The following is a 72,089-nucleotide window of genomic DNA, read 5'->3' as shown; positions in this document are numbered from 1 at the left end:
AAGGCGATATACAAATGTAATATTGTATTGTATTGTGATGGACATCATATCACTCCTCTTCCCCCCAAAAAATTACAGCTCAACTATCTCTATTTATTCTACTATATGTGTATGAGTATGTGTGGGGCCGAAAGGACGGAGAGGTAATTCAGTAACACAGGGATCTAATTTGTAATACTTCACAATGAGAATCCTCACTAAGAAATCCTCACCTCCTTGTGTTTGGTGTAGAGCCTTTCAAGTTAGCAGGACATCCCAAAGTGCTTCACAGGATATAATGCAAAATGTAGCGATTGTGTTTTGTGGGCTAACGTGACGGCCAATTTGCACACAGTTATGTCCCACACACCGCCATGGAGTGTCTGACCAATTTTATTTTGGGGGGAATTGAGGATGGATAATTTCATATCTAATGTTTGTTTTGTTTATGCAGCAATTCATGACCTGCTGCATCCTGGCAGTATTTGAAGAGCAAACATTTTAATTTTGAATGCAGTTGGAAACCATATATTTGTTTGTGTCATTCTACTGAGGGTTTGGCTCAAGACTGGAACATTAGGCAAGGTGAAGAGTGTACGTAAGGGCTGTGGTACATTGTTAATCCTGTGATACATTGTTAATCCGTGGAGTCCTGTAGCTCAATGGTTAGAGCACTCGCTTTGCAAGTGAGAGACCTGAGTTCAATTCCAGGCAGGGCGAAACCTTGGGCAAGTTTCCTTACTCCACATGCCTAATTGGTTGCCACGTTCGCCCACAAATATACAGTCAATTCACTTTACAGTATATTCTGTGAAGCACTTTGGGACGTCTAGAAGACGTGAAAAGCGCTATATCAAATGCAAGGATTATTATTATTATTATTAATCATCAAAAGTTAAAGACACTTTTACTGTTTCATTTGCAATGGGTAAACGATAAACATGGCCACACATGTGAAAATGTGGTGCAATATTTTTCATATTGCTGTAAAGTGAAGCTATCGATGTATAACTGTTTGGGGCTCTATCATGTGCTGCTTATGAAACAATTCACCTTTACATTCGTATTGGTGTCAATGTGTGAGTTAGCTTTTAAATGTTTTGCATATTATCATTCTTATGCACTGAGTTTAGAATGCACATCAACACTGCGGAAACTCTGCATCAGAACAAGCTACATACAGAGCATAATAACAATAATATTCCTTGCATTTGGTCAAGCCCCCATTCCCTTGTTTATGCATCACCATCTCTGTAAAGTTTTCTGAGATTTTGTTTATGTAACCAGTGTGGTATAATTGCAAGTTGTTTGGATTTGAGACTCTTAACATGGTGATGGATTAGTGCATGTGTCAGACACATGGCTGGCCAAACCAAGTAAAACCTCTACAGCACCTGTTTTATTTTCCAACTGTTAGACTTTAAATACAATTCAAACGTGTTTTAATGTGTCAGGAAAAGATTATTGCCGGTGTTCAGACAATACTCTGCACAAATTGGTGGCCACATTCGCCTACAAAATACAGAGTCACTTCACTTAATAGTAAATCATGTGAAGCACTTTGAGATATCCTCCCAATGTGAAAGGTGCTATATCAAATGTAAGGATTATTATTATTACTATTGTTTTGGTTGCCGCTTTTGCATAACAGCTAAAACTCTACATGCTGAAGAATTGTCTGACTAGGAACTATTAGATGAAATGTTTTTGAAGGTGTTTGCTGACAAAGTAAGTCACTTCACTCTACAGTAAAACCTGTGAAGCAAGTCGAGACCTCCCACATGAAAGGTGCAAGATCAAATGCAAGGATTACTGTTTATGATATCAGTTTACATATATTTTCCATGAACATATAAAACACATAATAAGACCCAATAAGGTCTGTTACAATTCGCCTTGGCTGCTGTTGATTAAAAAGCAAAATCAACTTGGCTCCGGCTCCTGATCGCCATCCAGGCATCACTGTTGTAATATGTGTGGGTATCAGCAGGCTAGACATTAACATGCCACACAGTTCACTGCCCAGAAACCATAGTAATTTACTGCACAGAAAAATGCCATTCAGCCCATCACCCCTGACCTGGCTCTTTTAAAGACCAAACCTTACAGTCCCATGTATCTCCCCATAAAACAACAACAACAAATTACATTTTACATGTATGTAGTGCCTTTTATGTCAGGAGGACGTCCCATACACCTTATAGTTTATATGATGAGTGGACTCTTTTTTAATCCTTGCATTTGATATAGCGCTTTTCACGTCGGGAGGACGTCCCAAAGCGCTTCACAGAATATACTGTAAAGTGAATTGACTGTATATTTGTGGGCGAACGCGGCAGCCAATTGCGCACAGCAATGTCCCACAAACAGTCGTAGATTGAAAATGACCAATTTATTATTGTTTTTTGGGTTTTTTGGAGGGATTATTATTAGGCGTGTGGAGTAAGGAAACTTGCCCAAGGTTTCGCCCTGCCTGGAATTGAACCCAGGTGTCTTGCTTGCAAAGCAAGTGCTCTAACCACTGAGCTACAGGACTCTTGTCCAGTTGCCATGGAACAATATCCTCCAGTGCCTTCTGAAGAGTTGGAGGAAAAAATTCAAAGGAAAATAGAAAATTGGTAAATTAACTACTATAAATTATAATCTTCTTTTATATCCTGAATACCCAGGGATACTGTGCTTCAGAAGGTAATGGAACTGTGTAAATATTTCCTAGTTAAGCAAGCTCTAATGAATCAAAAAGAACAATATTTATCAAGAAGATAATGATTGCACTTAGTAGACATGTAGGAAACAGAACAAATTCTAGTTTCTCTAAAAACAATTTAGCAGTCAAGTGGTTAATTGAAATAAACTTACAACAACAATAACAACTTGCATTTATATAGCATCCTTCATGTCAGGTAACATCTTTGAGTGTTTAACAATGGCAGAGTTTGATGCCGAGCTGGGAGAAAGGGGATGAGACATTTTAAACATATACGTTTTGCCCAGAGATTACATCCTGATTTCTTTAATGTTTCACTTATTTTTACATTTCGTACATGTGCATGTGCAGTTTTACACATCCCCAATCAATCCAATTGTTTGGATTGAGGTTACATGGCAAATATTTGTTCCTGATGTTGCATATTACTTTAAGGCTAAATTGGCAATTGGATATTGACAAAGAGAAGCAAGCAGGAAGCATACAATGATTCTGGGAAAGGGACTGGGCAGAGTGTTGAAGAAAGTGGAAGTGTGAGATTGAAATAAAGGAGCTATTGAATCTAAACTGTGTTGTGGATTGACAAATAATACACCTGGCATTTTTTTTTGCCCTGGATAATATACATTAAAATATTTTAAAATGTCAACATATTGTGGGTACAAGCCACAGTAAAAGTAACCCACAAATTTGTAGGAAGCAGAACATGCTGTTCCTAGTGATCACGCCTGAATAAAGAGTTGCTTGTTAATATGCCAGCAGTTACTCACCACTTAATGAGTAGGAGTCTTTGCCTGCCTAAAATAAGAACATACAAGTACAAGAAGGTCCATAACAAAGGTAGGCCATTTAGTTCATGGAGTCTATTTCCTCCACAGATCCTGGACAACTGTACATCAGATTTAGCCAACTCACGCAATTTCTAAGGGAGGTAACCAACAAAGACACCCATGTTATAATACCCCTACATTTGATATAATGAGGGAGGATGTCTCAAAGTACTTCACAGGATGTGCTGTATTGAGGCTTGAGGTTACACTCCATGGCCAGTATTTGCTTCAGACGCTATACATTAAACAAATTTTAAAATGTGAACTTATTGTGGGCAGAAACAATAGTATTCTGGTCTGAATAAAGGTTCTTTTGTTAATGTGGTAACGAAGATTAAAGAATGTAACATTTTGTATTCTCCCTAAATTGAGCAAAATCTCGAGGATATTCTTCCAACCTTACAGCATTTGGATTTGACATTATGATCCACTGACATTGTGATCCAAATGAGTCCCGGAAGAACAGGAATCGTTTTATTGTGTACACTAGTTGATCATTAATGCCAATACTTGCTGATTTAATTTTCAATGATGTTCTGAGTCAGATATTTATGCAAATTGGTTTTAAAAGAGTAGCATCCAGTGGAAGCTTATCCCTTATGCCTGCTATTCAGCACTGTTAAAAACATTTCATGTTCAGGTTTGAAGGTGCCACAGGATGGCCCAATGACTGACACGAGTGGATTCAAGCCCAAGAATTTGAGCAACATTGGGGTGGAGAAGAAGAGGAAGTGAGTGTTCATCTGCAGTCCACTGGAACATCCCCAGAAGCAGAATATCCCACAATGTGGCAATTATGATCTGTGATAACATCAAAGTGAAAAATTAGGTTTATGATATGATAATTTTAAACAAATAACCCAATTTTCACCCCATTGCTACTGTAGAAATTGTAGCAGACTAGTGTTTGTCATCATCATTACATTTGGTACGGCACCTTTCTTATCAGAAGGATGTTCCAAAGTGCTTCACATACTGTAAAATGGAGTGACTGTGTGTTTTGTGGGGAAATGTGGCAGCCAATTTCCTGCAAATAGCCATGGAGTGAGTGACCAATTTTGTTTGGGGGTTTGTTGGCCAGGACACCAGGAGAAACTCCCTGCTCTTTTCAAATAGAACTGTGGGATCTTTAACATCCACGTGGATAAGCAAATGGAACTTCAGTTTAAAGTCTCATCCAAAGGACGTCATATCCAGCAGAGCAACACCCCGAGTACTGCATTGGAATCTCATTTTAGACTATATCAGATTTGCAGGAAGGATGATTTAGCTTCCAAGTTAGAATTTCCTGCCTCTTTTTAAACATCACATTGAACTCAACCGATTCTGTTTATCATCAGCCTGCCTATTATCGTTCTAATAACCCACAATAACCACAAGTATTAGTCAAAAGGTTCTTTCATTCCATTTTGGCATTCCTTCATGGCATTTCAACCCAAAATTTGTGCTTTTTTTTGGTTATTTTATATGACCCATTAATATGCATGTCTGTCATGTCTGATAACCACCGTTGATTGCTTTGAAGCCACAAATGGGGGAAAGTTTTGTTAATTGCACATTTCCTGTGTACGCATATGTTTTGAGTTAAAGCAACATGCTTGTGTTACATCCTTCATTTGTAACTTTCAAAGACTTTCACAGGTAATAAAGGCAACTTAGACAAGTCTGGGTTTATAGGCCTTCCTACCACAACATCAGATACAATAGAGCCCAGTGTTTCAAAATTTCCCACACATAGGCTAACCTTACTGTTCCAAGCCTGTCTGCATTTCCTTATGAAGTCCAGTGCTAGCAGACTAAGACTCTTTTTGTCACTTTCTGCAATTCAATGCTGATTGATGCATAACGGCAAGATTGCTTAACCATACATTTCCGACTTGCAAAGCTGTACACCACATAACTTTATTCTTTTCATGTCTATTTACAGTCTACATATTACAAATTATTCAGAAAATGCTGGCCATTCCCGCCCTTAATTACTTCTCCAGGATAACTTGTTGACTTTAGAGAAGTACAGCCTCGGTAGTTAGAAAGGTAGCAATGCATTGTATCCTAGTCCCTTACAAAATGTAATTTGCTCATAATAGTAACATCTGCAACAATAGCAATTTGCATTTATATAGCACGCCTCACTCAGAGTAAAGTCCCAGAGAAGAATAACAGCAAACCACGTAAATCGCCACCTAAAAATCTAAGTCAAGCATGTTTTGAAAAGACAAATTGATTTCCAGAAGAAATGACAGCCATGAAGGGAATGACAGAATTTGATAGAATTACACAATTGTAGTGTGTAAGAATGATAAGAAGAATGCTGCTAATGAACTGTTAGTGATGCGCCTGCTTAAACAGGAAAAATTAAGGCTTTTACTGACGATACGCTGACATTTTGGCCAAAACACCCCAAGTAAATTGATCATTACCTTCATGGCTGCTGTGTGCAAATTGGTTGCTGGGTTAGACTACAAAAAATTTAGGCACTACACTTTACAATGAATCCCGTGAGGCACTTTGAGATGTCCTCCTGACTTAAAAGTCATTAAATAAATTAATATTAATAATAATTCTTGCATTTGATATAATGCCTTATCATGTCTTCGAGGCATCTCAAAGCGCTTCACAGAATATACTGTAAAGTAAATTCGCTGAATTCCTTGTTTTGTGGAAGTTTTGTGGAAAATTAATAATCCTTGCATTTGATATAGCACCTTTCATTTCATAAGGACGTCTCAAAGCACTTTATGGGATTCACTGAAAACTGTAACAGCTGTGTATTTTATAGGCAAATATGGAAGCCATTTGCACACAACAATGTCCCACAAACAGCCATGAAGTGAATGACCGATTTTTTATTTTGGGGAATTGTTGGCAAGGACACCAGGGGAAACTCACTTCTCTTTTTGAATTGTCATTCATTTCATTTTGTTTATTCTATTCCTCTCATCACACAATAATGTATATAATATGTGTCTTATGAAGAGACATAACGTGAATTGGTGCCAGTTAGCTCTTCGTCAAACTCTTTTTTCCTTTCCTTTGTCCTTTGTGGCATAAGTAGTTTCACAATTCCCCTGGAAGGAGGACAAACCAACCTAGATACGTAAATCAAAAATATTTTTTCATCAACATTGCTTCAAAGAAAAATATTAAATCACAAAGGATGGATGTCATGCTTATATTTCCCTTTTTTGAAAAGACAGTGGAGATTATAATGTTATTAATGTGAGTGTAGTTTATTTTCCCTTACAATAACTAACACAGCCAAAACCTTCGTCCATGCCTTCTTCAGTTTCCAGCTGGACTATTCTAATGACCTCCTCACTGGTCTCCCCAGCTGCACCACACACAAAATTCAATCAATCCAAAACTCCCTTCATACCCTCACACCTCCCTATCTATCCGATCTGCTTACCTCCCACTCCACTACCTGCTGCCTCTGCTCGGCTGGCCTCCTGTTTGTCCCTCGTCCACTCCGTTCCACCATCGGTGGCTGTGCCTTCAGCCACTATGCTCCGAAACTCTGGAACTCTCTCCCTCAATCCCTCCACCTTGCCCCCTCCCTCTCCACCTTCAAATTCCGCCTCAAGACCTTCCTTTTTGATCATGCTTATGATCACCTTCCTCTCCCCCTGGCTTGGCGTTACAGTCCACCATTGTAAAGTGCTCCGGGACTCTACCCTGCGTGAAGGCGCTATATAAATGAAAGTTGTTGTTGTTAAACATAGAGTGAGGACATTCCAGCGACAAAGCTTTTTAGGTGAATTATTTTCTTCATGAAAAGCTCTATCACCACCACAAGGCAAATAGAGCGATGTTTTGCATAGTTAAGTGAGCTGGAGATTCAGGTCACCTGCCTTCTAAAACCAGACAACATATTTGTAACTGAAAGTGACTTCCTGATCAATTACAGCTTCGGTAGACATTTTGATCTCAGCAATAAAGGGAACACGCTTGTTCTTAACGTTGCCTCAATCTAAAGATCTCCAGGCTTCCAGTGATACATTTGCTTAATTTTCAGAACCAGGGAGGAAAATCAAAGAATGGTAGGAATCAGAGGAGATCTCAGACAATGACATCCATTCATGTTGACCCTTCTCTCACACCTCATAACAATGCATGAGATGTTTGCTAAAAAGCTCTCTGAAATAATGGTATCATATATCAAATGTTAAATCTAGCTAAATGAAAATCACAGAGGGAGGACATGTTTCACTCCACTAAACAGACTTCGAGCTTTTATACAAAGGCAACAACACCCACTCAACCTTTCGCAACAATTAAATTCTCTGCCAAATTAAACTGACAGAGAAATGATGAGAAATGCAGCATTTCAATATCAACTAGATGAAAATTCCCCCATACACACATTACATACACTTCAATGTGTTGACAATCTACAGGGCACAATGAATAATGATAATAATAATCCTTGCATTTGATTTAGCAGTTTTTATATCTTCTAGACCTCTCAAAGCGCTTCACAGAATATAGTCTAAAGTGAATTGACTGTATATTTGTGGGCGAAACGCAGCAGCCAATTGCGTACAGCAGTGTCCGACAGTTATGAATTGAGTGACCAAATTATTTTTTTTTGAAGGATTATTATCCCGGGAAAAGCAATCCGCCAATCGACTAATAACCGGGTTCCTACTTACAATGAGGTAAACAGAGGCGTGTTTACTTCACTTCCTACTTTCAGGTCCCTGCGGAAGATCTTTCTTTTCGACCACGCCTTTGGTCACCTTCCTTCCCCTCCCCCTGGCTCGGCCCCGGGATCCGTCACTGTGAAAGGCTCTGAGACGCCGTCCGGCGTGGGGGGCGCTATATAAATCCATGTTGTTGTTGTTGTTGTTGTGTGGAGTAAGGAAACTTGCCCAAACATACAGCTTACCTGAACTAAAAGGAGTCAATCAATCAGACGTCAACCTAAGAAACCGATATTGTGCAGCAGCTGATACAAGGGCATCTGTTCAATCTATTGCCCATGGTTTTGGCACAAATTTACAAGTACTGTTTACACTGGTGCACATTTTGTTTCAAAATACAAATAGTTATTGAGCCATGTTTTGGATGGCATCAGATTTTCCTTTGCTGGTTTTGCTGAGAGGAATCTGTTTTGCTTCACGCAAAGAGCAAATTGTTCCTCACACTGAATTTTTCCTCCCCAGTGAAACAGGAAATAGTAAATCAAAACAAAATTTGATTTGACCTCAATGAAGAAGAAACACTACAGAAAACGTATGAAGGCAGACCTCGCAAGATGATGCAGATTGTGGATTAGTTACAACTTAGAACAAGCAGTAGCAAGAAAACCTACGAGGAGATATGCTTTATCATTTGTCTCAGTATTTTCATTGCAAAGTAGTCTCTTGTTCTCCATGACAGATATGAGGCTTCAGACATGTAGTCAAATATAGGAAGTATCACTAATTTAAGCGCTCTGAGACACTACCTAGAAGAAGGGCACTGTATAAATGCAAGTTTTTGTTGTCATTTTGTGCAAAATTGTAGAAATATTTACAAATGCTACAACAAACTCTTACAGGAAAGGTGATGGTGCTTTCTCAGCTCCACTGGGGTTACTTTCCTCTTGTCTATAATTTTACCAGGCCTTGACAGTAAATGTCAATTATTCTCTGCTTGTCCACACCTTTGATATATGACCTTATATCAAAACCACAGGATGATGGGCTGGGGCTGCTTGGTAATACCTCGCTGACTAAGGTTCTTCTGAACAACAGGGATCTACGAATATCCACATGAAAATCACACAAATTCCAATCCCCAACCAGACTATCATTCATGTAGTTCCATTCTTGGACCTTGCTTTCTGTGGTCAGAATTTAATATAATAGACTCATTTACTGTACTAAGCAGCACATTTATTAAAAATAAACATTGCACTTGATATAACAACAACAACAAGATTACATTTGTATAGCGCCTTTCAATTGGGAGGACGTCCCAAGGCACTGGACAATCGTTGGTTCGGAACTGAGCTGGGGGTCGGGATTGGGAAGGGTGGGGAAGTAGGTGGGGAAGGAGGGTGACCAATGGAACAGTCGAAGAGGAGGGTCTTGAGACGGGTCTTGAAGGAGGCAAGGGAGGGGACGAGGCGGAGGAACTGCAAGATGGAATTCCAGAGAGTGGGGCAGAGCGGATGAAGTCCCACCCGCCAATAGTGGGGCGTGGGAGGTGGGGAAATGAAGTAGGCCAGAACCTGCTGAGTGGAGGGAGCAGGCAGCTAAGTAGGGGTTTAGGAGGTCGCAGAGAACAAGACCATGGAGGACTTTGAAAGTAAGTACTGGGATCTTGAATTGTGTCCTCCGTGTGATGGGAAGCCAGTGGAATCGGGCAAGGATGGGGGCGATATGGTCGCAGAGCTTGGTGTGGGAGAGGACACTGGCTGCAGAGTTCTGGATGATCTGCAGCCTAAGGAAGGAGGAGTTGGGGAGGCCGACATGCAGGGAGTTTGCATAGTTGAGCCTGGACATTATGAATGCATGTTTGAGGGTCTCGGCAGCCTGCAGTGTGAGACAATGGCGGAGCTGAGTGATGTTGCGGAGATAGGGAAAGGCGGAGCGGGTCAAGGCATGGATGTGGGGTATAAAGGACCATAGAGGGTCGAACAGGACAACGAGGTTCCGTATTGGCTCCGTGAGATGTAGTGTGCATCCATGGAAGGAGATGCTGTCAGCGCCCGTGGTATGGAAGCGCTGACAGGGGCCAAGCAAGAGGGCCTCGGTCTTGTTGACATTCAACTGCAGGAAGTTAGAATGGAGCAGAATAGATATAGCTCCCTTACTGTGCCATTAAAACGTCTTAAAGCTCTTCTCAGGATACACCATACAGTGGTAAAAAGTGACTGTGAATTTAAAGATGAACACGGAAGCCAGTTTGCGCATAGCAATCACTCACAAACAGCCAGAAAGCGAATGACCAGTGTTATTAGATTGTTGGCCATGAGACTGGGATAAACTCTCTTCTCAGATCAAATAGTGCCATGGGATCTTTACTATGCAAGTGGACAGGAAGAAGGGACCTCGGATTACCAGCTTGTCTGGAGGAAGCTACCTATGACATTACAGCACCCCCCCCCCCCCCCCCCCCCCCACCACCACCCCCAACCCCCATGCGGTGTATTGGAGTGTCAGCCAAGACTGTGAGTTCAAGATCCCAATGTGGGGCTTTGAAACCAAAGCCAACTGAGTCATGACACGTAGGCCTTTGAAAGATGGCCTTTACAAATGTATCATTCATTTTGTTTTACTTGAATCTCCACACTCCTGTATGAGCATTGCAGGCTTTTAGCACTCAGTTCTTTTGACGGCCATTTCGAAAATGCCAAACACGTATGAGAGCAACTGTTTTGTCAATGACTCATTATATTCTGAACACAACTAAAATCCTATTTCTCTCAAACATTTAGCAATTCTGTATGTTCATAAATTAACATTTTACTAAAAAACAATTGTTAAAATAAGCTTTTCTCAACTTTTTTTCTGAAAAAAAGGAATGTCACGGATCTAAATTTTGAGTTCTCTGATTTCTTTAATTTCGAATCCTAGCTTCAGAGATTACATTTATAATTAGTTATATCTTCTCTTGATGTTCAGTGGCTACTTCTGTAACCTCATGTTCCCAGAATGATTAAATAGCAACAGATCTGAAAAGAAGCAGTTTGTACCTCAGAGGGTATAAACATGGGCCAAAGTTAGGATTGAATGAACAACAAGACTAATTTTATAAACAAATTCAAGGGAACTTTATGGTGATAAAAATTAAAAGCAGGCACCTATCTATAACAGGCAACCATTTCTTATTCACAGCTGAACTGCTCACAAACAGCATGAGTCCCTTTTATAGGTTTACAGCATTCCTTTTTGAAGTGTGGCTATTTCCAGCAGATACGTCTTGACATGCCAAAAGCATGGCTTCTCTCTTGTCTGCCATTAGCATTAACATTGTGACCAATATTGTCAGTAAAAAGATAGATCTTAAGGCAGGCTTTAAAAGTGCGATTCTGGGGTGGAGTTGCAGAGAGCGGGTGCAGAATATCTGAAATGGGCTGGGGCTAATTGGGCAGAATTCACAGCAGGACTTCAAAATTATTAAGAAATATCAAACTCTGAAAGTATCCAAAGAAAAATCACTTTGACCTACGAGATCTCCAGCAATAAGACACTACCCCCACCACTCCCTCATCCCCAATAAGAAGATTACATTGGAGCCGTGTTCCTGTAAGTTGGGATGACACACATGTGTAGTATTGCTGAAGTACAGCCTGTTCAAATATTGCTTTTTATATCCCAACATTGAGAAAGTCCAGAGATACAAAAGGCCACAAGATATAATGGATTTTATGATGTAATAAGAAAAGACGTCAAAAGCATTCCAAACCCACATACTTGCCAGACTGAAGCTTATCCTCATTGCTTTCTTCAGCTTGAGATTCCAGAACATACACTGTCAGCTCTGTAAACTTAGTATCATCTTAAATGCCTTCTATATGCCTTCCTTCAGATGAGACGAGGTACCATCTGTCTGTGCAGGTGGACGTTAAAGATCCCATGGCACGTTTCGAAAAGAGAAGGGAGTTTCTCCCTGTTGCTGGCCAACAATTCCCAAATAAAAAAAATGGTTACTCACTCCATAAATATTTGGGGGACACTGCTGTGCACAACAATCTGCATGTTGTGTGTCTGCATGACACACTATTACTGCACTTTACAATATATCCCATGGGAGAGATTTGGATGTCCTCTTGATGTGAAAGGATTATTATTACAAAAGTAATGGTAGGTTCCGATTTAATTGGCTAAGATCATGAAAGCTTATGAAAGAGAGTCCAGTGCAGAAATAATAAACCAGGTGCGAGATTAGAGATTACAAGAATTTCCCTCTCCCCACTAGATTTTAACTGCCAGAAATGTAAAAGATGATATGATTCAATAACAGGTATTAGAGTAAGAGATGGTGTTCGATTTTCTACACAGGAGAGGGAGGAGGAATAGTGTGCCAGTAGGGTTGATTTATTAACATCACAGACTACAGTGCACACGCACAGAAGAGAGAATCAATCAAACTCAGTATAAAGCATTCAGATTATCAGGACAGTATCTTTCTGGACTCTCCACTGCCTCACCCCTCAGACTGCTGAAACCCTCACCCACGCATTCGTCACATCAAGGCTTGATTATGGAAATTCCCTCCTCATTGGCCTTCCCAACTCTTCCCTTCACAAGCTGCAGATCATCCAAAACTCTGCAGCTCGTGTACTCTCACGCACCAGGCTCAGTGACCCCATCACTCCCACCCTCGCCCGACCCCACTGGCTCCCCATCCCCCAGAGGATCAAATTCAAGATCCTCATTCTTACTTTCAAGGCCATCCATGGCCTTGCCCCCTCCTACCTCTGTGACCTGCTGACTCCCTACCAACCTGCCCACTCCCTCAGTTCGGCAGGCTCCGGCCTGCTCCATATCTCCCGCCCGACCCGCCCTACCATCGGTAGCCGAGCTTTCAACCTCTCTGCCCCCACGCTCTAGAACTCCATCCCACAGTCCCTTTGCCTCGCTTCCTCCCTTGCCTCCTTCAAGGCCGGTCTCAAGCCCCTCCTCTTCGATCGTGCCTTCAGTCGCCCTCCCACCTCTCTGCCTTCCCTCACCCCTCCCCATGCTCGGATCCTGACCCCTGACTGTCCAGCGCCTGGGAACATCCTCACGATGTGAAGGGCGCTCTATAAATGTAATTTTGTTGTTGTTGTTGCAATGGATGAAAAATACTATACAGAAAATCAAGTTTCGCAGCAGTTACATAAACAAAGCAAACCTGTAGCTGTGACCACAGCTTTTGACAACTTCCTTGAAAGAAAACACCTACATGTTGGCACAAATAATTGTTTTCTCCACAGAAAGTATTCCTTGACCAGCAAAGAAAAAAGCTAGGAAAGAAACACACTCACTTAGAATAGGTAAAATAGTTACTCATTCCCTTGGCCTGACAATAAAGGACAATGAATTTTCTTTATACAACAACAAAATTACATTTGCATAGTGTCTTTCACGTTGGGAGGATGTCCCAAGGTGCTGGACAGACAGAGTTTCGGATAGTGATAATGGTCAACAATGTAGAGCAATGAGCTGTGAAGAACAAGGCCGTAAGCTAGGGCTTTTCAGTCTTGAAAGCTTTCTGCCTTTGCATATGTGAAAGGTGTCCTCCCTCAATGCTACATAGATAAAAATATTTTTCATCCAGAGTTTCTTATATTCCCAAGATCATATGAAGAAGGCCCTTTGGCCCATTAGATCTCATCGTTCCAGAATCCCCACCCTATCGATAATAATAATAATCCTTGCATTTGATATAGCCCTTTTCACATCTTCTAGATGTATCAAAATGCTTCACAGAATTAACTGTAAAGTGAATTGACTGTATGTTTGTCAGTGAAATGCAGCACTCCACTGTGCACTGTGTCCCACAAACAACCATGGATTAAAGTGACCAATTTAGTGTTGTTTTTTTTCTTGAGGGATTGTTATTAGGCATATGGAGTAAGGTTTTGCCCTGCTGGGAATCGAACCCAGGTCTCTCTCTTGAGAGGTGAGTGCTCTAACTACAAATCTACAGGACTCCATGCCATCAAATTTATCATTAAAGCATTAAGATCAACCATTAAAGCATTAAGCTGTTTCTTAAATAATTCAATTGTTTCAGCCTCTACCACTTCTCCTGGGATATCATTTCAGTCATTAATTACCCCCTGTGTNAAAAAATACTTCCTGCTATCTGTCTTGAAATGATCCTTCACATGCCTGAACCGGTTTCTCTTGTTTTACGGAGTCCTGTAGCTCAGTGGTTGCTTTGCATATTTGGAAGATGTCTCATTCAAGGCTCCTTTTTTTTTATCTACGTAGCATCGAGGGAGGACACCTTTCACTTATGCAAAGGCAAGGGACATCTGCTTTCAAGACTGAAAGGCCTTAGCTTATGCCCTTGTTCTTCACAGTGCTCTACACTGTTAGCCATTATCATTATTCTCCCCTACACTGTCTCTGGGGCCTAGGTAGCTCCCTTATGCCACAACATCAAAGTAGTAAATTGTAAGGTACTGGGAAATGCTATATAATTGCATATGATTAATGAATCCTAATTTAAGATAGATTTTCTCCATGTGTTTCTTTGCTAAAATCAATGGATCTCAAAGAAATTGAGCCATAGAAAAATGGATTCATGATGTAGGAAGATGGCAGGATGGGTATTTTGGAAGGATCAGATCAAACTGGCTGAAGGCCATTTTTTAATCTGAAACTCCCTTGTGAACTTTTAACTGTTTCCCTCGCTGAGCTCAGTTAACTCAGCACAAACCAGAATTTGAACCGAAATATTTCTGCCTGTTTTGCCTTGTTTGTGTGTTTAGTGGGTTGTGTGTAGCTTCTTGTCTTGCTAACTAATATGTAAGAATAATTTTATATTAATAAGCTGCATAATGTTAGTTTTTCTATGCACCCCAGCAGATAAATTTGAGGGGGATAAATTTGAGGTCTTTCTTCCAAACCTCCTTTGCGATCCTGTAACCTGTTGCTTTTCTCCATGAAAATACCAGTTACTCTTCAGTTACAATCACACCAAACATTCTGAGACCAAGTAATAATGGGCCTATAAATACACAATCACTATGCTTTACAGTAAATCCTCTGAAACACTTTGAGACCGATAATTATTATTCATTATGATTTATTAATACATAGCAGAGATTACTGGAAAGACCAACAGAGATGAGAATTCAATAGGAGTGTTGTTTCGTGTGACATTCGGTGCCTTTAATCTTTTACTTACACAATCCCTAGCCTTGCAGTGATTGTTTATCTAATTTCTGAATGGGAGCAGATAACAGAAAAATGTCTCTGTCCCTGAATTTAGTTGAAATTTCTGAAGACTAGTGGAGTAGGTGAGGAAAGCCTACTAGATACCATTTTCTGTATTATCTCATAGTAGAACATGGTCAGCATGTTGGTCCTCCACAGGGACCCACAGAGGAGCCGCACAGCAGTGTCTGGTACATAAGCCAGGCCTGTACGCTGATGCCCAGCATAATGGGTGCCACTGTTGCACCTCCGCATTCTGTATTAATCCAAAGTCTGAATGAAGCAAAGCTTTACACAGCTTGGACTGTCCCGTGAAACTTTTCGCAGTGAAAAAAATAAGAGGAAGAATCCTCCAGGACCATCTCTACGCAGATGATTTCAGAGAATTGCTCAGGGAGACCTGAAAGCCAGCTGCTCACTCAGCTGTGCTTCCTGTGTGACAAAGGGAGCGCTAACCTCACAGGAACAACAAAAAGGAAAGGTTTACTGAAGCAGGACTGCGGAGGCATCCATCACGTTCTACTTTTCCTGCTGGCACACCATCAGGAATTGTCCATGTTTTCCCGAAGTCCCAGCGTCTGTCAGAGCCAGATATGTCAGACATGAAGCCTTGTTCCAGCTGCTGGCTGGCTGGCCCATGCTGTTGTGCCTACTTAATACATATAATAGGGGCTACATATCAGCACTAAATTCATAGTTTTTCGCTATTATTGATTTTAACAACAAAACATGTGGGATTATTTCTCCCTTTCTAAGTAAATAAGTGCATTCAAATCTATGAAGAAGACTCTGTAACACCAGCACAAATCCAGTTTATGGATCTCAGAAAGACAGAGAATAAACCTCTGCATCAGGAAAGAAGATGTTAGCCTGTATTTATTCAAATTAACTGATGCCATGTTCCTGCCTGCAGGGCTTTAATTTATTTATTTTGAAGGGAATTAATACAGATTGACCTGAAGTAAACTTCTGAGTGAATAGGATTCTGGTAGGCAGCTTTGCTTTATATGAACATGGCACAAGCAGGTCTAAGGGGCTGCTTAGCCCCTAGAGGCAGTGCGGAAGAGAGCAACAGGGTTAGAAGGATTAACTATGAATCCTTCTAACACTCCCCTATTGTTAGAAGCACTATACATGAAGAATGACTTTACAAGATAGAGTTTATCAGCCTCAAAATGAAATACCTCAGAGGGGACCTTTTAGAGGTTTATTGAACGATCTTGTATTTTTATAGCAACTATAACATCAAAGCTTCTCAAAATACTTTGCTTTAATTGCTGTCAAAGAATTAAATTGAAACTGTGTTGTGTGAAGCCAAGACGCACAAACAAGCCTGAAGTGAATAATCAATCAATTAATAATAAGAAGAATTTGTGGATTGTTGGCCTGTCCTTCTTAAATAATGCCTTGGGATTTTCAACATCCACCTCAAGAGCAAACAGGACCTTGGTTCAAACGTCTCATCTGAGGGATGGCTCCCCGAAAAATGCAACATTCCCCCACTATTGAACTGCAGTGTTAGCCCAAGCCATGGGCCCAAGTCATGATCCAGGGCTTGAACTCACACCCTTCTAACCAGAGGTGAGAATGCTACCAAATGTGCAAGACTTGACCGAATATAAGATGCTAATTGGGATGAAGACGTTCCAGGAGCACTAAGGCAGGAGGACATGAGGGCATTAGTTCAGGTTGTAAAAAGTATGTTAAGGGCAAACACCAGCAGGGACTATAACTAAGTCAAAGGACACAATTTTGCAGTCAAAGATCTTTGTGATTCAGAAACATGGCTTAATGGAAGACAGTAGGAAAAGGAAGATATCCTTGAAGAGAAAAAAATAATAAAAATCCTTGCATTTGACATAGAGCCTCATCACATTGATGAGACGTCTCAAAGCGCTTCACAGAATATACTGCAAAAATGAATTGACGCTTTCTTTTGTGGTTGAAACACGGCAGCCAATTGTGCACAGTGTTGGTGAGAGTGAAAATTAGAGTGTTGGTAGATATCTCAATAAACATACAGTAGCAACATTCAAAATACCTGGTGAAATAATTAGACTTTTTAGTAATCTCACTAATGTAATTACTACTTTTAGAGTTAGGGTCATTCTCCCCTTAGGGTATTGCCCTTCAGGAAACTGCTTTCGCTCGGGAGTCACTTTGGCCCCAGAGACAGTGCAGGGGAGAACAATGATAATGGTCAACAGTGTAGAGCAATGTGCTATGAAGTTTCATGGCCATCAATAATACACATTCTCATTATAATTCAAAAAATATAAAATATATTATACAGAAGACTCCAGTCATAGCTTTTTTCACAGGCTATTCCTTCTTGTAATGTGTATAGTTGACATTCCATCAGCAGGTACACCAAGGAGGGTTTCAGTGCTGAAAATGATAATTTTCAATCGTAAAGCTTGGCTGAATTTGCATTGATCTGTAATCATACTGTTTTAAGCATTGTACTTTTCTTTTCAAACAGGAAACAACAGCTGAGCTCCTGGATGCTATCTGCTTTGATGTTAGGTTGTAATTTCAATAATCTGCATGAAAGCAGTAAGAGTGTGTACCAGACGTTTCGTTTAAAATCTGATCATTTATAATTTTGCTGCTGACACAAGAAGCCTGCAATCTTGGAGACTCTTCAGGAAACTAGAATCATTATCTCGTAACCCGTTTATATTTCTGGAACTTGTGCTGTTTTATTTTAGAGATAAATCCTGTAGTGTATTGGTTACAGCACTCGCCTCGCAAGCGAGAGGACCCAGGTTCGATTCCCTGGCAGAGCGAAATGTCGGGCAAGTTTCCTTACTCCAAACGCCACTGTTTACCTAGCAGTAAGTAGAACCCTGGTTGTTAGTCGATTGGTGGATCATTTTCCAGGGGTAATAATCCCTTCAAAATAAAAGTGGTCACTCAATCCACAACTGTTTTGAGAGACTGCTGTGTGCAATTGGTTGCCGCGTTTCACCCACAAAATATACAGTCAATTCACTTTACAGTATATTCTGTGAAGTGGTTTGAGACATCTCAATAATGTGATATGGCGCAATATCAAATGCAAGGATCATTATTACTAATTATTATTATTTGAAACGTAATCCATTCTCTCATTCTTCCCCAACATTCTTTTTGCTTAATCCCTCATTATTCTAAAATTATTTTTATCTTTAAGGTTTCATGCACTGTTCCACTGCTAACACATTGTTGCAGCTCAACTTCGGTCACATTTCTTCCTCCACTCCCTCCTTGAGCCCCTGCAGTCTGGTTTTCGCCCTGCCCGCAGCACAGAGACAGCACTTGTCAAAGTCACAAACGACATTCTCTCTATCTGTGACCAGGGTTCCCTCTGCCTCCTCATCTTCCTGGATCTCTCTGCCACGTTCAACACAGTCAACAACGCCATCCTCCTCCATCGGCTCTTCTCCCTCATCTACCTTTGTGGAGTCCTGTAGCTCAGTGGTTAGAGCACTCGCTTTGCAAGTGAGAAACCTGAGTTCAATTCCAGGCAGGGCGAAACCTTGGGCAAGTTTCCTTACTCCACACGCCTAATAATAATCCCTCCAAAACCAAAAACAATAATAAATTGGTCATTTTCAATCTACGACCGTTTGTGGGACATTGCTGTGCGCAATTGGCTGCCGCGTTCGCCCACAAATATACAGTCAATTCACTTTACAGTGTGTTCTGTGTAGCGCTTTGGGACATCCTCCCGACGTGAAAAGCGTTATATCAAATGCAAGGATTATTATTATTATTATTATTATTATTATTATTATTATTATTATTATTATTATTATTATTACCTCAGTGAGAACACACTCGCATAGTTCAGGTCCTACTTAACCAACCGCCTCCATTTCATCTCAGCAAATGGTTTCTCCTCCCGCTCCTGCCTGGGCTCCTTTGGGGTACCCCAGGGCTCCATCCTTGGCCCTCTTCTTTTCTTTATCTATATGATCCCTCTGGGTGATGTCATCTGCAGACCGTGGTAAACTTCCACATGTATGTCGATGACACATATATCTCCTCCAGTACCAACTCCGGGTCCACCGATGTTCTATCAGGTTGTCTGGCAGACATCAGGGCCTGGATGAGTGTAAACTTCCTGCAGCTGAATATGGTCAAGACGGAAGCCATACTCCTTGGCTCCCAAAAACATCTTCACTCCTGTGGATCTGAACTTCTCAACCTCCCTGGGCTCTCCCTCACACTCACCGAACCAATGCACAACCTAGGCATCCGGTTTGACCCCCAAATGTCCTTCCTTCCCCACATCCGGTCCCTCACCAGGACCACTTTCTTCCACCTCCACCACATTGCCTGCCTCCAGTCGTACCTTACCGCAAACCAGCCGAAACCCTCATGCATGAGTTTGTCCCCTCCCGCTTGGATTACTCCAACACACTCCTCGCCAATCTCCCCAGCTCCACCATTCATAAGATCCAGCTCAAAACTGTGCTACCTGCATACTGACCCAACCAAACTCCGTACCCACATCTCACCAGTTCTGCCCAAGCTCCACCAGCTCCCCATCACTGAACGGATCGACTTCAATATCCTCACACTCGTGTTCAAATCCTTTCACTCACTGGCACCTTCCTACCTCTCCAACCTCCTCACTACCCAATCCACCATCCGGCGCTTCCACTCGACTGGCACTAGCCTCCTGCTCGTTCCTCGCACCCTCTGCCACACAATCAGAGCTCGTGCTTTCAGCCACTGCACCCTGAAATTCTGGGACACTCTCCCTCAGTCCCTCCGCCTTGCCCCATCATGCCCCTCTTTCAAGTCCCGCCTGAAGATTTTCCTGTTCGACCATACTTACGGCCAACTCCCCCCTTCCCCCCGGCGCAGAGTCAGGCTCCGCTACTGTTAAGAGCTCTGAGACGCTACCCTGCGTGGAGGGTGCTATATAAGTTGCCTATTGTGTGCTCAGCTCTCTTACTGATCCTCATTGGAATCCCTCAGGTCAGGCTTTCAATCTGTCACGCACTGAGATTGTCCCAGTGAAAGTCACCAATGACATTTTGTCTGACTGCAGCCAGGTATCCCTGCCTTCCTCAATCTCCTCAATCTCTCTGTGTTTTTTGACACTGCTATTTCTTCCATTGTCTTCCATTGCTTTACCTCCATGGTTTTGTAGACAACATTTTTCAGAGTTCTGTGTTGTTTTTAATCTTGAAAACAATACACCACCTTCCTACAGTCCCATCTGAATTTAATAATAATAATAATAATGTGAAATACCTGGTAAGAATTCCATATACATATCACAGGCCACATGGCTGCCTGCGTCTTCTCTTCCAAACCTGAATCAGGGTTGTGGTTTCTACCCATCTCATCTGAAAAGGACCAGGATAAACCGGTGGGATCTTCGGATCTTTTCCCTTTATTGATAATGTAGCTCAATGCATTTAGCTTGTTTAGGAGTTAGAAGGAAAAGCTTTGGGTAGACGCAGAGGAAATGAACTGACCCCTTCACCAGCACAAATCTATATTTAGGTTTGAACAAATTACACTGCAGACAACATTGACCTACATTTCTGTTTGCACTGCTTTCTTCTCTCTCGCTCGCTCTTGCTTTGTTTAGAGAATAATGGGCTTGACATTTTCTTTCTTCTCTAATTTTATTGAAAATGTAGACGTGCGTGACGAACTGAATGTCGGAAGACATCTCATGTGACAGACTGGCAGTGTTCACTACTCTCAGCATTCTTATTACCCTTCGGAAACAAAGTCAATATTCTCAGCAAAAGTGAGCTGAAATAAGAGCAATTGCTTGTCTTGTTAAAGGCCATTAAGAAGGAACTCTTCTTGCTACACTTTGCAAACTGAGCAGCTCATTAGAAAATGATTGTTTAATTCCAGTTCAGTTCAGGCATTAGTGAGTTTAATGCAAGGATACATTTTAATAAACAGTGGTGCAAGATACCTGATCATCATTGACGATTCATTGTTTTCTGTTTACTTAAATAACATTTTAATCTCATATTTAGCACAGAGGAATATCATGCATTTTCAGCAGAAAAGTATGTGAAATGGGCTCAGTAATATTTTTTAATAAATAGAGGAAATATAATTTTGTTTACAGTAAAACCCAGTAAAACCTACAAAGTCTGTAGTTTTACCTGCAATAGAAAGGGCACAGATAGTAACAGTTAACACCAAATGTATTTATACAACAACTCATCAATGTGCTGCTCATACACGAGGGAGAAGGGAATGGAAGGGTATGGGAGAGGGGATGAGGATGGGTGGAGGCTCATGTATAAAATAAACAATGGCATAGACTAATTTGACCAAATGGCTGGTTTCTGTTCTGTAATTTTCTATGTAATTCTATATATTGTCTTTCAGATAAAAGAATGTTTATAAGTGCTTGACAAATATTGTGATGGACCTCAAGTAGTGGAATAAGGCATTTAAAAATGTTCCAAAGGAACATTGTTTCATGGAACATGTCTCTCCCTCTCACCTCATGACACGTACACCATACACACACCATGCACACACATAGATGATGGAGATCAGGGCTCAGAAACAGTCTTAAATTCAGTATTATTTTGGAAGTCAATTTTCCATGGGACCCAATTTTCCATGGGACCCAATAACAACTGTAGAATGTCAATTTCAAGATTAAGATTGAATTTAAAACCATTTCCAAAACTACACAATCTTAGATTTTAAGGCAATGGTCTTGCTCTTATTAACATGAGGAATTTCAGATGCTGGATAGGAGAAGACCAACAATTACCAAATGTAGGCCAGCTTTACTCCTTGTAGATGTTGGCGGAGCAATTGCAAAATAGCTGGCAAGTTTGTGTAGAATGGAAATGTTGTCTCCTCGGGTGCAATTGTTATTACTAAGAGGTAACTGCAATAAAGGTGGAATTGTTTGAACAGGCCAAACTGTAATCTTCACAGGCAGACTGGAAAAGGCCAAATGTGGCCTCTTCTGGGAGATAAATCCACTTCCTCCTCATCCCTAACATTACCTTTAAATTACAAGGCATGATTGCCATCAAGAATAAAAACAGGGAGTGGTGATTTTCCGAAAGGAGAAACACCCTGGTTTGGAAGAACTGCAAGTACAACTCCATAGAGCTTGTAGTTGCTGATTGGTTACAAGCTGATTTACTCTGTAGTTTACTTGCTTATTTGGTAACTTGGCATTTTAAAAAAATAACTTAGGGATAAAAGTTGTTTTTTTAGAAGAGATATCAATTCTGAGGACATGGAGTGACGACTGTAATTATCTCCAGGACAAAAGTAACCAACCAAGAATGAACTATTAGTTTATATAAACCCAAGATTCAAGTATCCAGGCCTACATCAGCAGCAAGTAAATATCCCTTCTTATATGCCCAAACCTCAAATCATAAAATGATCTTTCATCTAGAGAACCATAAGCCACTGAAATTTACAGCACAAAATGCCTTATCGTGTCTGTGTTGGCTCTCTGAAAGAAATATCTGTTTTGTCCAATTCTTCTTTTTCTCAAACTCTTTAAAATTTCTCCTTTTTCAGATCATTACCTAATTCCCTTTTAAATGCTAATAATGGATACTTTCTCAACTCAACTCATCATAAGTATACAGTGCCCTTTAACTCACTCCTGCCGAACAACTTCCATTCATCATTTCCCTAGATAACAGAACACAGCCTGTATTTTAGATTCTCCAAATGGGATAGATTCAGAGCCAGCAGCAGAGCAGCAATAAATCCAGATTATATGTTCATCATCACATGGGAACTTTATTTCCAAGGCAATGCAGGGCACTGCTGAAACCAGCCAGCCTGGTTCATTGGTAGGAGAGGCTGGCTTTGTTGAGGCTGGGGGCAGTGATTCTGACCACTCAGTTACTCTTTACACTGCAAGCCAAAGCCCTAATGGGAAGGATGGTCCTAGCTGGACAAGCTGCAGGAAAGCTTACCAGACAGTGCTTTTGATGGCTAGTTATGCGGCTTTAGCTGGTTAAATTCCATCAGTACCCCCAACACACACTTTGTGTTCCCCAAGCCTTGCTCTTGCCCACCTGTGCCTAATATTTTCTGGAATTAAACAAGCAAGATGTAATTTAAATTTCAAGCAGGATTTATACAAAATAATTGCAAAGAAAGCTTCCTTGTACATGATCCAGCACAAGGGGATGGAGGTTGTGAAGGGCAAGTCCAGGAGAGAAAAAAGGGAAGTATTTCTTTACACAGAGGTTAATTAAGTAGTAGAAATGGGGTATCAGAAACTGTGATTGAGGCCGGGGTACTGGATTTATTTAAGAAACAGCTTGATGCTGTAATGGAAAAATGATAAGGTGGGCATTGTGCTAGGATGAGATCAGAAGGAGCCTCCTTATCTGAAACTCATGCGATCTCTTGTGATCCAATGGATGTGCTGCTCCCAGACTCCCTTTGACCAGTACCTTTTGAGATACTAACCACAGTGAGTGACAGCAGTAAATACACAAACCTTTCTTAACATTTAGGATGAGATGGCAAGTAGAAATTCTTTCAATAGGTTAAATGAATGATTACGTTAAAATCCCTTAATGCTCAAGGGAGGATATTTCTGTTCAGAGTTCTCCGTTAACGTCCTCTGTTAACGTTAACAGCTCTGCATGGCAGCAGAGATGCCCTAGGTCTTTACAAGAACAATGAAGTCTAAGGAGTGAGTTTGGTACCCCCCACACCACACACAATGTAAAGTAAATGAGAACTTTCACAGTGTCTAATTGTAACACTCAGCAATGAAGTTATACTTTGCTTAGATGTTAAATTGAAAATTCTATATAATTGGCTATGCATATATAGCAAAAAAAATCTGTCCAAAAACTGGGAGTTGGCTGTGGTCACTTTGAGGAGTTGTGGGATAACTATTTTGAGCTGTCAGGAACACAAGATGGTTTTGAATGTTCTTCAGGTTTTAAACCAGAACTACGCAGAGACTTAACCTCCGGAGGATTGCCTTGCCAGGAGGCAGAAGCTGAATATGTTTGTGTGGGGACGAGGGAGAGACCAAAAGCTCAGTCAAAGAGGTAAGACTTGAGGTGAAAGGTAAGCATTTAGGAAATAAGGGTATTAAAGGTCATGTGGAAAAGGTATTAAAATGGGATCAAGCGTGATCTAATGAATTGGCAGAGCAAGCTTGATGGGCTTCCATAAATCCACAACTGTTTGTGCGATACAACTGTACGCAATTGACTCCGCATTTCACCCATAAAATATACAGTCAATTCACTTTACAGTATATTCTGTGAAGCGCTTTGGGATGTCTCGAAGACATGATAAGGCGCTATATCAAAAGCAAATATTATTATTATTATCTGCGCTCAAATATCCGCGTTTGAGATTTGAGGGAGCAGAGCTGACTGTTGTACTTGGGGGAATGGGTAGGCTTGGAGACCAACCTGATTTTAGGGGGACAATGGAATTGGAGGTTGAGGAGAGGTGATCGTTTAGCAACTTGATGGTTGCATCTGGATCACTGCGGGTGGAAGGCCAGAGGGATAAAAGGTCCAAGGACCTTGTTTCATTTTCTGTGGAAGTGTTTATCCCGAGTTGGAGTGACTCCCAAGCGCGGTCTGCATTTTATTCTGGGCAGTGTGGAGTGAAGGGGTCTGCATTTCATTCTGGGCAGTGGGGAAGTAACGCTAACCCTAATTGGCAGTGGCATATCTGCTACACCCTCTTTGTTGACAAGTTCCATTGCTCTTAGTAGCCAGGAGATTGTTTGCCCAGCGGCACTGTTGCAATTACGTATGTGAAGGCACTTGTCTCAGACCATCGGCGGCAGGACAAAAGAGCAGCCAGTCAGCTCAGTGAGACTGGGCTGAGTTGTGATGTTTAAAGTATATGTCTTGTAGTTTCAATTTGACACAGTTGGAGCTTTTCCACACTGAAGATGTGTCTTCAGATATGTCTTCGAAAGTGAAATGGAAACAAGGTAAACCTGTTATTGACCCAACCAGAAACAAAGTACAATACAATCTGCCTTTTTGTAGTGCCTTTTATGTCGGGGTGACATTTCAAAGTGCTTTATAATTCTTTCAGGGCATCTGAGCTGGGGGTGGGAGCTAAGGCAGGAAGAGGAAAGATGACCAAAATTGTGGTCAAAGAGCTACGTCTTGCGTGGACTTTGAATGTGGGGAGGGAGGAAGGGAGTTCCAGAGAAGGGGGAAAAGCTTGTCTGCTGAGAAAAGGAAAATTAAGTGCCCAGTTGATAGGTCTGTCAACCCAGCCTCTGTTAGTTATTTTGTGAGGGAGGGAATCATTTTAGCAGCCGACGGGCTGTGAGCATTACCTATACATTTTCGAAAAGAATGTAAATAAAACCGTAACATAATCCCACTCCGTTGCCTGGATCACTTGTACATAAACGCTGCTGTAATATATCACTAAGCCCCAAATTAGCTTTACGTCAATGAAACAGATTTATCAGGGAGATGTGACCTAACACAAAAATAATAGCTTGAGCCCTGCAGCTTTCATTTAACTAACTTCTGCTACAGGAATATTGTTGGAACCTTAAGACATCTCTTCCACAAGCAAGTGTTTTCCTGCCTTAAAGCAAAGATAATTCCGTACAATTACAAAAATAATTATAAACGCAGGATATTTGTAGTAGTACATTATATAATATCAGTATATCCCCCATGGGAGGTTCTTTAAAGTCACATTTTGAAGCATTTGATGTGTCATTTATTAAAGCACACACCTCCCTGCAGCATGCCTTTCTATAGAATAAGGGTGGAGTGTACTTTGTAGTAAAAACTATTTGACATTTGGCCTAGCAGGATACTACACAGTTACATTCCTCAAGCTGAGGATTTGGTGGTAACAAGACTGAGTAAAGTATATCTGTCCTGAGTGAAATGTTGTGTAATATGTTTATGTATGTTAAAGCGCGTTTACCCACTTAGGGAAAATATGTGACGATAAACATCTGTGGCATCTTACATGACAGGCCTGAATATTTCATAAATAGCACAACCTTTTTTTTAACAAGTGATGTCAATATGAGGAAATTAGTTTCCCCCTAATCTTGGTAAAATCCAGGCCGTAACCACTGCGATTGCTGTTTCCTCTTCAAGTGTTTGGGCAAAGTGATAAGTTGCCATAGTTCCAAATTTTCATTTTGCCACTTGAGATTGATNAAAAAAACATATGCGTCCAACTAAGTTTAGCAAAGGTCTCCCACTGTAGGCTTAATTCTACTGAACTATGATGGGATTGAATGACCTTCAGTCTAGGCTTGGGAATTATTGGACACACACGCGCACTGTGCTTTCTCATGTTCACAATAAACATTTTTGCTGGGCAAAAAAACCTGCAGAGTGAGCTACTTTTCTTTTAAAAAAGTTTTTTTCCTCTAACTTATTATTTTAGAACTATTTGTGCTCATCTATGTGAGTGATGTTGACACTGGGGAATGTTAAATACTTACCAACACTAGAGATTACCATAGTGACAGGATCAAGCACTCCCCAGTTAGGGATGGCCAACCAGTAGAATAAACAAAACAATGAACCTCAAAAATGTGTCTTGGCTCCCCCAATGGAATATTGGGTAAAGGCACTGAGTACAGACCATACGATCCACTGATTTGAATTCCAGGCTTTTCTCCGATATCTGAAGGTGTCATCTTGGTTTAGTTGGTGGCACTCTTGCCTCTGTGGTTGGGGGTTCGAGCCCCACATCTGGTATTTGAACTCACAGTTTAGCCTTACACTCCCGTGCATTGCTAGAGGAGCGCCCCAATGTTAGAGGTGCCATCCTTCAGATGAGACACTAAATTGAGGTTCCCTTTTGCCTCTTCAGGTGAATGTTAAAGATCCTATGGCACTATTCGAAAAGAAAAGGGAGCTTATCCCGGTGTCCTAATCAACAATTCCCCAGATAAGATTGATCACTCACTTCATGGCTGATTATGGAATATTGCTGTGCGCAAATTGGCTGCTGCATTCACCTACAGATGGATACAAGGTCACTACACTTTTTCATAAAATCTGTTGAGACGGATTCTAGAATTATTATTTTATTTTCTATGCCCTTTTTCATCTTTAACTGTACAAGCTGAACTTTCTGTTTTATCTTTCTATTGTACACCAAAGAATCATCAATTATATTGATTTATTAGGCAGTGTGAATTATCACTTCATGCTGCTGAATGTTAATTTCCTTAAAAAAATTATTTATGAATTTTTGGGCCACCAAAATGTACTGCCAAATAGATTACAGTGTTATTTTTAGTGGTGAATTGGGTGGATTAAGGGATGCAACAATAAAAAGGAGGTACACTCACCGGTAGACTTATTCAGAGGTTTCTGACATATTCTGAAAGGCATTCATTCTAATTTGCCAGCAAAGAATCTCAATTTATGTTTACATAGTGTTGAAAGAATTGTGGAAATTGGCCTCTGGACTCACTACAGATTCTATTATTGGCCGCCTTGAGGTGTGTGTATAATGAAGTTGAGAAAATTCTGAATTATTAGATATTGTGAGATTAGGAGGTGCAAAATGAATCAAAAGACTAAAAAAAAATTCCTTGGTATTTTTTGGTATTCAATATTTTATTAAACAAATATCGGTATTGACCTCAGGTAAGTATTTCCATTGTAATATTTCCAGTATGTTGTAGTCTCAACGTTGTTGCATTTTATCATACCTCAGCCTGTCTTATTTGATAGCACTGAGTTAGAAAGTTGTGGGTTCAAGTCCCACATTTGGACTTCGACTTCTGTTTTGCTGGGGAAATGCTGTGTTCCTGGAGGTGATGCCGTTCGGATACCATTTTAATCCAAGGTCCCATCTTCCTGTGGAGAGTAGGAAGTTTCTCCTGGTGTCCTGGCTAATAATGTTCCAGATAAAATTGATCTTTCACTTCATGATGTATTAACTGTTGGATTCACCTACAAAATATACCATCACAACACTTTACAATAAAGTGAGACATTTTGATGACATCAAAGATTCTTATTATGATTATATATCAGAGGGAAGAGGTTTCAGTAAACATATACAAACTACACACATCCACCCTGAAATAGCTGAACCCTGATATTTCCAAAAATATTCAGTAAATAGTTTTTTCAGTGAGAGAAGAAAAAGAGAATTTATATCACATTTATACCATTCTCTGTGAATCATTTTCAGCACAGTAGGTATGGCCCAAGCAACAGTTAAATGCATATACCCTTCGTAGTGTTTTTTCAAAGTATTTTCCTTACTACACCATACAGAGAGATACTCTATAGAGGATAGTAGCAGTGATCAGCACTTGTCCATATATCATTGTAAGACTTGTTCTTTTATGTTTGTTTTCCTAAATAGTGTAGTACTTTTGAGAACTTCACATGAAAGCAGCAGGATTGTTCACTGGGAGAGCTGCCTGCTGTTATTGTAATTCCACACCTGGCTCGGCACAGCATGTGAGAGAGAGTGCAGATTCAGTTTTCAGCTATCCCACCCTCATTTTCAAGCACTTTAGAAATGTGTAAATGATTTTTTTTTGTCAGCTAGGTATCTGACACATGCAGAAACCCATCACCATGCTTAAGAGTATCCAAACCAAACTAAGATTTTCATGCATCCAACCTACACATGGTAATTCCAGAGATAGTTTGTTGGAATGGAATGCACACTCTCTCCCTGGAGGAATGCATCCTGCCTATCTAATTCTGGAAAATATTAGGAGGTTGTCAAGAGCCAAGGCTTGGGACCCCAGAGTCTGCGTTGGGTTATTGCTGGAGGCTTAACCAGTTAAAATTGCATAGCTTGCCACTGCCAAGCAAGCTTTCCTATTACTTGTCCATCTGGGCCCACCCTACCCTTTAAGACTTTGGCTTGCAGGGTTAACAGGAGCTGAATGCAAAGGAAGACTCCACAGATCTCAAATACAAAGAAAATAAACAACTTGCATTTTTATAATGCTTGTCCAGCCAAAATGAATACACAAATATAGGAAAATCAATATTAAAAATAAAACAGTAACAAGAAAACATTTCTTTACACAAGGATTTATAATTCATGAGTTTAAATTAGATTCATTGCTCCAGAAATGCATGATAAAAGCCTATATCTCTAGATCTAGACCTAGAGTGCCAAATCTCAGTAAGTACATAACTGTCTATCCACTAACGGTATCAATGAATATTTTAGTGCGGGATTGTGCTGGAGTACGACAGTTTCATCTGATAAATAACTTTCTGCTGCATAGTCAAGAATAATACCTGACTGAATATTCATTATAAACACATTAGCCCATCTCTTGTCGCTTCAAACAAACCATCCTTCTCACATCAGAAAAGAAGGGATTCAGACATCAAAGACAACTCTGGATTACAGGGAATGGGAGATCACAACAATTCTGAGATTTTATTTTCTTTCCAGTGAAGATAAGTAGTTGATCTCTAAAATGCTGTGCAATCTCACAATTGAGGCAATGCAATTATCATTAATACAATTAAAAGTACATGAGTTTTTTCCCCTCTAGGAACGTCCAAATCCAGCCCCAAATTAAAGGGTGAAAATCACCTTTGTTGGTTGTAGAGTCCTGTGTGAATTGTATTTGGACAGTCTCGATGCATTAGTTATTTACAGGCATAGGCGCTCAGCACAAAATTGTCCTTAAATTCAGAATGACTGATATGAGAAAGGGAAAATATCAAGCTGGTATAGTAGGGAGCTCTCTTCTGAGGTCCATTTGTTGAAAGACTATAGAGGAGCTTTACTTTACAAGATAGGAGTGCTTTGATGTTGATAATATTCAATTGTAATCCTTATTCTGTGAGAGACCTACACAAAATGCATGAAACAATACGTATTCCAAAATAACAGGACAAAACAGATCTGGTTGAAAAGGAAATACATAGAAAGCATTTGGGGAAAAGTCATGAAGTGACTGGGCATAGGGAGCTTGCACAAGCACAATGAACCAAACAGTCTGTGCTGTAAAGTCCTCTAATTCTATGCTGATACTGAGTGTGTGAAATGAGATACAGTTCCATTTTCAAGCATTATAAACACTCACTATTGACAGCTTTTCGACAGTCCCATATCCTGTAATTACAAATTCAATAACATGAGTCTCATTTGATTACAGGTTTTGCATTTCCAGTCAGTGCTTGTTTCTTTCTTATCCTTCGCCTTGTCTTGTACGTCACAAAAGAAAATGATATTAGATCTGAAAATCTTCCATTCTTTCATTATTCTGTTGCTCTGTCCTCACAGCAGCAATATAATATGCCACTCATTGTCCTGTCCTTCAGGTCCAACCAGTGGCACTTGAGTCAAGGATGGGCAGTCAATAAATAATATAATATAATATAATAATCCTTGCATTTGATATAGCGCTTTTCACGTCTTCTAGACGTCTCAAAGCGCTTCACAGAATATACTGTTAAATGAATTGACTATATATTTGTGGGCAAAATACGGCAGCCAATTACGCACAGCAGTATCCAACAAACAATCGTGGATTGAAGTGACCAATTTATTTATTTTTTCTTGAGGGATTAATATTAGGCGTGTGGAATAAGGAAATTTGCCGAAGGTTTCACCCTGTTGGGAATCAAACCCAGGTCTCTCGCTTGAGAGGCGAGTGCTCTAACCACTAAGTTACAGGACTCCACAAATATTCTAAGGAATTCTAAAACAGGCACNAAAAAGAGATCTTTTCTCTATCCCAAAAGTCGATGAACGCACCTCTGATAAGCACTCACTAGACATTTCACTGTCCAGTGAAATGGAAACATTGACAGTGCACATCACAAGTTGACACATTTTTGTATTTATCACTTCGCCTTCCATAATAAAATAGAAATAATAATAATAAATGTACATCTATAGAGAGAGTAACCGCAACTGAAATGATTTACCAGGCTGGATGGTAGAGTCAGGACACTACATTCATTTTAAAATAAAAGCTTGATGCTCTGAAGGCAAGACATTAAGGCATTTCTTGATGAATTCTGGGCTAAATGAGCATCACCCTAACTCTTGTCATCTTGCTTTCATGAGGTGCTCCCAGGCCTCTGCCAATCTAATACTGTTTAAAATGCCCCCTCATTGAGTGATGCCGGAACAAACTGTTTTCCGAGTGTTAACTACGGTCCTGCTTGCTTGTTCACATGGAAGTTAAAGATTCCATGATATTTTTTGAAAAAGAAAAGGAGTTTCTCCTGGTGTTCCGGCCAACCATCTTCTAGTTAACCTAAGCAGTCACTTCATGGCTATTTGTCATATATTGCTATTATTATTATTCTCTTTTGGGTCCTGGTTCCCTTTCTCTCTCCTCTTAATGCACTTCCTTGCAGTTTTAATACATTTTGCTGGACTATATACTTCTGTTCCTTTTACAAGCAGTGGGGAATAGAGCATGGTGGGGCAATTTGTCAACACATGAATTTGTCAAGTTTCACACATGAATAATAGGCATTGGCCCAAGATACTGGAGTGCTACCTAGTGTCCATGGAACTGGACCCCAGTAAAAAAAAGTCAAATGCTTTCAGGAGAGCAGGAGTGGGGATAAAATTGGTGTTGAAAATTGATATAGAATAAAATATGATGCCTTTTACCAAGACACTAACCTCTAAACTTTCAGCTGAAATAAAAGAGGAAACAGTGACTCATTCGAATGAAGGGCCTCACCTACAACATGCTCTTTAGATTGTTGTTAGAAGGCTTCTGAACACTTTGCCATAACAGACATTCCAGAGGTGTCAAAACCGAGAAATGTTAGCAATGTCATTTCAGAGATACAAGAGGAGACTGTGTAAATACTGTATATTGAACTGTCTTTACTGTTAAGATTGACAGATACCACACTAATTTGCATCTTTAAACCAAAATGAGTGTTTAACACTTGGTGAGTGACAGGTCTGAGAGTATTCTGCGTAAGCTTCAATTTGTTTAGCATATTGTTTACATTTCTGCTGAGAGTTCTCTCCGTCTCAGAAAGTGCTGATTCAGGAAATCACCTCCTGCCTGGTCTGACATCTCCTCAGTATAGTTCTGGATTTCCCTTCCACTCCCAACTAATTTCAGAGCACCAAGACCATTTCCACATTATTCATTATTTTCCCTGTGGGCAATGGGATTGTGTGGGAGGTAAGCAGATCATGATGGCTCCAATTTTACTTCTCTGGTGAAGAGGCAGTGGAGCCGAGTCAACTATTCTGTGATGGGTTTGGTGATTCAGGACCTGAGCCAGGCAGGTCTGTACTAGTCCAGAGGGCACTTGATTAACCAGCCTCTTTCCTTCCCTAGGAAAAGACTGTGCAGTCCAGAACTCAAGATCACAAAAAAGACATGGATGAAGAAGGCTCTTTGGTCCATTTGATCTCACACTTCTAAAATACTTGCTCTACCCCATCTGGTAACATCACCAAGCTGAATCTTTAATGAAATAGCAGACTCTGCTTCTAAGAGTTCGCTGTAGATGGCACTGGAGACTCTTAAGCATAGCACAGAGTTTCTGCATGTAAAATTCACCCAACCTATCCTCTCAGAGATAAGACAACACACAGGAGACCTCATAGTGGTATATCAAATTTTAAATGGGATTGAAAAAAGTAAACCCCAAAATATGCTTTAGGATGCACCAAAAGATCATAGGTTTAGGGTTGCAAAGAGCAAATTAGGGACAGTTACAAGAAAGTTTTTCTTTACAACAACAACAATTAGCATTTACATAGCAGATTTCATGCGGAGTAGCATCCCAGAGTGCTTGACAATGGTGGAGACTGACCCCGAGCCAGGGGGAGAATTAATTACCCTCTTTACTCAGAGGGTAATTAAACAACTGGAAGAGGTTGCCAGGAAGGGTGATGAAGCCAGCACACGGAATTCATTTAACAAGCAGCTTGATGTTGTGATGGTGGGATAGTAGGGTGAGTGTTCTGCAGGAATGAGTTTGGATGAGCTGAAGAACCTTCTTCATCCAAACCCATTTGGCGATCTTGTGAGGTAAAGGTTATATTTAATTACCACAAGACTATAGGCTACAGCACCTCAGAGAGACCAAGCTAGAAAGTCACAAAGAATTTTTCATTTTATGTAATCATGCATACACCATTGGTAAATTGCTTACGATTGTTATCTTTAAAACATTTCACTTTCTCTGTTTTTTCTTGTTTCTCAGTCCCTTGCTGCCTAAAGTATAATAATCCTTGCATTTGATATAGCGCCTTATCATGTCATTGAGATGTCTCAATGTGCTTCACTGCAAAATGGATTGAATCATAGAATCATACAGCACAGAAAGAGGCCATTTGGCCCATCGCGTCTGCGCCAGCTCCTAAAAGATCAATCCAACTCAAACCCACTCAATGGCCCGCTTTCTCTCCATAGTCCTGCAATCCTGTCTTCCCCACATACCCATCTACTTCTCTCTTAAAAGTTGTTATTGAATCGGCTTCCACTACCCTTTCAGGTATTGCATTCCAGATCCGAACAACTCGCTGGGTGAAAATCTTTTTCCTAACCACCCCTGTTTCTTTTAACAACTATCTTAAATCGGTGTCCTTGGGTTACTGACCCACATGCCAGTGGAAACAGTTTTTCCCGGTTCAACCTATCAAATCCTCTCATGATCTTGAAAACCTCTATTAAATCCCCTCTTAATCTTCTCTGCTTTAGGGAGAATAATCCTAGTTTTGCTAACCTCTCCTCATAACTAAGGTCCTTCATTCCTGGTACCATCCTGGTAAACCTCCTTTGCACCCTCTCCAATGCCCTAACATCTTTCCTAAAGTGCGGTGCCCAGAACTGAACACAGTACTCCAACTGAGGCTTAACCAGCATTTTATAAATATTCAACATAACCTCCTGACTTTTGAATTCTATGCCCCTATCTATAAGACCTAGTATCCCGTATTCTTTTTTAACAGCTTCTCTACCTGTCCTGCCACCTTCAGAGATTTGCATCTGTGGATCCCCAGGTCTCTGTTCATTTTCCCCCTTTAAGATTGTACCATAACTATGTCTAGAAGACGTGAAAAGTGCTATATCAAATGCAAGGATTATCTAGCTTATACTGCCTCTCCTCATTCTTCCTACCAAAATGCAACACTTCGCATTTCTCCACATTAAACCTCATCTGCCACGTTTCTTCCCATTTTACCAATCTGTCTAAGTTCTCTTGGAGTCTGGTGCTACCCTCCTCACCATTAACTACTTTTCCTAGCTTAGTATCGTCTATAAATTTGGAAATTGTGCTCCTTATATCCAGGTCCAGATCATCAATGATTGACTAAGTATTTTGTGGATGAAATGCAGCAGCCAGTTGTACACAGCAATGCCCACAAACAGCCATGGAGTGAGTTACCAATTTTATTTGGGGTTTGTTGGTCAGAACACCAGGAGAAACTCCCTTCTCTTTCCGATAGTGCCATAGGATCTTTAACATCCAAAGGACAACAATGCAACACATCCACAGCACTACATTGTCAGCTGAGACTATGTGATTAGGTGAGAGTGTAAAGTGGTGTTTCTGCGTATTTGTAGGCCAACGTGCCAGGCTGACAATATAGTGTGCTTGCTGCTTTTGTTTTACTGACCACGAAGACTGCACATTCGAATGCAGGACCTATTATTAGATATCAAAGCTGTCTATCAGTGAGCCTGCAGCATGCAGCCTGAGGTAGAGAATAAGCAGTTGAGTATAGTTGCTAGTTGTTAAACATTTTTTAATTTATAATACGTTTGGCCGTCAGAGAATTGAACCATAGCAACTCTAACCTCATGTGACCATGTCATGGCCAACAAGCCACCAAATAAAATTGATCATTTATTTCATGGTTGTTTGTGGGATATTGTTGTGAATATATGGCTGCCAAGTTGGCCTACAAATACACAGAAACACCACTTACATTAAAATCCTGCAAAGTGAATCATAGAATCATAGAATTATACAGCAGAGAAAGAGGCCATTTGGCCCATTGTGTCTGTGCCGACTCTTTGAAAAGAGCTATCCAAATTAATCCCACTCCCCCGCTCTCTCCCCATAGCCCAGCAAACTTGTTCTCCCCAAATAATTATCTACTTCTCTCTTAAAAGTTGTTATCAAATTAGCTTCCACTACCCTTTCAGGCAATGCATTCCAGATCCGAACAACTCGCTGAGTGAAAAAATTTCTCCTCACTTCCCCTTAGCTTTTCTTAACAACTATTTCAAATCAGTGTCCTTGGGTTATCGACCCACCTGCCAGTGGAAATAGTTTCCCTTATTCACCCTATCAAATCTCCTCATAATTTTGAAAACTTCTCTTCTTAACCTTTTCTGCTCCAAGGAGAATAATCCGAGCTTCTCTAGCCTCTCCTGATAACTGAAGTCTCTCATTCCTGGTCCCATCCTGGTAAATCTCCTTTGCACCCTCTCCAATGCCTTGACATCCTTCCTAAAGTGTGGTGCCCAGAACTGAACACAGTACTGTAGCTCAGGCCTAACCAGTCTTTTATAATGGTTCATCATAACTTCCTGACTTTTGTACTCTATGCCCCTATTTATAAAGCCCAGTATCCTGTATGCTTTTTTAAACAGTTTTTTCTACCTGTCCTGCCACCTTCAAAGATTTACTTATATGAACCCCCAGGTCTCTCTGTTCCTTCACCGCTCTTAAAATTTGTACCCTCTAGCTTATATTGCCTCTCCTTATTCTTTCTCCGAAAATGCATCACTTTGTATTTCTCCACATTAAACTTCATCTGCCATGTGTCTGCCCATTTTACCAATCTGTCTATGTCCATTTGTAGTCTGCTACATCTGTTAACTATTTTTTCTAGCTTAGTATCATCTGCAAACTTGGAAACTATACTCAAGTCCAGGCCATTTGTATAGACCAAAAACAGCAGTGATCCCAATACTGATTCCTGGGGGACACCACTGTACACTTCCCTCCAGTCAGAAAAACAACCATTCACCACCACTCTCTGCATTCTGTCTCCCAGTCAGTTCTGTATCTATGCTGCCACTGTCCCTTTAATACTATCGGGTTCTATTCTGCTTACGAGTCTCTTATGTGGCACTTTATCAAACGCCTTTTGAAAATCCATATAAACTATATCAACTGCACTACCTTCATCCACCCACTCCTTTCATCAAAACCTCTAACTGATTTGCCTTTAACGAATCTGTGTTGGCTGTCCTTTATCAACCCTTATTTTTCTAAGTGAAAATTTATTTTGTCCCGGATTATAGTCTCTAGAAGTTGCCCCACTGCTGACATTAGGCAGACTGGCCTGGAGTTACCGGGTTTATTCTTCTGCCCCTTTTTGTGCTTTGAGTTCTTTTGACAAAGTGATAAGGCACCATAATAAATGCAAGGATTATTATTATTTATTATAAAACTAGTAACATAGAAGTACTTTCAAAACAAAGTGTTTCCCTCTTCTCTCTTTCTCTTACCTGATAGTAGAAACTCTGTGTTTTTAACACTAGCCACTGTTGCCAAGAAGATCCACCATATCCAGCAGGCTGAATGAAATCTGTTGCACACCTATCAAGGTTAGTCAGCAAGAAGCTCTGCCAGTTTCAACCTGCTGTAAAAGCAGGAGCAGCCAGTTTTCCTTCCAGGATTGCTAATTCAAAATGTACATTAAAATCTCTCTTATAATAATAATTAATAATCCTTGTTTTAATACCGCGCTTTATCATGTCGTTGAGACATCTCAAAGCGCTTCCCAGGATATACTGTGAAGTGGAACAAAAACAGAAGTTGCTGGGAACACTCAGCAGGTCAGGCAGCATCTATGGAGAAAGGAAAGTGAGTCAACGTTCGGGTCCATGACCCTTCGTCAGAACCTTGTTCCCAGTGACTTCTGTTTTTGTTTCAGATTTCCAGCATCTGCAGTATTTTGCATTTTGTTACATATTGTAAAGTGGATTGACCGTATATTTTGTGGGTGTTAACAAGTATCAGTTGATTCAAAACATTTTTTTAAAGATAGAAATGTGAATGTTCGGATATTTTTAGTGACTTTGAGACTCTAACTGAAAAGCAGATTGTCAGCAAGCATCTTTGTGGAAGGTTTTACACTGGAGACTTTAGAATTGATAGCAGGTTTATTCTGAAAATCAATCTCACAAGAGATTTTTAAAAATTCATTAGAGACCTGGCCCACCTATTATTAAATAATTAATTAAATTGATTAATTGAAGTGATATTTTCCAGCAATCCCAGAATGGGATTGAATTCAAATGTTTTGAAAGAAAAAGTATAGAATCCAGTTACAATTATACAGGCCAACTCCATTATAATGCCGTCGCATTGATTGGGAGCCTACGCTAAATGGAAGTACAGTATTCGTGAGACTGACTGTACATTGCTTATACACAATGTGTGCAAGAAAAGACACTGATGTCACTTTGCAAAGGAAGTGATGTCAGCAGCAAATCTTGCAAAAAAATACACTACGCTGGAAGTGACATCATTGCTTGCTTCATGCGCATATCATGCATGTGAGGAAAGCACAGAAAGTGAAAGTCAGTGGGAATCTGATGACCTGAAAGTTGTCCTATTTTATTTTCACACTAGTTTTTAATGTGGGCTCTGAGCTATTGGACCCAGATGACTGAGTTAAACATTTGTTAATCTAAAATGGGGGTTGCCCTGTGGTGAGGTATTGCACTCTGGATAATAGTAGAAAAATCAACTGTTATCAATGTTGTTAAATGTGAAACAGAGGACAGTGTCTTAATGCCTGAGTCTTGTATTATTTTGCTTCAGAGCTGCTGGTATCTAGTCAACAATGTAATTGATGCAAGAGGCAGATGTCAGGGGAGTAGTAATTTGTGGGAAAGAAACCATCCTGCCGTAGTTGCCAAGCACGCTGGAATTTTTCATTAGAAAGTTGAAAGAGATCTAGAGTTATTAACTGACTTTTTCCTCACCATGTCCAAACAGTTTAAAATAGTAATAAACAAAGGAAACTGGATGCTGGATTACATTGCTAAATTAGTTGAATTCAGATCCTTGTGAGTCATGCAAAAGGTATACATTGCACTGGTCAGGTTGCACCTGGAGTATTGTGTAAACCTTTGGTTATCAGGACATGACGATCCAGGCCTTAGAAAAAGTGTAAACAACAGCAATGAGGCTGATTCCCACGTTAATCAGAAGAGCTACGAGGAACAAGTATTTAAGTTAGAGCTCTTCAGCAATAAAAGAATCTCAAAGAAGACGTTATCAAGTTGCATAAATGCTAAATGGGGCATAGAAAGTGAATTGGATCAATTCTTTCTGAAACACCAAGATACAGATTCAGGTTTATGAAGAGTAATGTAGGTCATACATCAGGAAGTATTTCATAGAGGCTAATTAGCAACTGGAATGGGTTGCCATATAAGGTGGTTGAAGCCGGGACACTCGACCCCTTTAAGAAATAGTTTGATGCTATAAGAGGAAAATAAAGGTTAAGCCGAGGTACTGCCTACCTGTTCAGGTGAATATTAAAGATCCCATGACACTTTTCAATAAGAGAAGGGAGTCTCTCCTGGTGTCCTGACCAACAATCCCACAAATACAATTGTTCATTCACTTCAGGGCTGTTTGCAGGACAATGTATTGATGTGCACAAATAAGCTGCCATGTTCGCATTCAAAATACACATGGCGGAAAGGATTTCTTTATTCATATCTCTCTTGTAATCTTTTAAGATATCTATTATTGAATTCTGGGATACAGGGTATGTGAAATACAGAAACACTACAGAAAAATGCAACTATTTTTTCAAGTTTATTTTAAAAATAAAATAAATTTATTGCAGAGAAAATCACATTTAATAAAAGGCATATTGTCCTGCAGGCAGCCGAACATGGCCCTAAACATTGTGAAAAGAATTCTGTGGCAATAGAATGGTGACATTCCAGAGGACAAGCCAAGTATAAATCAACTAAAGGTCTGACTCATATGTTGGTTTGTTCTTGTAAAATACCATTCCTCAAAGCAGTATTATATTTATAGCACATATATCCTTAACGTGTTATTAAAGTGCCATTTGTCTTCTGAGACAAAGTGTTGGGTAAAATGTTTTGCTTGATCTTTTCAGAAATATGATGTATAATAGATTATGGCACAATTCATCACTGCATTACATGAAGTCACACTGGTGAAAATGACTCATGGCTCTTCTGGCTCTTCAACTTTCTCAGATAGCTGCCCCTTGAAGCATTATTTTGTTTGGTCAGCCAGGTGTCTGACACATGCAGCAACCCATCACCATCACTCTTAAAAAAAAGCACCTTTCACACGACTGTTTGTGGGACATTGCTGTGCACAATTGGTGGCTACGTTTCACCCACAAAATATACAGTCAATTCACTTTACAGTATATTCTGTGAAGTGCTTTGAGATGTCATGAAGACGTGATAAGGTGCTATATCAAATGCAAGGATTATTATTATTATACAGATATATTTTCAAGCAGGAAATACAGTTTTGGGTAAAATTGTGTTGGACCATCTCAAAGTGCTTCACAGGATATACGGTAAGGTATTGTGACTGTATATTTTGCAGGTAATTGTGTCAGCCAGTTTGTGCACAGCAATGTCCTACAAACAGCCATGAAGTACATGAACAATTTTATGTTGTTGGCTACTGCACCAGGAGAAACTTCTCCAAATAAAACTAGTGAGAATTCCATGACGGAGCCTCTTATAGTACTATCCAACAAATATAGCAAAGTGTAACAATTGCGCTTGTTTCTTAATGTGTTTCCTTGTATTGAGCAACACCCATAAGAAACACCTACAAATGTTATCTCTATGTTATTACAGGGGAATTTAGAGTTGTGTTTGGCTGATGCTTTATGGCGTTACCTGGTGAAAAGAAAATTTTCCATGTTTAAAAAAGTAGAAATGTTGGCAAACAGGTCAATTGGCATCTGAATGATAAAAAATAATGTATCCTTCAACATAAACAATTCAAGGAAGACTTGTGTCTGAAACAACCCCCTGTGGATTTCCAGCATTTCTGTATTTATCCTAACTTATCATTCCTTGTAGGGTCACAATGGCTGTGGTTTATCTGCCACAACTATGTAAAATTTTCTAGGGAAATTGGTGCTGTGCATTGAGTGATTGCATAAGATCACCTGCAGCAAGAAAAATCTTTAGCATTATGAATGCTTGCATTTGATGTAGCACCTTTAACATTACAATGTCTCAAAGGATATACTATAAAGCAGTGGTGGCCAACCTGTGGCCTATGGAGGCCGTCAAGAAGCAGCCCCCTTAACATTCGTACGAGTCTAGGTAAGTCCTTGTCCAATCGGTAGTGTGTTTTAGTTTTTTTTCTATGGCTTAAATCCAGAAATATTCAATTAAGAAAATGTTTTTTATTGGACGAGCATAAAGGTTGGCCACCACTGCTGTAAAGTACAGTGAATGCAGGAGCCAATTCACACCTAGCAACATCCCACACCCAGCCTTGAGGTAAGTGAACAATTTTATCCAGAGGACTCAGGGAGAGTTTTGAATAATGCTATGGGATCTGTAACCCCACCTGAACAGGCAAATGGGTCATCAGTTTAACAACTTACCTGAAGGGTAGCACCTTCAACGTTGCACTACTCCATCAACAGTGCAGCGGAGGGTCAGCTTAGACTATGAGCTCAAAATCCCCAATCCAAGGCTTGGATCCAAGATCTTCTGGCACCTTAGAAACATAAGAACAGGAATTCATCAATATTGTGAGATCATAACTGGAGTAATACATCCACAATTTCCTCACCTTTTACTTTTAGTACCCTTAGGCACAACTATCTGAGACGCCGTCCGGCGTGGAGGGTGCTATATAAATCCAATTGTTGTTGTTGTTATCTGGTCCCAGAAATTTGTCTAACTTCATTTGTTTATATATTTAAAACGTTGCCGTGACTCTGTCCCTTTCGCGAATTTCCATTTTTCCCTGTGCCTCTGGTATTATATTATTCCACTACACTGGGAAGAAACCTGAAGCAAAATATTAATTTAGCAGTCCTTCCCTATTCTAACACTCTCAAATGTTTGTTTAATGGATCAACCCTTATTTCAGCCTACTCTTTTTCTTGATCCACTTATCTTTCCCTTGGTAGCTTTAAGCAGCCTTTATATCATAACCCAATATTAATGTTTTGGCAAGGAGCAAATTGCTTCTCACTTAAAACTTCAAGGTACAGAATATGTCCGTATCTGCCAATTTTCACCCTTTCTGGTCCTCAGTGATAAAGTTCCTAGTTAACAAAGCAAATATCCAACTTGTGTATATCACACAACATTCCAATATTTCACAAACTTAAAATTGATCAGATATGGGCAATTGTTTGTCACTTTATAGCAACTTTTGGCCTGAATATATTTTGTTCCATCATGCTTTAATTAAACAGATGCTTATCTCCCACATAATAAAAATAATGCTGGGTGATGTCCACTGAATATGCTTGATTGAAATTTTGATCAGTGCTTGAAATAAAAGCACAACAAGAAGCATTTAGAGCTCTTTGTTTACTTCCCTGGCAAGGTGAGCCAGTGTAAAAATAGGTCTTTATAAGTCCAGCTATCAGCGAGCACCGATTGGCCTTCAAGGTCCTCCACAGTCTTGCTCCCCCCTACCTCTCCGACCTCATAACCCCATATCAGACAGATACCGGCCTGCTTCAGGTCTCCCGCATTTTCCGCCCCACCTTTGGCAGTTGGGCATTCAGCATCACTGCCCTCACACTCTGGAACTCTGGAAAAGGGCCCGCCCTCTGTGGAAGTATTGGGAGCCAGGTGGATCCGTGGTATTCTAGGGCACTGCTGATAACAACCATAACAACAACAAGATTACATTTGTATAGAGCCTTTCACATCGGGAGGACGTCCCAAGGTGCTGGACAGCATTTCAGTCCCAAGCTGGGGTCAGGGGGGAGAGAAGCGAGGGGAAGGGAAGGGGGGTGACCGATGGCGTGGTCGAAGAGGAGGGCCTTGAGGCAGGACTTGAAGAAGGCTAAGGAGGGGGCAAGGCAGAGTGATTGGGGCATGGAATTCCAGAGGTTGGGGGCAGAGTGGCTGAAGGCTCTCTCGCCAATGGTGGGGCGGGTGCATCGGGGGACATGGAGCAGGCCAGAGCCGGCTGAGCGGAGGGAGTGGGCGGGTTGTCGGGGGTTAGGAGATCACAGAGGTAGGGTGGGGCGAGGCCATGGAGGGCTTGGTATGTGAGGACCAGGATCTTGAACTGGATCCTCTGAAGGATAGGGAGCCAATGGAGTCGGGCGAAAGTAGAGGAGATGGGGTCACGGAGTTTGGTGCGGGAGAGGACACTGGGGCTGCAGAGTTCTGGATTATCTGCAGCCTGTGGAGGGAGGAGTTGGGAAGGCCGACAAGCAGGGCATTTGCATAGTCGAGCCTGAAGGTGATGAAGGCATGAACACGAGTTTCAGTAGCCTGAGGGGTGAGATAGTGGCGGAATCGGGCGATGTTAAGAAGTTGAGGGAAGGCAGAGCGGGTTGTGGCTTGGATGTGGGGAAGGAGGTTTGAGGGTCGAACAAGACACCTAGGTTCCTGACTGACTTGGTGATAACAGCACATCCAGCCAGGCTCATTGCTAGACTTGGAAGGGCAGACCAATCACTGGGGGCAGGGAAATCCTCCCACTCAGCTCCTGTTAACTTTGCAGGCCAAAGCCCTAACAGGTCGGGTGGTTCTACTACAATAACAACAAATTACATTTGTAAAGTGTCTTTCATGTTGGGAGGACATCCCAAGGTGCTGAACCGACAGAGTTTCGGACCCAAGTTGGGGGTCAGGATCGGGGAGGGTGGAGGGCAGGGGTGGAAGCAGGGAGATTGAAAGCACGGTCGAAGAGGAGGGTCTTGAGATGGGTCTTCAAGGAGACAAGGAAGGGGACAAGATGGAGGGACTGTGGGATGGAGTTCCAGAGAGTGGGGGCAGAGTGGCAGAAGGCCCGCGCACTAATAGTGGGGCGAGCGAGGCGGTGGACATGAAGCAGGCCGGAGCCCACTGAGCTGAGGGAGCAAGCAGGATGGTTGGGGGTTAGGAAGTCACAGAGGTAGGGGGGAGCAAGACCATGGAGGGATTTGAAGGTGAGGACCAGGACCTTGAACTGTATCCTCTGTGTGATGAGAAGCCAGTGAAGTCGGGCGAGGATGGGGGTGATAGGTCACAGAACCTGGTGCGAAACTTATTCTCACCACTGTTTACCACACAACATGCTCGAGGTCTCCAAGCCTTGACTCTTGCAAATCTACACCTAATACTCTCTAGAATTAGGTAAACAGGTTTGCTTAAAATCGATTTGTCTCAATGCCCTTCACAGGATTTACTGTTAAATAGAGTGAATGTATATTTCTAGACAAACACAGCAACCTATTTGCGCACAGCAATGTCCTTAAAACAGCCATGAATTGAATGACCAGTTTTGCCTGGAAATTGTTGAGTTCCTTAAAGTTTACCTGAATCTTAAGGTAGATGGGACCTTTCGAAAAAGAAATAATGTTGTAGAATAGAAAAATACGCATGGCTGTATTTTATATCATGGCTTACCTTGTCAGAACATTGGGTAGGGAAATTACAAGCGTATCGATACCAAGCACTGAAACACTTTAGTTTATGCTTGTCCTGGAAATTCACATTTGATCTAATTTCGCAATCAAATGGTCTTGCTTGGGTTAATGGAATAATGGCATTGAATTATAATAAATAATAATAATCCTTGCAATTAATGTAGTGCCTTATCATGTTGTCAAAATGTCTCAAAGCACTTCACAGGATTTTATTGCAAAGTTTAGTTGTGACTGTATTGTAGATGAGCTGTTCATTGGTTGACAATAAAGACTCCCATTTATGGTCCTCCATAGGCTTTTTTCAGTCGGTGTTGCAATGCGAGTGAACTGCAATAAGAGCTGTAGTATAAAAATGGGGTATGTGAAAACATGTGAAGCTTCAGTAACAGTTCATTACTGCAATGTTCCGTTCACAAGTGATGGACTCAGAACTTGATTTAAGCTTTCATTATAAAAATTGTTTGAATGATACTCACTTTTTGCAAAAACATGCAATTTCTTTCTTCATTCATAATAAAAATAAAATTTTTGAGCATTCTCTGAGAATCTGATACGACAATATGTCTCAACACCTTTAATGACATGTACATTTCAAATGTAATATATGGTGCAGGTAACAAAATGCTGCACTATAGAAAGATATAAGGCAGGACTGTTCATCTACTGAGTTGACCATTCTGCTGGTGAATTTGAGTGAGGGGTGAACACTGGAATAAATACAGAAGTCGCTGGAAAATCAGGCAGCATTTATGGAGAGAGAAAAATGAGTTAACGTTTCAGGTCGATGACCCTTCGTCAGAACAATGTTCCCAGCTGCTTTGGTTTTTATTTCAGATTTTCAGCATCTGCGGTATTTTGCCATTGGAATAAACTGTATACTCCAGCAATAGCTGAACAACATACACTTATGTACCAGCTATTATGAGGAAGAATGGCTCAACAAGCTTCACAACAACAATCGGGATCACTGAGCAGAAAAGAAAGGAGAGGAACTTTGAGGTACCAGAGTTTATCATTTCTCAAGTGCACTCCTCATCAGCTCCACAATCCACAAAATCCAGAACTTCGCTGCCTATATTCTCTCCTACACCAAACTCCGCACCTCCATCACTCTAATCCTTGTCATGCTTCATTAGCTCCCTGTCTCCAAAAGGATTAACTTCAAGTTCCTCACCCTCACATATAAATCCCTTATAAACCCATAGGATCTCTCTCGTTGATCTGCTATTACCCCACTCCACAGCTAACACCAACCACTAAGCTAACACAGGCCTGCTGCATGCCACCAACAGTGGCCAAGCCTTTAGTCACTATGCCCCATACCTCTGAAACTCTCTGCCTCTATCCCTTACCCTTGCATCTCCCTATCTGTCTTTAAATCCCAACCTATGGTGACCTCTTTTTCCTTGCTTGGCATCCAACCTCACCACTGTGAAGTGCTCCAACATGATACTCCTACATGAATGGCGATGTATAAATGCAAGTTGTTGTTCATTTTTCCGATTGCCAGACAGGCTGACCTGGTGATAATGTTTTGTTTTTCAGCAGAAATATTAACATTCAAAGCCTTTTCACACAGCGAATTGTTCGGATCTGGAATCCAGCTGCCTTCCAAGTGTGGTGGAAGCAGATTCAATAACAACCTTTAAAAGAGCCGGCACAGCCACGATGGGCCAAATGGCCTCATTCTGTGCTGTATAATTCTATGATTCTATGAAAGCGTAGTTTATTTCCTCAAACCAGAGGGAAATCCTCTCACGTTATTCATTTGCAATACAGCTCAACATCAACAACAACAAAATTACTTTTGTACAGCCCTTTCTCATCTTGAGGACGTCCCAAGGCACTGGACAGTTTGTGTTTCAGACCCAAGCTGGGGTCGGGATTGGGGAGGGTGGAGGTCAGTGGGGGAAGCAGTGTTATCGAAAGCACAGTCAAAGAGGAGGGTCTTGAGATGGGTCTGGAAGCAGGCAAGGGAAGGGGCAAGGCAGAGGGACTGAGGGAGAAGTTCCAGAGGGTGGGAGCAGAGAGGCAGAAGGCCTGCCTGACGATGGTGGGGTGGGCGAGGTGGGGGATGTGAAGCAGGCTGGAGCCCACTGAGCAACGGGAGCGGGCAGAATGGTAGGGGGTTAGGAGGTCACAGAGATAGGTGGGAGCAAGGCCATGGAGAGCTAGAAGGTGAGGACCAGGATCTTAAACTCTATCCTCTGTATGATGGGAAGCCAGTGGAGTCGGGCGAGGATGGGGGTGATAGGGTCACGGAACCTGGTGTGGGAGAGGACACGGGCTGCAGAGTTCTGGATGATCTGCAGCCTATGGAGGGAGGAGTTGGGGAGGCCAACAAGCAAGGAGTTTGCATACTCAAACCTTGATGCAATGAAGGCGTGTATGAGCTCATAATTGAGAAATTCCTGCTGGTATATAGCCAAGAACACAGATCTCTGACTCAGGGTTGTTATTGACACTCAATTTTACTAGAATGAGCATCTCTATTTTAAAATGACAACTTTGACAAACTTGTAAATTATATAAGGTATAGCTTCCCATATGCACAGGTTAGCAGAAAACAAGAAATTCACTGTAAACTCCAAATCTGTGCAAAAGTGATAAAAAAAAATTAACGTTAGGTAGTGGAGTCCTGTAGCTCAGTGGTTAGAGCACTCGCTTTGTAAGTGAGAGACCTGAGTTCAATTCCAGGCAGAGGGCGAAACCTTGGGCAAGTTTCCTTACTCCACACAGAGCCTAATAATAATTCCTCCAAAACAAAACAATAATAAATTGGTCATTTTCAATCTACGACTGTTTGTGGGACATTGCTGTGCGCAATTGGCTGCCGCGTTCGCCCACAAATATACAGTCAATTCACTTTACAGTGTGTTCTGTGAAGCGCTTTGGGACGTCCTCCCGACGTGAAAAGCGCTATATCAAATGCAAGGATTATTATTATTATTATTATTGTGGGACATTGCTGTGCGCAATTGGCTGCCGCGTTCGCCCACAAATATACAGTCAATTCACTTTACAGTGTGTTCTGTGAAGCGCTTTGGGACGTCCTCCCGACGTGAAAAGCGCTATATCAAATGCAAGGATTATTATTATTATTATTATTATCACTGGGTAGATCACAAAGGAAATTATCATTGTACAGTGACACTGCCATAGAACTTTAAATCATCAAAGTCCAATCTCTATAAAGCTGCAGAGCTTTATTAGAGGGGATTGTTGGTAGGAAGGAACTGACGGTCAAGTGTAATTCAATTCTTCATACCCTGGAATAATGCATTAATGTTTCCTAATAATCAGAGAGACCTATGCACTGCCCATGCCTCTTTTATATTATGAGCCTGTCTCTGAAGGTAACTCCTAATTGGCGGGAAACAAATCGCCTGAAATTCAGGGATAACTCCTAGCCTTTGCCATTGCTACTTGGCCAGCAAAGACCACAATAATATATTTTGATGGTGTTTTGCACGTGTGAAAATCGTCATGACACCTCCATCAAGACATTTTCACACATGCAGAACATCAGTAGTTGCCAGCAGATTTCAGAAGTCCAGGGATCATGTCAAAGGCCAGTTTGGCACTAGATTTTGAAAGTCTCTGAAACCACAGTATAAAAACCGTAGTCTTCCAGGTGATATCAGGGTTTATTAATACCCACAAAGACCTGTTATTCTATTTTCTTACTATCCTCAATTGGAGCTGATACCTCCCTCCCCCCTCCAACCCCATGTTTAAAGCCTGTCTTAAGACCTCAAGATCACAGATTGGTTTGGATGAAGAAGTTTTCAACCCATCTGATCTCATCCCTCCAGAACACCCAACCTATTGTCCATATCAGAGCATCAAGCTGCTATTTAAAGGAGTCCAGTGTCCTAGCCTGTACTTCACTGCCACTTTACTGGCAACCTATTCCATTCGTTAATTGCACTCTGAGTAAAGATAATCTTCTTGGTATCTGTCCTGAAATTGCTCTTTACATCTCTGAACCTATGTCCTCTTGTTCTACTGTCTTAGTGCATCCTAACGTAATGATATGGGTTCACTTTTTCAATCCCATTTAAAATGTAAACACTTCTATGAGGTCTCTCTGAGTCATCTTGTCTCAAGACTAAAAAGACTCAGCTTGTCCATTCGTTGCTTGTAGACTGGGCCAATAGAAAAGTGCGGCCGCAATTTTTCAGCTGAATCCGCGATAAACAACACCCTCTGCAATAAACAACACCCTCTGCCATAAGCAACACCTTCTGCCATAAACAAGTGCCCGCCGCTATAAACCTTCATTAAAAAAAATGTAAAAATGAAGTATACTCTGAGTGTGTAAAAATGAAGTATACTCTCTGTCTCTCTGTCTTTGTGTGTGTCTCTCTCTCTGTCTGTGTGTCTGTGTCTCTCTCTGTGTCTCTCTGTGTCTGTGTGTGGTAGGGGGCCCCGAGAGACAGTAGGTGGTGACCTCCTGTAGCCCCGGAGTCAGGACACTGGTGAGTTTGGCGAGCAATGCTTGCTTTTGGCAGATCTCCAGGCCTTCAAATGTAGTGTGGGTGGAAATGGGCCATTCGGCTCTTTGGGCCTACGCTAGTGTCAACGTTCCACCCCCCCGCCCCACCCACCCTGAAAGGGCCACCCAGGTTTGTTTGTTAAAGAAAGCATTAATATTTTCTTTGCAACAATCTAGTGTGTGTTAGTTCCTCATGTTTAGTTTTTATCAATAAAGTGAAAAAATGTAGGTTGACAGTAAAATGTACCTCAATTGCACCAATCAACCCCTTGCAATTTTCCGCAAAATTTGTCAAATTTCCCCGCAATTTTTGGCAACTATTTCCACAATTTTTCATTGGCTTTGCTCAAAGCTCATTCCTTTAACACTGGGAATCCTCCTCATTGCTTTCCTCTGCAATGCCCCCTTACATCATGGTGACCAGAACTGTATGCAGTACTCAAAGTGCAATCTAAAAAGACAGTTTATACAGCCTAAGTATGACTTCTGGGGATCTAAACTCAACTGATTTAGCAATACACATCAACAGCCTTGTTTATTTCTGCCTCGCACTGTTTTGACATAGTAAGCGATGCGCCAACTAACCTACCCTTAGATCTCTTTCAGCTTCCCCCTTGGCAAGTTCTGTCCCATCCATGGAGTACTTACGTTTCCTATTCTTGCATCCTGTATGTAGTATCTTGCATTTATCAGTATTACATTTCACTTCCCAGCTATCCGCCCATGTGCATACCTATCAAACTCTCTTTGTTGCCTTCTCTGATTCCACAGTTCCCCAACTTGGGGTCATCTGGAAATTTAACTAATTTACACTGGGTGTGCGAATCGAGCTTAGTAATAAATACGAGGTGGGGCATGTCCCATTACAGACCATTGGGGCACCCTGCTTCATACCTCTACCCATTTGGATCTTACTCCCGTAACAAAGATTCTCTACTTCCTTCCATTCAGTGAATTCTGAACCCATGTCTTGCCCTTGATACCCAGTGACCACAGTTTGTGATCACGTTACCACTTTCTTGTGGCACTTTGTCAAATGCCTTTTGCAAGTCTAGATAGACTACATCATATGGCTACCTTTTTGACCCAGCTTTCTGTTATTGTGTGTCAGGCTGGCTCAGTTGTAGCACTCTAAGCTCTGAGTCAGTAGGTTGTGGGTTCAAGCCCCACATCGGGACTTGACAAATAGTCTAAGATAACACTCCAATGTGGTGCTCCAAGATGAGCTGCATTGTTGGAAGTGTTGTCTTCAGATGAGACATTAAATCAAGGCCCCATCTGCCTATCCAGGTGACATTAAAGATCCCATGGCATTATTCAAAAAGAGAAGGGAGAAGTTGAAAAGAGAAATTGTCCTGGCAAACAATCCCCAAATAAAATTGATCATTCATTTCATGGCTGCTTGTGGGACACGACTGTGCACATATTTGCATGCCCACAAAATACACAGTTGCTGCACTTTGCAAAATATCTTATGAAGTGCTTTGGGATGACCTCCTGAGGTAAGAGGTACTATACCGAATTCAAGGATCTTCCCCTCCCCCCACCCATTCTCCTCAGTTATCACCCCTTACCCTCACGAGTGTGCAATCAGTTGTGTGCTGTATTTTTAGATATCATCCTGAAGTGAAAGATGCTAAATAAATATAAATTGTTGATGTTGCTGACTTGTTACACTCACTTATGGATCCCTGCAGGCACTCTATTTGGAGTCACTAAAAGCGAGAAAGGTACAAAATTCAAAAGAGCACAGTGAAATAAATGGTAGAACCTCATATTGATCTCAATTGCTACCATATTGCTCTTAAAGGTGATCATAAAGGCACAAACTCAAATGAAGCTGAATAACACCCATTTCGAAGATGTTTGATCAAATATTATGACACTGAGAGATCCCTCTTGGTGCAACAGTTAATTCCTCTCTAGATAAACAGGCAAAATATTTTTGTGTACTGGTGAAGAAAATAACTAAATAATCATTACATTTGGTAAAATATCTTTTCATGTTGGGAGGATATCTCAAAGCACTTCACATGATATACTGTAAAGTGCAAGAACAATGTACTTACACAGCAATATCTTTATAAATTGCACCATGGCATCTTTAATGTTCACCTGACCAGGCAGATGGGACCTCGGTTTAAAGTCTCATCCGAAGGATGGCATATCCAGCAACGCAGGACCCTCACAGCACACCATTGGAGTGCCAGACTCTATTAGTTTCAAGTCCTTGGATGGGGCTTGAACCCACAACCTTCTGACTCAGGCAAGATTGCTTCCAACTGAGCCAGGCTGACTTAAATTATACCAGTTATGTAGTCTTTAATCCTTAAACTTCATGGAACAACATTTGTGAAAGACAAAGAATAACAGCACGCCTGGTCTTCTCTTGACTGCGGAGTACTTCTTGAGAATGAAAGGAAGGGAATGATATAGTGATTTTTAAAATGTATATTATTTATGATAATGACAGTTATCACCAATGATTATGGTTTAAATTGCAGACATCAGGCCTGAAATTCCACACGGTATTAACTTTAAAGCTTTAACCTTGAGGCTTGTTTAACGTTTCAGACAGTACACATTCCTATCCATCTTTTAAAATTTTAGGGCATTTTATATGAGTTATCTGCCAAAAACAATTGGACTACTTTAGTACTTGTCAGGTAATCAAGTTCAAAATCCTCATCCTCACCTTCAAAGCCCTCCATGGCCTTGCCCCCTCCTACTTCTCCGACCTGCTAACCCCTTATCAACCTGTCTGCTCCATGTTCCCCACCCAGCCCGGGCCGCCCCACCATCAGTGGTCGGGCCTTCAGCCCTTCTGTAGTCCTATACACGTTAGTACATACTGGATAATGACCATTAGTTAGTGATCACGAGGAGCACCGAGCATTGCTTGTGGGTCGTATGAGGCGAATGCAAGGATTTTTCCCGCGCTGGCGCTCATGTGTTATTTTACTCTGCAGGCTGCCTGTTAGTGCTTGTTATCTGACAGTCAATCAGGCTGCTTACTAACTCTGTGCTGCAAGCAGTTTCTGCATGTTGTGTTCCTGCAAGGGGCGAGAACCGTCGCACCATCACCCATGACATTCCCCCATGCAAGACCTTTCGATGATGTGTGATAATAATAATCCTTGCATTTGATATAGCACCTTATCACGTCTTCAAGATGTGTCAAAGCGCTTCACAGAATATACTGTAAAATGAATTGACCATATATTTTGTGAGCGAAAAATGGCAGCCAATTGTGCACTACAGTTTCCCACAAACAGTCATGGATTAAGTGACCGAATTATTATTATTATTTTCAATAATAAAAAATTACACTTCTAATGAAGGTAAGACATAAAACTTGGTGTTAACTGCTGTAGAAATGATCGGTGGTAGCAATTTGTGAATAGTAATTGCCAGAGACAAGGGGAACAATATTAAACTGCTTCTGCTGCAATGCTTTGTAACAATAAGTTCCTTGCTCCACCAACCCCCACCCACACCTCCAAAAAAAAAACCAAGTATAAATGTTTTTGGATTTGGCTGTTTTTAGTACTTTGTCCTGGGAAAAGTTTGTTTAATTTGAATCAGAACGATTTGTTTTCTGTCATTTAGTCTCTATCTAATTGCTTTGTCCCATTTACAAAAATGAAATGAATGTTCCCTTCATGTCAATTTTGTTTTGCAATAATACAAATTACTGGAACTTTTTTTTATTTTTCCTTCTTGCTCTTCAAATGCCAGTAAATCGGGTACTCATAAATGTTTGTATCTCTCGGCCTCTACTCACACTTGGTCCAGCCATGTCACCACCATGTTTTGAGCTAAAATAATTTACTCAACCACTTCTAAACCACCCGCTGTTGGATTGGTACAAAGTATTGCCAGCAATATGTTGTACCAATCTAACAGCAGGTGGTTAGGAGTGGTTGAGTAAATTATTACCTTTCCAGAGGTTTTTAAATGGAAGTCTACACGCCATTGGTAGCACTTTTTCTCCCTGAGTCAGGGAGTTGAGATTTGAAGTTGTTGTCTACACTCTGGGGGAGTCCTTAATACATCACAGGTCAAAATGTATACTCAATATAACTGTGTGACCTGGAAAACATTAACATGAAGGGCTTGTAGCATTTCTTGGTAAAACATCACCACTTGTAACTAATTCCTGGATAAAATAAGATGTGCAATATTTCTAATTAGAATACTAAAAGGAGTATTTAAGCAAGCAGACAAATTCCACACAGAGCTCCAAAGACCTTAGTATAGAGGTTCTATGATTTTTGGAGGAAATGGATTGATGGTCAGCAAGATTCTTTTGTCCCAGACTCTGAACTATTCATTTTCTCATAGATAAAGTCCCCACCTGTGCTCCCATGTATTCCTACACATAAATGGAACGTGTGGTCTGGTTTGGACACTCTTAAACATGGAGATGATCTCCTTGTGTGTCAGACACCCAAGGTTCTCATAGCAATAATCCCTCCGTTTATGGTTTAGGCTGAAATGTGATATCCAGTTTGATGGGAGCATTATTTCTAATTGGTGAGTGTTTTTTGGATATTGAGAAACAAAGTACCTATTATGCTGGCTATTTTTCTCAAAAGGCCTATTTTATGGTTAGATTATATTCTCTTGTATTTGTGATATTAGAATGACTGATTTTTGGAGTAGCTTTTAACACGCACAAGTTTTTAATAGGGGAAAGGAGAGCATCCAACAAAAAAATTCTGAGTCTTTGCCCTGTAAAGCAATAACATCAATCAGTGATCCCAGAGCATCTGGAGAGAAGCAATTTCCTTGATGCCTCTACACAAATAAGAATTGAGTTTGAATGCATCATTTCCAATCCGGTTACCATCTGCCCAGCAAGTATAATATTCCTACTGCTTATAAAAATACCTGCTTGTGCATAACACTAGGCTTGCACCCAAACTAAACTGAATCATGCATTATTTATAATCATGGTACATCGGTATAAATGAAATAAATAGATCGTATTTACCTCTCAGTTTTTTGGAAATATTAAGGCCAAAACCTCTCATGGTCCTACCCTTAGTACCACTGTCTTAAAATTTCAGATCATGCAGAATTTTTCAAAATTTTTAAATTAGTTTTAAGGTCCTAAAAATAGCTGTGGAAAATCTGCTTGTCCGATAAGATTTAATGTTAGTTTGTTTTCAAAATTCTGTGCATTCTGAAATGTTAACAAAAAAAACTTTGCATTTAACATGGCACCTTTCATGTCAGTAGGATATGTCAAAGTGCTTCACAGGATTTACTTTGAAGGGTAGTGACTGTGTATTTGTAGGCGAATGCAGCAGCCAATTTTTGCACAGCAGTGTCGTACAAACAACCATAAAGTGATTGATCAGTTGTATTTGTTGGCCAGGCCATTGGTAAAATCCCTTTCTTTTTGAATAGTACATGGGGTCCTTAACCTCCACCTGAACAGGCAGACAGGTCCTTGATTTAATGTTTCATCCGAAGGATGGCACCTCCATCAATTTGAATGCCAGTCTAGGCTATGTGAGTTCAAAATTCCGATGTTGGGCTTGAACACAACCTTCTGACTCAGAGGTGAGGGTGTTACCAATACCTATTAACCCCATTCAATGGTGTTAAGGCTAAGAAATTTCAGGCTTGGTTCATCACAACTCGTTCGACCTGTACTTCTCATGGTCCTGGTATAATTTCTATTTCCTATTGGTGAATTTGGGGTTTTGTAAAGGTGAGGCATCTCAGTGCTGGGTGATGCACACATTCTTATTTTTAGGTCCCAGTTTCTTCATCGAGGGTTCCCAAATCAGTTATAGCATATGGTAGTTAGATGCATAGTAAATTTCTCTCACTGTGACCCCAATAATATGATTTCCCCTCAGCAAGGATTATTATAATTATTATTATCTTGTCTTTGAGTCGTCTTAAAGCGCTTTACAGAATATACTGTAAAGTGAATTGATTGTATATTTTGAGGGCGAAATGTGGCAGCCACTTGCATTGTCCCACAAACAGTCGTGGATTGTGTGACCAAATTTTTTTTAAAAAAAGGATTATTACCCCTGGAAGAGCCACCTGCCAATCAATTAACAACCAGGTTCCTACTTACTGCTAAATAAACAGAGGATTGTGGAGTAAGGAAACTTGCCCAACATTTCGTCCTGCTGGGAATCAAACCCAGATCCACTCTCTTGTGAGGCAAGTACTCTAAACAATACGCTACAGGATTCTACAATCTTACAGCCAGTAGATAGTTATGACTTTCTTGACTAAATTTGAATGCAAGATTAATGTCTAATCCAACATGCCACCTATTAACATGCCCCCCTCCTCAATTTACTTTTCAAGTTTTAAAACAGCAATGAGTCTTACCCCAGCTATCCAGCCTTATATTCCTCTCCTAATCAAACTTCACCCCAAAACTGAAGTGAATCAACCACTGATCTCACTGCTGTTTATGGATGCCACTGGTACAGATTAGCTACTGCATTTGCCGATATTATATTCACTTTCTGTTCTAATCAACTATATATTTCTATATTCGCCCACAAAATACACATTCACTACACTTTATAATGTATCCTTTGAAGCACTTTGAGACATCTCAATGACTTGAGAAGGTGGTATATGAAACTGTTAAAAAAGCTATGATGAACCTTTATAAAACACTGATTAGGCCTCAGCTGGAGTACTGTTCTGGGCACCACACTTTAGGAAGGATGTCAAGGCACTGGAGAGGGTGCAAAAGAGGTTTACCAGCATGGTACCAGGAATGAGGCACTTCAGTTATCAGGAGAGGCTGGAGAAGCTAGGATTATTCTCTTTGGAGCAGAGTAGGTTAAGAGGAGACTTGATAGAAGTTTTCAAAATTATGAGGGGATTTGATAGGGTGAACAAGAAGAAACTATTTCCACTGGTGGGTGGGTCGGTAACCCGAAGGCACTGATTTAAAATAGTTGTTAAAAGAAACAGAGGGGAGTTGAGAAATGTTTTCACACAGCGAGTTGTTCAAATCTGTAATGCATTGCCTGAAAGTGTGGTGGAAGCTGATTCGATAACAAATTTTAAGAGAGAAGTAGATAATTATTTGGGTAGGACAAGTTTGCATAGCGATGGGGAGAGAGCGAGGGAATGGGATTGATTTGGGTAGCTCTTCTCAAAGAGCCAGCAAGGACACGATGGGTTGAATAACCTCCTTCTGCGCTGTATAATTCAATGATTCAACTGTGGGCTGCAGTTGGGAGGCTTCAATCCAGACTTCAACCTAACAGCTCAAAATTGAGAGTGTTTACAATGCCTAAAATTAATCCACCTAATTATAACCAACCCTCAAGCAAGCCATTCATTAAACCACTGAGCTGTAAATATGTATTTTAAAATAATTATAAAAATAAACTAACTGTCTTTATTCCTGTGGCTCTGAACATAAAAATAAGGCATCTAACTTGCAATTGGCATAACTTTGGGAAGAAGTTGGGAATTACATGACATGCCAGAGTCTGATGGAATTCACTGTGCGACAATAATAATATAATATTAATAATCCTTGCATTTGATATAGCGCTTTTCACGTCTTCTAGATGTCTCAGAGTGCTTCACAGAATAGACTGTAAAGTGAATTGACTATATTTGTGGGCGAAATGCGGCAGCCAATTGCGCACAACAGTGTCCCACAAACAGTCGTGGATTGAAATGACCAATTTATTATTTTTTTGAGAGATTATTATCTTACCTTGAATTACATAGAATCCACAGCAACAAAACAGACGATTCAGCCCGATCCCTCCTAACCACTCTGCCACGCCAAGTCCTACTGATGAGCCAGGTTGGCTGTTCTGTCATCACAGTGCCCTGGATCATCGCAGACCAGCCTGGCTCAGGGACCGGACTAGTGAGACCACCACAGCAGGGGCTGGCTTGATTCCAACATTCTGTTGTCTAGCAATGGTACATGACTGAGGGTTGTTCAAATTGAATGAGCCCCCAAATGGCCAAGTTTATTTACGGCACTTTATGTATCGAATGTTTGCTTGGCACTTTGTTCCAGGTCCAACAACTATTATTCTGAGCTTCTATTCACAGTGCACTGAGGAAACATGATCTTCAAAGCCAGTGGAAATTGTAAATATGTGCTGAAAACTGTGCCACTTTATTTTCAAAAGAATGCTGTGTAATATGTGCGATCCTATGTAATTTGGATCTAAATAGGCCTTGTTTGTGTGTTTTTAATTAAAAAAAAATGTGTTTTGCTCAGTGTATTGAATAGCTGTGGGTAGATTATCAATACCTGTGGGTAGATTATCATTTAAAAGAAAACATCAGGGCAGTGCACCTTCAAAGCCAATCTTACCAGCCTGAGCAGCCCTCACGTTAGATGGAGAGGCTGACACAGTATATGCTTTATGTACATATAAAGTTTATAATTTTCCAATGAGCGGCCAATACATAGCAGATGGCATCGTTTATGGGGACTGTGGGTTTATTTACAGCTCGTGGTGTGTATTGCAGCCAAGCACATAACAGTCCTGGTGGCCCAGTTTGTCTGCTCCTTAATCACAGTGCATTGCACTCTGAACATACCATTGATCAGTGCGCGACTGCTGATACGTCTGATATAAGTGTTGAGCCTTTTGCAAGGAACTGCGCTGCCTTGTTTGAGTTAAAAATAGCATGTTAATTACCCCCCACAGCAATTCATGGGAAGGAATCACCTTGTTTTGGTTGTCTGCCAAGTGCTGGCATTTCTTGTCAGAGTAAATGTTATATGTTTGTTGCACCTGGCCAGTTTCTCTCTCGGCACAGTGTTTTTTCTTTTAAGATGACAGGTTTGAAGTTCCAACCACAGATGGGCAATTGATTTTACTAAAAGTTTCTCCTGGCTGTACAGTACTGGGGTTCTGGGAAAGAGTGCATACGGCATCAGGTTCCTGTAGGTTTCCTGACTGTAGGACTGAGGTGACCTATTCAGAACTGTAACACTTAAGTGGAAGAGTGGTGTGATGTTACAGGCAGCAATTGGACAAAGACAGTAAGAACAAATATTAGAATTAGACGATGATTTGCTCAACTGGCAATTGTAGTGTTTAACTGTAATTGTAGCATTCATCATGTCCAGGCTAGATCACAACAACTCTGCTCACCGGACTATCTGCCATTTCCCTTCACAAGCTGTGGATGATCCAGAAATCTGCAGCTTGTATCCTTTCCCAGACAAGGCACCATGAGCCTATCGCACCATCCTCACCCGGCTCCACTGACTCTTCATCCCCCAACAGATTGAGATCAAGATCCCTAACCATTAATCCCTCCACTTGCTCACCCTATCTATGAGACCTCCTGAAATCTTAACAGCCACTACTTCTGCTCAGTGGGCACTGGCTTCTTCATGTCCCTCACCCCACCCTGCCCCACCAGTGATGGTTGGGTTTTCAGCATATCTGCCCCCACTCTCTGGAACTCCTTCCCAGATTCCCTTCCACTTACTTCTTCCCTCACCTCCTTCAAGGAGCGCCTCAAGACCATCCTCTTTGACATTTCTTTCAGCCATTTCCTCCCTCACCAACCACACCCCCACCCTCCCTCATCCCCACACACAGCTCAGGTGCAAGTCCTGGACTATCCAGTATCTTAGGACATCTACCCATTGTAAAAAGGCACTATATAAATGTAAATTTGTATTGTATTAATTAGTTGATTGCTTGGGGTGAGCAGTTGGTTTTGGCTCCAAAGCCTATTAACTTCATTACATCTGATATTGGAAATGAAGAATCTAAAACCCAAAAGCAGCAGGAATCCAAGATTACCAGATAGCAGGGACTGGCTATATGGGAAATCCACTGCAAGGTAGGTTTGGATGAAGAACCTGCCTCCTCCACTGCCCCATAAAAAAATAGACTATCACAAAGTGCTCTTCATGACTAGGAATCTGATCCACCTGGCACTGAATGGCTCGCCAACATAATCAAGGATAAAAGGTATACCTTAAAGTTGCTGTATCTGTAACTCGAGTTGGAAATAACAATTCTCTGGGTGTGCATCATGCAAATAGATTGCACCAGACCAGAACTCCCAGAAGTTAACATTATGCACATCTGGATTCAAACGATATTTGTGACTCCCTATTATAAATATTGCATTTTACCCCAGAGAATGTAGGAAACAGATAATATTCTGCCACCAGAGTGCCAGGATTAGACAATTAGAGATTGGACCTTGGGTCCTATCCTCAACTGTTCTACCAGGAATAAAACAATTCAGTGTATATTTATCCACATTTGCCGTTGTGACTTCAGGCACAGACAGCAGATCCCTTGATCACTGCTACAGTGGCAGATTAATTAATGTTAGGATGTTTGCATTGAAACAAATATCTACCACACGTAGGCATGTCAGTGGTAACACTCAGATAAAGATGCTGCCTGTCCCCAGAAGGATGTTTTTGTTCCTATGCAAGTGAACCACCTTTTTCCATCTTTCAAACCCAAAGAGAATTGAATTTTATCTCGAAGTGGATCAACTAGGACAAACATGGAGTTGTGAGTGACAAAGGGTCAGGAATTTGGTTTATTGTGTATTCGTGGGGATGAATTATCCAATCTGGCTTCAGCTGTTGACTCAGTTCAATCTGAACTGACCTCAGCCCAAATAGCTCAGGGCCAGAAACAAACAAGTAAAAGTGCCAAAACGATTTTAGTACTATTCACAAATGATCCATTGATTCCTGACCACTGCACACTCCCCCAACGAAGAGAGCAAAATCTCCTTCGTAAAGACTGAGCATTGAGAAAACACCACCTGTTTACACATTGTGGATGCTAATATCATAGTACTATAAACACTATGGCCAGAGGTTTCAATTTTATGTGTGTGGGGAAGAGGAGTTGAGGTACATTACTATGTATGATAAAACACCAACCATCCACATCAGCCTCTAATCCATAAGTCAACTCAGGCTACAATATTGGGATTTTTTTTCCAGTTGTATGCATGTGTGAAAAGGTTCCAAGGTCATAATTTTAATAGAGCAACTGAACAGGCAGTGTGTGATAAGACAAGATCTACGTAAGTGCATATTAGACAGGCCACACATACAAATACACAGATAATTAGAGAGGTAGAGAAAGAAGTACGTACAATGTAAAGACACAGACAATAAGAGAGATAAAGAGAGACAGATGCATACATAGTAAGACACAGTAGTTAGAAAGGCACAGAGAGTGATGCATTCAAAGGCAGAGTTGGAGAGGCAGAGACACACACACTCACAAATACAGAGTGTTACAGAGGGAGACACACACATATACACACACACATACAAATAAACAGAGTGTTACAGAGGCAGACACACACAGACATATACAAACACAGAGACTGTTGCATTTTGCCCACAAAACACACAGTCACTTTGCAGTATCTTCTGGGAAGCACTTTGAGACATCACAACGAGGTGATAAAGCACTATATCAAATGCAAGGATTATTACAGAGGCACACAGACATCTACAAACAGGGAGAGTGTTATAGAGCCACACAGACATATACAAAGACCAATAGACTCACTGTTTTCACATTAGTGGGCTTCAATTGGTGCAGAGATCAGGTTGTATCAAGGTACATTTTCTGAGTGGAACCAGCTTGAATTCTAAATCTCCTCCTCAACAAACATCCAAATTCATCTCAATCAGCCTTGGGCAAATAAGCAGTTTCCAGATAAACCACCCTCCCATCAAACTGCAACTGGTACAAATCATTGACTGAATTCACTCAAGAGTCATTTTTATTTTGCTCTCAGCCAGGATAGAAAAAGTCAAGGAAGAAACACACATTTTGAGCAGTGTAAAAACAACAACCAGGAATCCCGAAGAGACATGAATGGCCCAGACTAGACAGTGTTACACCATGGTATTTGCAAATGGAAAAGAAAAGAAACCAAAAATAATCAGTATGCCTTTCAGGATCAGTATTTATTTTGTGGTTTTCCATGCTCTGTGTCTTCATGGGTTACGTTTGAAAATGATGCACACGTATAAGTATTGCTTGGTCGGCTGCTGGGGAGTTCACTTCTCCCTGCTAAATATTGCACTCAAACATTCTTAGTGTTTTGATACTACATTGTTGTAATACGTCGTGCCCTATTCTTCTCCAGGAGCCTGATTGAATAATTCAACAGTATTCACCAGAAAGCTCACTGTTGATTTTGACTGGAGTGAACAGCAGGCAAACAGAGCTGAAATAACACAAGAGGGAGCGCTCTGAAACACCTCGTAGACAGTGAAGCAGTGAGACATTCTTTATCCTGATTTATGGTGCGTCTGCAGATTGAAGGTTTGCCAGAAAAAGATCTTTCCTGAGTCTATCTATGCCTTCTACTGTCCAAAACGAATGACCTACTAAGGAATTTGCAGCTACTGTGGATAAATTACGTGGTAGGTAGCTTTTGTTAAAATCTTAACAATATGCAAGATACCACAAGAAGTAATGATTTTTCTGACTGAATTGTGCACCACAATTAATATAATGGTTAATTACTACTTTTCTCAGGCTATCAGTGAGACTTTACATATAATTCCAATCATAATTTTCACCAGTGGACTGTATTGCTGTTTTTTTCCTTAATTAAAAGAAAAGAAAGCCTCGGCGCAAGTACAGTAGTTTCTGTGATATTTCAGAATCTTACAACTTTGTTTATTTATTAAAGATATTTATACAGGATATCCTAGTTAAGACTGGAAAAGCTGCCCAAGGGCGGATAGAAGACACAACACAATGCAGGAGACAGAGTAGATACAGCACCGATTAACATGGACATAACCTTCTACGTTTCTAACCCCTGGTTCATTACTGCTGTTATTCTGTAATATTTCAAGTTAGTTGAAAATTCATGAGGATGTGCGTTTCGTATGACCAGAGCTAAAACTGAAAGGGAAAATAAAACTATTCTTAATCTTACCCAAATTTGCACAGAGCATTTTAAGCAGTACAGTAAAGCTGATGTGTATAAAATAGGTTATTGTGCTATCTATTGTTGTCAGCCTGGCTCAGTGGTAGCACTCTTGCCTCTTGAGTCAGAAGGATGTGGGTTCAAACCCCATGTCGGGACTTGGAATTGTATAGTGTAACCTGACACTCCAGTGCAGTGCTGCATTGTTGGAGGCACCATTCTTGAATCAGATGTTAAACTGATGTCCCGTCTTTCTGTTCAGGTGAACATTAAAGATCCCATGGCAGTCGTCAAAAAGAGAACGGAATTTTTCACAATTGTTTGGGCCAACAATCCTCAAGTAAAATTGGTTTACTTACTGGCTGTTTGTGGGACATTGTTGTGTCTAAACTGGCTGCTGCATTTCACCCAAAATATACACAGTCAACCACTTTACAGTATATCCTGTGAACTGCTTTGAGATGTCTCTATGACGTGATTAGGCATTATATCAAACACAAAGATTATTATTACTATCAATGTAATTTTAAAAGGCCAATAAGGGCAGAATTATGAGATTTGATTTTGTTTCATTTAAAGGGGCTGCCACAGTCTTGAATCAGAAATGTTTGGTGAACCTTTTTCTGTGTGTTAATGAACACGTAAGAAAATATATAAATTGCACTGATACCCATGATCATGTATGTGACAAAAATGACATGTGGTCCTTCTGGTGTTTACGACCCTAATAAGAAAGAAAAAAAGTTTGTTACTTTTCACAAAGTTCGGTGCCCCTTTAAAACCATGGCCTGTGTAAATGCTGAGATGGACCCATTGATAGAGCACTTAACGTGATCATTTCCAACCCATATCAGAAAAATAAAAGAACATAAACTATATGAAATTTCCATTGCTTACAAATGAATAAGACAAGTTTCTCAGGGAAAAATGACAACAGCTTCACAGCCCTTTAATTGCAGTGTCAACAACAACAACTTGGATTTATATAGCGCTCTCCACGCCAGACGGCGTCTCAGAGCGCTTTGAATGTGTCTGATGCTGCAGTGTTTTGATGCTTTTATTATTTTTAACCTATTTGCTTCAAATCGAGTCAATCTATTACATTTAAGAAACCCTGAGACAACAACAATGAACGTATTAATACTGTATCAACATCACTTATTGACACCAGTTATCTAACATTATTGCATCAAAAGTGTAGCAAACAGAGTAAATTAAAGGGGCATTGTTTACACAATAAAGTGTTTGGCAAACTTTTCCTTCTTTCGTTACACAATGCAGGGGTGTTGAAATATATTATTGCAAGCACTGCTCTTTTGCTAAAAAATAAAAAATCCAGAGAGCACCTTTTTTAAAAAAACTATTTGACATTACAGAAGTACATTGACCTCCCCAACAAGCCTTTAGTGACACTTTGTTTCAGCCACAGAGATGATGACACCAGCTTTATAACAGATCTTATTATCCTCTAATAAGGCAGTAGATGGCACTTGTCCACTCTTCTGAGAGAGGCAGCTCTGATCTGTACTGTGTGTCACTCTTTCTGAATAAACAAACTTCGTCTCGACTCAAATGTAAATCTGACTTACGCAAATTTCTGAAGAAATATAGCAACTCTTTAATACTTCGCTATAAGTATTTTGCCAGCGTGGCTCAGTTGGTAGCACTCTCACGTCTGAGTCAGAAGGTTGTGGGTTCAAGCTCCATCTTGTGACTTTGAACTTGCAGACTCAGCTGACACTCCAATGCAGGGCTGGAGGTGTGAGCTATTGTCAGAGGTGCCATCCTTCAAGATGAGACGTTAAACTGAGGTCCTGTCTGCCTCTTTAGGTAGACACTGCACTTTACAGTAAATCTATTGAAGTACTTTGAGATGTCCTCCTGACGTGAAAGATGCTATATCAATGGAAGATTTATTATTAAAGACAATGCACGTCAAATAATTGCATGTCTCAGTGTTCCGAGATGCTGAAGAATGCTATATAAATGCAAGTTGTTTGTTTTTACAGATCAGGGTATCTGCTTCTAGCCTATCACTGTACTTGATATTAAAATCTGCTCACTCGTGAGGACTTTAACAACAGTTAGTAGTTTAGCGTGTCGTTGTGAAATTGGAATTTCATCGTGTCCTTGTTTATAGGAAATCATGTACACATCCTGATCTAACCTTGTCATATGCCTTTGCCCCAGCGAGGCCAGATATGTGACATTCCACACAGGCCTGGGTAGGATTAGCTTTGCTTCTTCAGGAAAAGGCAGTAAGAAACCAGTTTGCTTTCATTCATTCAGGAAGTACCATTAGCAACTCTTTCATTCCATATATTTCTTTGTTCAGATTTATCATCTTGAATGCTGTGACTATGCAGGAAATCTGCTGTGCGCCTGTTTGTTGCTAAGGAAGCACACAATGTGCAAGGTTAGTTTAGCCTAATTTAGCCCGCAGGCAAGGATTGCAAAGCCTGCTTTTTGCGATCATAAAGATTGCAAATGCTGTTTTTTGCATTCAGTCCATAAAGAAGCAACTCACCTGGATTACTGTTATTTATTGCTTCACTGGAGAGCTCATTTCAATGAACTGACACTAGGAGGGAAACTAGAAATACCCTATAATGTGCACTGAAATAGTGTTAACTCATGAAAAATAAGAGATAACCGAGGCTACCTGATTATTTGGTAGGTAAGTGTACCATGTTTTGTGGCATTAAGCCATTAAGACCAAGAGGAAGAAGGTTATTCTCATTCTAAGTCAGTGGTGGAAATTAACCCTCAGAAAGGGTCCCAAGATCATGGTTAGTTAGTTACATTCAGTTGAAGGCGGGGGGGGAGGGGAGATGTTAAACTACTGCAAAACACAATCACTCCAGTTTGCTGGAAACCTTGTGAATCTGGCATCCTTCAGGCATGAGAAGATCTATAACAATGCAAGGATTATTACTATTATTATGTTATTACAGTTTAAATTATTATATTTCACTTAAAAAGGGGAAAATCCAATGTTGGTTGAGAGAAGCCTGAGATTACCTGTGATAGACTTGTTTATTGTGGAGTAGCCTAAGAACACTCACTGGGATTAAGAAGCACTTAACATTAAAATGGAAAGTAAATGGCATCTTGTGTCAGAAGAAGCATCTCAAGATATCTTCTGCAGGAAACTCTGTGTATTTCACTAACCTGCAAGGACTCAGCTGACTGGAGATCATTTTGAAAATCAGGTCTCGAAAGTCAGTGGGTCATATATGGAGTTCTCTGTAGGAGACGCACTTTATGTTCTGAGATGCTCTTTCCAGAGCAATTTCAGGACAGCACCAAGAAGTTTTTCTTTAGTCAGATGGTAATTAATAACTGGAACAGATTGCCAGGAAGGGTGGTTGAGGCCAGGACACTTAAGAAACAATTTGATGCTGTGGTGGGAGGAAGGACTCTCTTTATCTCTCTTGCACCTGTTATGATAAATTCATTCAATCGAAGCTCTTTTATTTTTAAAGTAAAACTTGTTCTCACTTTGAAAACAGACAATGGAAGCTGAACGAAAGAAGAAAAAAAGTAGGTGGAAAAGTTTAAAACTTCATTATAGAATAAGGTAAACAAAGATGGGAAATAGCATCTTTAGAAATATAATAAATGTATTTGTAATATTTTTAACTGTAGGATTATTACAGTAATAAAGCTATTCTTAATATGTGTGTATCTTTATTACTGAAATATTGACATTGTCTTTAATGTCACAATGCATGAGTTTCTGGTTCAACACAACATGTGGAGAGGTGAGTCATTCAATTTGCTTGCAGTTGAAAGGTTAATGCATTCCCAACAGTGTTCAGAATGCTCTCAGAATAAGGACAAGAAGAAAAATACTTGACCCAAGGACTTACTTTAGCAGAAAGAGAAGTGACCAATCTAAACTCATTAGAACCTGCTATTCTTTGCGCAGAAGAATCATCCACATAAGTGGTATAGCTATTATGAGAGGAACATAGTAGCATATTACAGAATGCACACTCCTAATCATCATTTTCCAATACTTGACTATAATATAATCAAATACAAAGAGGCTTGAAATTTCTATGTTTAGAAATGCTAGCAAATATGCAAATACAGGTGAACAATGTGGAATTTCAGGAAATGGAGCATATGTATCACGCAATTCGCAAAACTCTTTCTCCTTACAAGAAAATGGTCACTGTTTGTGTAAAAGAAAAAATGAATAAATTAGATTGTTGAGGTCTTGTAAAAGGCTACAATGGAGGATCTTGTGCAAAATTCCACAGCTGAGCAGCAAAACAGACAGAAAGTGAATATTTAACTCCAGGTCAGACTTGGCGTTAGCAAGCATAATGATGGGAAAAAAAGTCATAAAGTATTAATAGCCAGGACCAAAGGGATTGTATAGAGGACTTACGTGACCAGGAACAGGAATGTAGTGGCATTCACAAGAACATGGACAACAAAACAGCAGGGTAAAACCTTAGGCAAGTTTCCTTACTCCACATGTCTCTGTTTACCTAGCAGTAAGTAGGAACCCGGTTGTTAGTTGATTGGCGGATCACTTTCTGGGGGTAATAATCCCTTAAAAAAATAATTTGTTCACGCAATCCATGACTGTTTGTGGGACTCTGCTGTACTCCATTGGCTGCCGCGTTTCACCCACAAAGTATACAGTTAATTCACTTTACAGAATATTCTGTGAAGCGCTTTGAGACTTCTTAATGACATCATAAGGCAAATGCAAGGATTTTAATTATTTTTATTTACAACAACAGCAGCTAAGTGCTCCAAGACATTAAACACGTGAATGGTACCAGATAAGTGCAAGTTCTTATTATTGAGTACCTGGACATTAGGGAAAGGTTTGCACCACCATTTATTTCTGTGTATTTTGGTTGGGCCACATCCCAATTATTTTATAATCGATGGTGAACATTCCCATAATTTGACTTGCAATTACACCTGTTAAATCTTAAAATTCTTTCCTTAAAATTTCAGATGATCTGCAATGATCATAATGTGTTTTTTCCAGGACTTCCACCCAACCATCCTCCCATCACACCACCAAGCTACTCTGTAAATGAGGTTTCTACCACCCTTCCTAGCAACATTTTCAAATCATTAATTACAGTCTGAGTAAAGAAAAACTTCCTATTGTCTCTTTTGAAATTGCCCTTTGCGATTCTAAACCCATGTCCTCTTGTTCTGCTTCTTCGTGCATCCCAATGCATTGTTCTGTATTTAATTTTTCATATCCCATTTAACATTTTACAAACCTCTACAAGATCCCTTCTGAATCTTCTTCTCTCAAGACTGAGGATGTGGATGAAGATGTGAAGAGTTTAATTTAATTTAACTATTAAAAAGTTGTGTGGTCATCCTTTCCTTTTTGCATGGTACTATGGTAAAATTTATTTCACAAGAATCGTGGCTTCACATATTTGCCGTATAACTTTGTTTGATATAAATAAGGAACTTTGCCTCACTTCGCATAGGTATTTATGTTGGCCTTTAGCTGAAGGAAAAAGATTAAAAATATTTGTACAAATATTTGCTGCAAATTATATTTCATTGGAAAGAGATTGCAATTGTACTGTGTTCCTGCTAGATCTTAACAAAATGAAACTTGTGGCTACATTGGCAGGGACTGTGATGTGATGTGACTGTGAAGGGACTCTCCTGCACTCCAATGGACATAAAAGATGTGGAATAAAAGCAGAGATTGTTGAGAACACTCATCAGGTCAGGCAGCATCTATGGAAAAAGGAAAGCGAGTCAACGTTTCGGGTCATGTTGACCCACTTTCCTTTCTTCATAGATGCTGAGTAACCTGTTGAGTGTTCCCAGTGATTTCTGTTTTTATTGCAGACTTCCAGCATCTGCAGTATTTTGTTTTTTATAAAAGACGTGGATATCGGCACAGGGCAAAGGATACAAACTACACAGTCATTTTGTAGTTTACACTTTCTATCTTGTGAAGCCCTTTGTTATATCTTCCCGATATGGAAGGTGTTATATTAAATGCAAGGATTATTACCATTTTATTATTATATGAACAATTTACAGAAAACACCAAATCAGATGGCATGATAGAAATTGTAAAGAATGATGAAGATTACAGATAGGTTAGGTGTGCTGATGAATACTGTTGGATCCCATTATAATGGTTTCAGTTCATCAACTCAGTGTCATTGAAGTGAAAAAAACCATAAAAAGGGAAAATGTAATAAACTTTATAGACAAGAGTATTGGTTACAAAAGTAAGGTTTATTTAGAATCTCTTCAAGCTTTGAATAAGCTGCAGCTTCACTACTGGATGTAGCTTGGGGTTACCAAATTGTTAAAAGCATATACAAGCCGTGGGTTGGATGCAATGTCAGTTAACCAGCATAAAAATATATAGTTATGATGAAAAGCTTAAAACCTGGGGCTATATTCACTGGAACAATGAAAGTTAAAAAGGAATTTAATAGAAGTTGTCCAAAATTATGAAATAAAAGAGAATATGCCCTTCTCTTTTCAAAATTTGCCACAGGATTTTTAACATCTACCCAAACAAGCAGTTTGGACATTTGTTTAACTGACAGATAGTATCCATGACAATGCAGCACAACCCTGGCATGGGACTGGATACTTCACCAACCCATCCGCTTCCTCCACTCTGCAGGCACTGGCCTGCTCCACATCCCCACCCTGCCTGCTCCATTATCAGCGTCTGGCCTTCAGCCTTTCTGCCCGACCCTCTGGAACTCCATCCGAGAGCTCACCCTTTCACCCACCCCCTCATCCATCATGCCTTGACCCCTCCCTTGCCTCCTCCAAGGCCCATCTCAAGACCCTCCTTTTAAACCATGCCTTTGGTCATCTTCCCTCCTTCACCCCCATGCCCTCCCAGCCTTTCTGAACCCAACCCGCAGCTTGGGTGCAAAACCCTTGTTGTCCAACACCTTGGGACATCCTACTGATATGAAAGGCACTATTTAAATGAAAATTGTTGTTGGATTATGTTCAGCTTCAGCACACAACCTTCCAGACCGGAGGAGAGAGTGTTACCAGCTGAGTGAACTGGTTTAATCAAAATTGTAATAGCGGATTCTCCAGTTGTGTCACTGGGGTGAATAGCTTGGGTTAGGGAAAAGAAAAATTAATAAAGGTTTGCACCCTGATCAACTCTGCCTGTGTGGATATGAAATTGAGTTAAGGTATTCTGAATCTCCCTCCATGGTTGGATAGCCCTGTGAAAGTCTGTATAAAGGCTCACTCAAGAAGAATGATTGCTCGGGTGAAGTAGCAGAGGTCTGTTGGTGCCCACGGAACTGTACCCAGTATGAGCTTGCTGTGGATTTACATTAATTTCCCAAAATGTAGAGCTAACACTAAAATAGTCTTTACAGTGCAAGTGGTGAATAAACATTAATCAGAGAACCATAGAATATTACAGCACAGAAGGTGGCCATTCGGCCCATCAAGCCTGTGACGGCTCTTTGAAAGAGCTACCCAATCAGAAAAACTCCCCCACTCTTTCCCCATATCCTTTTTCCTTTTCAAATACTATCTAATTCCCTTTTGAAACTTGTTCTTGAATCTGTTTACACCAACTTTTAAGGCAGTGCATTCCAAACCGTAACAACTCTCTATGTAAAAAATTTTCTCCACTTCTCCCCTCTGGTTCTTTTACCAATTATCTTAAATCTATGTCCCCTGGTTACCGACCCACCTACCGATGGAAACAGATTCTTCCTATCTACTCTATCAAAATCCCTCATAATTTTGAACACCACTATTAAATCTCGCCTTAACCTTCTCTGGTATAAGGAGAACAGTCCCAGCTTCTCTCATCTCTCCACATAACTAAAGTCCCTCATCCCTGGTACCATTCTGGTAAATCTCCTCTGCACCCTTTCCAAGGCCTTGATATCGTTCCTAAAATGTGGTGCCCGGAATGGACACAATACTCCATTTAAACAAACCATTTATTGTATATTGCCTCTCCTAATTCTTCCTCACAAAATGCATCACCTCACACTTCTCTGCAACTAACTTCATCTGCCATGTATCTGCCCATTTCGCCATTGTGTCTATGCCTCCTGCAGTCTGCTACCATCCTACGCACTGTTTACCATGTTCCCAAGTTTTGTGTCATCTGCAAACTTTAAAATTTTACTCTCTATGTCCAAGTGCAAGTCATTTTTGTATATCAAAAAGATCAGTGGACCTAATGCTGACCACTGGGGAACATCACTGTATACGTCCCTCTAGTCTGAAAAACAATCATTCACCACTACCCTCTGTTTTCTGTCTCCCAGTCAATTTCTTACCACTATCCTTTTATCCTTCAATTTTGCTAACTGGTCTATTATATGGCACCTTATCAAACAGCTTCTCAAAGTCCATATACACTACATCAACTGCATTATCTTCATCAATCCTCTCCGTTATTTTAACATCACTGATTTCACATATTAGAAAGGAATAGAAATGTATGGGGAATCTATGATTTTAAAAAAAGATTCATATCACAATGTGGAATAATAATAGTAGTAGTTAGCAGAAATCAAATCACGGACTCATGAAGAGATGTGGAGGAAATAAACTCTCTGATAAATGGTTTGGATTATACTTGGCATGTTTCATTTTGCACCATGCAGTCACTCTATACATCTGTTGACATGTGTTCTGATACAGAGTGAAAGGCTAGAAGGTGCAAATGGTCAAGAGGTGAGTCAGGTTTACTGTTCACATCTAGAATATGTCTCTGTCAAACAGATAAAACATTACAGCTCAGGTTTTCATTTGCCCTCAATGTTGTGTGAGGTGAAGTTAACTGAACAGTGAAGGTACATTAAGTGAAAATTAACAGAGCCTCTTTTCTTCAAGTAGGGACAGGGCCTCTTGCACGTGGATCACATCCAGGGCACTTTCCAGTTTTCCTCATATGAGACGTGTCTAGCATATGTTAGGTCTCCTCTCCAGTTACAAAAATCATAATATAACTGGCACCTTAAGCGAGCACAACCTATGTGCACTATAATCAACCTCAGCATGCATGACAGTTAAAGAAGCCATATGTCCTGGAGGTTTAAGTGAAAGTTATACAAGATCTTTGCTGTGGGGAAGGATTTTCATCAGGGAAATGTAATGATTTGATAATCTAGTCACGTCAAACATAGTTGATTTCTCTTGAGAGTCTTTCCGACCAAAACCATGCTCATAATGATTTATTGTCAGGAAGTCTCACTTCTCATATTGATTCTGATATTAGGGTTGAAAGAGCTGAGATTCCCTCACAGCAGAAATTTTGCGGGTCATTCACATGTAGTAATAATAATAATCCTTACATTTTATGTAGTGTCAGGAACCTAGATGTCAGTCAGGAACCTAGGTATCTTGTTCGACCCTCAAATGTCTTTTCTTCCCCACATCCAAGCCATGACCCGCTCTGCCTTCCCTCACCTCCGTAACATTGCCCGACTCTGCCATTACCTCACCCCTCAGGCCGCTGAAACTCTTGTTCATGCCTTCATCACCTCCCGGCTCGACTTTGCAAACACCCTGCTTGTCAGCCTTCCCAACTCCTCCCTCCACAGGCTGCAGATAATCCAGAACTCTGCAGCCTGTGTCCTCTCCCGCACCAAACTCCGTGACCCCATCTCCCCCATTCTCGCCTGACTCCATTGGCCCTCTATCCTTCAGAGGATCCAGTTCAAGATCCTGGTCCTCACCTACAAAGCCCTCAATGGTCTCGCCCCACCTCTGTGACTTCCTAACCCCCTACCAACCTGCCCGTTCCCTCTGCTCAGCCGGCTCTGGCCTGCTCCATGTCCCCCGACCCACCTGCCCCACCATTGGCGGGAGAGCCTTCAGCCACTCTGCCCTCAACCTCTGGAATTCGATCCCCCAGTCGCTCCGTCTCACCCCCTCCTTAGCCTCCTTCAAGTCCCGCCTCAAAACCCTCCTCTTCGACCATGCCATACCATGACCATTCTGTGCCATGTATCATTTCCACTGCAGTCTTCTTGTTCCAAGTACACACAGCAAAAGGTTGATAAATTTCCAGAAAAGCAGAGAATAAACATGCTTGCCAGCAGCATGTTTACTACCAAAGAAGAACAATTGCCTCAACACTAAAAGTGTCTAACAGCATGTCATATTATTTTTTCACACCAATTTGTAAGAATGTGGACTGCCTTATCACAATTAGCTTTGAAGTTGAGTTGACCACAAGCAGTTAAAAGGGAATTGGATAACTACGTCAGGAAAAGTAATATTAATGGGTAAGGGAAAAGAACAAGGGAATGAGATTAGCTGGTCTGGATGAAGAAGGCCCTTTGGCCCATTCGATCTTATCCCTTCAGAACACTCACCCTACCATCCCTTCATTACTGCATCAGGCTGTGTTTTGCCTCCTTCATTTAAACAAGACCTGAATTGGAGATAAAAAGTGACAGACTGGCTCAATTGGTTGCACTCTTGCCTCTTAGTCAGATAATAATAACCCTTACCTTTGACATAGTGCCTTATCACGTTGTTGAGACGTCTCAAAGTGCTTCACAGAATATATTATAAAGTGAATTGGCTTTTTTTTTGTGGATGAAATATTGGGTTCAACATTTCATCCACAAAAGATGAACTTTAAAGATCCCATAGTATTATTGGAAAAGAAAAGAACACACAAACAATACGCATTGTTCAGAATGTGGAGGAAAGAGCTGGGAAATTCTGGGGAGCAGGGAGTCAGCATAGTCAAGCCTGGA

The 72,089-nt window shown here is 40.7% G+C and overlaps 1 long non-coding RNA gene across 1 annotated transcript; it reads left to right on the top strand.

The window, feature by feature from the left end:
- The first annotated feature begins 24,374 nt into the window (after positions 1–24,374).
- LOC103186187 lies at positions 24,375–60,673 on the top strand. Its single transcript, XR_488719.2, has 3 exons — positions 24,375–24,415; positions 44,757–44,921; positions 60,556–60,673. It is a non-coding gene; the product is annotated as an uncharacterized LOC103186187 (long non-coding RNA).
- Positions 60,674–72,089: the final 11,416 nt, after the last annotated feature.

This window comes from Callorhinchus milii, unplaced genomic scaffold, assembly GCF_018977255.1.
Source record: "Callorhinchus milii isolate IMCB2004 unplaced genomic scaffold, IMCB_Cmil_1.0 Scaffold3, whole genome shotgun sequence".
Taxonomy (NCBI): domain Eukaryota; kingdom Metazoa; phylum Chordata; class Chondrichthyes; order Chimaeriformes; family Callorhinchidae; genus Callorhinchus; species Callorhinchus milii.
The sequence above is the reverse complement of the archived record's forward strand: the minus strand, read 5'-3'. Positions and strand labels throughout refer to the sequence as shown.